Here is a 64120-nt window from a genome sequence, read left to right as displayed (position 1 = left end):
ATAACCTTGCAAGATTCCGAAAAGATACACCATAAGTAGTTATTAGCTAGAATAATGAGGAAGTTTAAACATGCAACAAAGAGACATCTCATACTTTAGGATCTTCAACAAGTGAAATGGCAACACTAAACCTCTTCATACCCTTTCTATATTTCCGAGCTTGTTGATCATGGGATAGGTTCAGGCTCTTAAGAGATTCTTTCACTACCTATAGAAATGGACCAAAAAGGAAGAATCACATTTCTTGTTCCCATGAGCATTATCATTTAACCATACATATGTATACAATGTAGCAGGCTAGCTTATACTCGGCTTGTTCAGCACTAGATTATTGCAATAGAACAATTCTTTTATGATTTTATCATGGAAAACTAGTATAAATTTTAAAATTTCCAAATCTCTTGCACTTTCTTGATATGAAATATTGTGTAGATTAGTCATTTTATCTTCTGGATAAGAAATTTTGAATGCTCAAGTCATTGGTTTTAAGCTTCAAAGAATAAACTAGGACTAACAAAAAAATATAAAAGATGAAGCATTACTAATACTAGTGTTAAGGCAGCACCTTTAAGGTTATTTAGTCTTCCTATTGTGTTTTCTAGAGCAGGTCATAGAATTGTTTAGAAACAATAATAAGGACTAAAAATTGCAGACTTGCATAACCATTTGGGCCCCATAAATAATATTAATTGCTTGATTACTTATATTGTGGGCATACACCCATGTTGGTATGCCCACATGGGTTTCAAATGTGGTAATAACCTTATATTGCGAAGCATTTTATTTTCTTCTTTTGGTTTCAAATGTGAATTTTTATTTTTGGCTTGAACTTCAATTTTAAATTTTCAAAAATATGGTTATAAACTTTTGAACAATTTGAAGTCTTGGATTTTAGTTTATATGCAAGGCTTGATCATGAGTTTGATTTTCATTTAGAGGTTGGTGAATTCAAGTTCTTTAGTCTTGAAAAGTTCATTAGAGTGAGTCGCCTACCAATCTATTTACCATTTTTTATTATTTGAATTCCCAATTACTTCCACTTAGAAGGAAATTATTTAATACTTTTTTAGGCATAAACTATACGGAGAGTTATGTAAATGCATAAGCAGATTTATTCAGCCATTAAATCTTTCAACTAACATAAATAAACCATATGATGAGAACTTTGTTGTGATTTTTTGTGTTTATATTCCTCTATGGTTGTAGGTGGAAAGTTGGGAGTAGTAGAAATTACTATCATTCAGAACATGTTGCTTTTGGAGATTAAAGCTCTTAATGGTCATTTGGAGTCTATTCCATGGAGATATATGGATACTTTCAAGTATGTTTTGACTTTTATGACACATTTTGTTTATTTTACCTATATATACAAATTGAGAATTGTCAAAGTGTTAAGGGGGAAATTTTCGTTATTTTAAATCAACCTTCAAGCTGGTTAGAACCTTTTATATGTAACATTTTTTTCTTGCAAGTTTTAATAAAATTAATTGATTATTTGTTTGGGTAAAATGTATGGATACTCAATACCATATTAAAACACAAGGGATTTTAATTATGTGGACGTTGATTATTTGTCATTATTGTGATTCAACTATCAAGACATAAATGAAATCAATAGTGATTACATATAATATTGGTTGTTATTAGTTTTAAACTTACTAACGATGACACTTAGTCGTTATAAGATAATTAATAGTAACGAAATATGTTGTTAATAGTTTGAATTCATTGGCAACTAAGCTGTTGTTAATAATTTTGAATTAATAGTTGATGAAGGATGATTTGATACGACCTATGAAACAGCGACACGTGGATACTGATTCAGTGTAAGCGATAACTCAGCATTACGGTCCATTACAATTAAGTAATGGGCCCATAAAGCAGCTCGCTACATCGTAGCGCGCTAAAGGAGGAGCTCGCCACAATGCGAGCTTCGGGTTCCCCAAGCTACCTCTAAAGGGATATTCCGAGGCAACTTTAACTTGCGAGATAAGAAAACCAGCTCGCCCGAGCTCCCAAACAGACAAGTCATCCCGAGGACCAATTCTACTAAGGGTACTCTTGAAGTATTCCAAGTTCGCTGCAAAGTAGCTCACGAATGGGCCGCACGAACATTCCTCAGGAAGCTTCTATTTAACAGGCCGTACCAGTCAGACTGCGCCACGTCCCTAACTGACGGTGCAGTCCTTGTCCTTTTGACAGTCTGCACCCACGTCTCTCAGTAGGCGGAGGCGTGCTTGTCACTTTGGGGACATGTCACTCGCCCGGGCAAGGAGTACGTCACAACGGCCACCTGCGCAGCCCTGGCAGGTAACGGCTGTGGCAGGGGCTCAGTGGCGGTTATGCCCGATCTCAGAAGAGCGCCCCTATAAAGCCCTTAGGGCAGAGGAGAAATCTTCTTCTTGAGACCTCTAATCTCTCGAGTATAGTGATAAAGCGCGACCTACACTCTTAGCCTTCGTTCTCTCTTTGCTTCCTGTACACAATACTAACTTAAGCATCGGAGTATTCCCACCGGGTAAAATCCCCAGGAATTCTTCCTTTCATCTTCTCAGGTGCCGCTCGTTGCCAACAAGGAGCCAGTCAGCAATCAGCTAGGAGTGCCCAGATCGTGCTACATCATTTGGTGTCGTCTGTGGGAAACGCTTCAAAAAGCCTTTCTCTCTAAACTTTTTCAGCTCCTTCTTCTTCCTTGAAACAATCCAACACTCATGACTTCCTCTAGCAACGTCGGACGAAGCACGGAAATGGATAACTCTAGGGAACAACCCCAGCTTCCTACTGTCTATATCGGACAGTTCACCGTCCCCCTCTCAGCGGACGGAATCCCCAGCTTGAACGTGCCTCTCACAATGGCACCTGCCATCGCCCCACTCCCTGCTACAGTCGGAACAACGTTCACCGAACCTTCGGTCGTGCCCCCGGCGGCCAGCCCGAACCAGTTGGAGGACCTAGTGCAATGCATGAGGGCCATGCAGGCTCAAATGCAACAGTTCCAACAACTTCGACTCTATCAACAACACGTACTACACCAGGTCTCCTAGTATTAGTATCAGTAGCAGTTCCCCCAGCTGCCCCAACCTCAGCTTCAACAGCCTCAGCTCCCGCCTCAGCGCCTAGCCTCGCAGCAAGCCAAGTCTCGCCGCTAGAGCGAGCACCTCTCCGGCCGAGGAGAGGCCCCCCAAAATCTCCCAAAAAATCAGGCCTCCCCCCATGGTAGACGGGAGAGACCGGCTACCCCAATCTCGCTGCGGGCGGATAGGTCGGGAGGACCCCGGCTCGGAAGGTCCACGTCACCTCGATAGTCGAAGTTTGGAACCCCGATCCTTGAAAACCGGTTCGAGATCCTAGCAACAGACTCCAAGCAGAACGCCTCTGTCCATAGCCACCCAGCAGACAGGGCTACTCCCTGCGCAAACCATTCTGGACAGCGCGGAGGTGAGCAGCACGAACGCCGAGACCATCAAGAAGCAGAGACGCTGCCGCCGAGCTCGTCGATCTGTCACCCGCGATTTGCCCGAGCTCATGGGCAAATAAGAGGTAGGCTCGGCCGAAGCCAAAGCTCCCCTCCTCTCGGTTTCGTCCCCCCTATCTTCCGAACTCCTGGCAGTCCTGATGCCCAAGGATTTCAAGCTCCCCCCTCTTGACAAGTATGATGAGTCGTTCGACCTGAACGATCATGTAGACGCCTTTCAGCCACAGATGCACCTGGCGCGAGCCAGCGAGTCGTGCATGTGGCCTTCTCCACTACTTTTAGGGGAGCAACCCGCACATGGTACCAAAACTTGGCGCCCGGGTCAATAAGAAGTTGGGCGCAGTTCGCACAAGCTTTCACTTCCCACTTTGTCACCAGCAAACGGTGCCCGTGAACTGAAGAAAGCATCTTCAACATAGCACAAAGAGAGGGAGAGTCCATCCGGAACTATATCAAGTGGTTCGACGACGCTTGTATGCAGATACCGCGCCTGGACCCCGCCATACACCTTGCAGTAGCCAAGAAGGGCGTGAAGCACAAAGAGATCAAGTGGCACATGGTCATCAACCAACCCGCGACCATAACCGAGTTTCTGAAACTTGCGGATAAGTTCATAGCCACCGAAGAGGAGATCAACCAGAAGGGTGAGGGCACACCCGAAAAAAGAAAGAGAGAAGGAGAGCCTTCCAGTCAAGGGGACACCCGAAGGAAAAAAGAAACAGTTCGGGGGCAAAGCCGGGTCAATTGTTTCGAGCTCCTGCACCAGACCGAGCTGATTACACCCCACTGAACGCGAAGCGGGCCGAAATCCTGATGGCGATCAAGGACGCCCCGTACGTGAAGTGGCCACCCCGTCTGAGTGGGAATCCCAATGAAAGAAATAAGTCTGTATTGTAGCTTTCACAAAGACCACAGTCATTGTAAAAACCTCCGCGACGAGATAGAGGAGCTCATCTGTCGCGGATATTTGAGAAATTTTGTACAAAATAATAATAATAACAATAGTAATAGAACAAGTCAGCAGGGGGAGCACGACAGAGATGCTCCCAAGTCTAGCAGCAGGCCAGCCGAACAACTGCAGAGGCAGCCTCCAGAGGAGAGGTCAGTCCGGGGAACCATCCACATGATAGTGGGAGGTTTTATCATCGCGGGTTGCACTTCAGCAGCAGCTCGGACTTCGGTTCGTGAAGCCACCCAGGAGGAGCAGAACCCCCCGAAGCGGTCGAGGACAGAAGAGCCAATTTTCTTCACAGAAGATGATGCGTGAGGAGTCCACTACCCACACGACAACGCGCTCGTAATAAAGCTAAGAATCAACGACTTTGAGGTCAGGCGTGTACTCGTCGACTCAAGCAGCTCAGTCGACATTCTGTTCAAAGTTGTGTTTGACTAGCTCTATTTGCAGAGAAGCGACCTAAAGCTCGTAGACACTCCTTTGGTAGGCTTCAGCGGAGAAGAAGTCCGGCCCCTTGGAAAAATAACAGTACCTATGGAAGTCGGCACGTGGCCTTGTGTGGATAGGTTCAAGCACGACTTCTTGGTGGTCGTGACCCCCTCCCCCTACAACGCCATAATAGGTCAATCGATCACCCATGTCCTACAGGCGGTGGTCTCCACTTACCACTTGACTATGAAGTTCCCAACAGACTTTGGTGTGGGAGTAGCGCGGGGCGACCAGCTCAAGTCCCGCAAGTGCTACGTTGCCACCCTAAAGGGGAAAACCAAGGTGGCCGATGACTTCGAACTGGAACGACCCACGGAGCAAGGTGAAGAGCGAGCCGCACCCACAGAAGAAACAATCGCGGTCCCGACCTCAACAGCAGACCCAGCTCGGACGCTTCAGATCGGCGCTTTCGTCCAGGAGCCCCTACGATCCGAACTAGTAAGCTTTTTACTTCGAAATTTGGATATTTTTGCATGGTCCGGGGCAGAAATGCCTGATATAGACTTTGAACTCATAACTCACAAGCTGAACACTGATCTTATAGTTAGGCCCGTTAGACAGAAGAAATGCAACCTAGCCCCAGAACGGTGGAAAGCGGTCGACGAGGAGGTCGAGAAGCTCCTCGCAGCGGACTTCATAAGAGAAGTCCACTACCCGAGCTGGGTAGCCGACCCCGTCCTAGTAAAGAAGGCCAACGGCAAGTGGCGCATGTGCGTCAACTACACTGACCTGAACTGGGCTTGCCCGAAAGACTGCTTCCCGCTCCCCAGAATCGACCGTTTGGTGGACACAACCTCAGGGCATGAGTTGCTAAGTTTCTTGGATGCCTATTTAGGCTATAACCAAATCAAGATGGACCCGACGGATGAAGAAAAGACTGCCTTCATCACTGAATTCAGCATTTACTATTACAAGGTTATGCCCTTCGGTTTGAAAAACGCAAGGGCAACCTTTCAAAGGCTCGTAAATAAATTGTTTGCGCCGTTAATTGGCAGAAAAGTAGAATGCTATGTAGATGACATGGTCGTCGAAACTCAATTCTCACATGAATTAATACAAGACTTGCATTCTGTTTTTGAAATTTTGCGTAAGTTTAAAATGAGATTAAATCCGAACAAGTGTGTGTTCGGTGTGACCTCGGGTAAATTCCAGGGATACATCGTTAACCGGCACGGCATTGAAGCCAACCCGGATAAAGTTAAGGCCATCTTAGACATGAGACCACCCCGTAAGTTGAAGGAGGTTCAATGGTTGAATGACCGCATAGCCGCCTTGAGCCGCTTCATGTCCAAATCAGCGGACCGCTGTCTGCCGTTCTTTAAGGCAATCAAGAGCAAAAGGTTCGAGTGGACCCAAGACTGTTAGCTCGCGTTTGACGAGTTCAAGAAATACCTCGCTAGTGTGCCGAGCTTAACCCGACCCAAAGAGGGCGATGTTTTAGAATTGTACCTCTCGGCGAGCGATGAAGTGATCAGTTCGGTACTAATAAAGGAAGTAGATCGGGTCCAATGACCCATCTATTATGTTCGTAAAGTATTGCAGGGAGCAGAGACGAGATACCCGGAGATAGAAAAGCTAGTGTACGCACTGGTAATCGCAGCTCGGAAGCTCCGCCCGTACTTCCAGGCTCACACTGTTATCATTCTCACTGACAAACCTCTGAGGCAAGTCTTACTTATGCCCGAGGTATCTGGTCGGTTGACAAAGTGAGCCGTTGAGCTCAGCGAGTACGATCTCCAGTACAAGCTGCGAACTACCATCAAGGCCCAAGCCTTAGCAGATTTCATCGCCGAGTGCACATTCAGCTCTTAAGCCCCCAGGCCAGTTGAGCACGAGGCTCCCAATTCAGGTGAGCCCGAAGCTCCCAGGCCGATTGAGTCCGAGCCCTGTGAGGTAGTAACCGGTGTGGCATCTCTCCTAGTTTGGCCAAGCCTGAGCTGGAATGAGGAGCCCTGGATCCTTCACGTAGATGGCTCCTCAAACCAGCAGGGAAGCGGAGCCGGAATAGTTCTGCACGGCCCAACTGGCACGAAACTGGAGTACGCGCTACGCTTCGAGTTCACGACATCTAACAATTAAGTGGAGTACGAGGCGTTGATAGTTGGACTAGCTCTAGCCAGAGAAATAAAAGCCAAGCACATCGTTATCTACAACGACTCCCAGCTTGTGGTCAACCAGGTCACTGACGAGTACAAAAGCTCGCGAGCCAACCATGATCGTCTACTTAGCCAAAGTCAGGGAGGCCCTGCTCAACTTCCAGTCACACTTTATCAGACAAATCCCTAGCTCAGAGAACGCTGAGGCCAACGCCCTATCCAGGTTAGCCAGCACCAGTGACATCACCATGAGAACCGTGTACATAGAGGACCTATCTCGGCCTAGCATTCTCAGGGGGGCAGAGGAGGTCGCTCCCGTCGCTCAAGCAAAGCTGAGCTGGATTGACCCGCTCGCGAGCTTCTTGCTACACGAGACCCTCCCTGCAGACCGCAATGCAACTAGAAGGGTGCAGCGCCAGGCAACCAAATATGTCATGATAGACGAACAACTATACCAGAGATCTTACACACTCCCCTACTTACGTTGCTTGCGACCTACTGAAGCCAAGCTCGTACTCCGCGACACCCATGAGGGTCTATGCGGTGGGCACTTGGGGGCAGGGCCCTTGCCCAAAAGGCACTCCGACAAGGGTATTATTGGCCAACAATGAAGGCAGACGCTATTGAGCTCGTCAGAAAATGTGACAAATGCCAAAGACATGCCAATATTCACCACCAACCCGTCGCCGACTTCAAGTATCTCACCAACCCGTGGCCCTTTGCGCAGTGGGGCATCGATCTACTCGAGCCATTCTCGCTAGCAACGGGTGGAAGAAAGTTCTTAGTAGTGGCAGTGGACTATTTTATCAAGTGGGTAGAAAATGAGCCCCTCGTGACGATCACAGCCCGAAATGTCCAAAACTTCTTTTGGAAGAACATCATGTGCCGCTTCGGATTACCTCGGGTGTTGATCTCCGACAATGGCAAGTAGTTCGAGGACATCAAATTTCAAGACTGGTGCCGAGACATGGGGATCCAATAGAATTTTACTTCAGTCGTGCACCCTCAAGCAAACGGTCAGGCAGAAGTCACGAATAGAGCCATCCTCCGCGGACTAAAGGCACGGCTGGACCGAGCTAAAGGATTGTGGGCAGATGAACTACCCAGTGTCCTATGGGCCTACCGGACCACGGAGAAGACCGCCACGGGAGAAACACCCTTCAATCTCACCTACGGCACCAAAGCAATGATCCCCGTAGAGATCAAAGTACCTACGTTGCACCTAGAAGCATACAGTGATCAAACAAACGAAAATGAGCTACGTACCAACCTCGACCTACTCGACGAAGTAAGGGACATCGCGTACATTAGGACTGCAGCCTACTAGCAGAGAGTAGCTCGGTACTATAACGCCAGGGTTAAGAAGTGAAACCTCCACGTTGGCGACCTGGCCCTTCGTAAAGTTATGGTGCCTAAGCCCGGCGCTGGCAAGCTCGGGTCCAACTGGGAAGGTCCTTACCGAGTGAAACGGGTGCTCGGGGAAGGAACATACGAGCTCGAGACCCTCGAAGGTAAACAAGTACCTCGAGCATGGAATATTGTCAACCTGAGGCAATATTATCTGTAAGAATCGAGTAGGCCATGAGCCACTCCCAAAGCCTAAGGGCCAGAATACCGAGCTAACATGACCTCGGCACAAGAAGACCCCAGTTGCCACTTCGGCCTGGGAGAAATCCAGGAGCGGACTACGGGTCCCTCCCTAAGCCTAAGGGCCACAAGAAGACCCCAGTTGCCACTTCGGCCTGGGAGAAATCCAGGAGCGGACTACGGGTCCCTCCCTAAGCCTGAGGGCCACAAGAAGACCCCAGTTGCCACTTCGGCCTGGGAGAAATCCAGGAGCGGACTACGGGTCCCTCCCTAAGCCTGAGGGCCACAAGAAGACCCCAGTTGCCACTTTGGCCTGGGAGAAATCCAAGAGTGGACTACAGGTCCCTCCCTAAGCCTGAGGGCCACAAGAAGACCCCAGTTGCCACTTCGGTCTGGGAGAAATCCAGGAGCGGACTACGGGTCCCTCCCTAAGCCTGAGGGCCACAAGAGGACCCAGCCGCCTCTATGGCATGGGCAAACTCCGCGAGTAGGCCATGAGCCACTCCTTCAGCCCAAGAGCCAAAACACCGAGCTAACAAAGATCTCGGCGTGAAGATAGATAGCCACTTCAGTGGCGAAGGCAAGGTATGAAATATCAAAGGCGTAAGCAGCTCGGGTTCAAACCCTACAAAGCATAGCTCGTCTTGATACGTTGGTCGAACTGAGGAATAACCAACCAATGCTTAGTTCGGACGTACGTAGTAATCACTTTGCGGTATACCACAGAGGCCTTAAACGTGACAGGTCGGGATAACGCCTACCGAAGAGCCCTACTTCGGGTATGTAACTTTAATAGCTCAAATCTTTAGCAAAAATAAAGGGAATTCATCATACTCAGAAGAAGGAAGAAGCTTTCATTGTCAAAAAAAAAAAAGAAGAGCAGAAAAGGAAAATAATAAGTGTAGTAGTCGAGCTAAACAACTCGGGAAAGGTTCGATCATCACAGGGCACAACTGCCCAGCCGAAAACTTGTGAAAGACCGGGTTTACAGCACCCGGAAGCCACAGAAGCCTAGGGAAACGCCACCTCAAGGATACGCCTCCTCATCCTTTGGAGAGTCAGGCTCCTCTTCATCCGCTTGGTCTGATGTCTCAGAGGACAGACCTTTCATAGTAATGCCGTCGAGGTTGAGCCTGAAGAACTTCTTCCGAACCAGCCACCGGCAGAGCTTAAACCCTAAGCGGTATGAACCCGAACCATACTCCGCCTGGAGGTCATGAAATTCCTAGGAGTCTTTAAAATCCCAGACCGCTTTCTCTCGCTCAGCCTCCACCATCTGATCAAAGTTTTGGGTATGATTCAGAAGAGTAGACTCCAAGTCCCACACCTGCTGCCTGAGGAGCTCCCTCTCCCCCGCCATCCTCGATGATTCCTCCCTATAACGTGCACTCTCTTCAGTAAGCCGAGCGATTTGAGCCTCCTGGTCGTGGACGAGCAACTCCTGAGACTCGCCCCCCTTGCGGCTGTGATGGAGCTCACCCCGGATCCAGTCGAGCTCGACCTGGATCTTCTGGTTGGAAGCACGTTGGTCGAGGGCGTTGACGCGATGGATGCGCGTCTGGAGAGCCATGACATGGATGGCGGAATTTACCTATCAACGAAAAAGAAGATCAAAAGACAGCGGAAAAGGGCAAAACAAGAGAGAAAAAGGGAAAAAGGCCACTTACCACCATGCAGTGGGTAGAGGCGAACGCGGAGAGATCCCCAGGCTCCATGTTTCTCCACTGAGCGATCTCGTCATTAGTGATTGCCTTTCGACTCCTCCGGCGAGCTACCAGATAATCATTTACCCCTTCCCAGTTTCCCACTGGGAACCGAGGGTAAGGACGGGGCTGAAGGGGGTTAAAGGGGGCCTCCCCCGGCTGAGGGAGCTCGTTTCCTCCAGGGTTAATCCCACTAGTCCCCTCAGGAGGGGGCATCGGAACCTCGGGCGGAGGAGAGGGCAGGACCGGCTCGGCAGACCCGAACTCAGTGCTTCCCGAAGGAGGGGTCCGGTCGGGGTGCATCCTCTTCACCTGGCGTCTTTGGCTACCCAAGAAAAGGCGGCGCAAATCAGCACTAGACATGATGGCTGCCAGAAGACCACAAGATATTAGTCCAACAAGAAACAAAATACATGTGTACACAATAGTCACAAGGCACTACGCGACCTAAAAGGCCGACCTACCCGGGCTCAAGCCTGCCTGCACGAGCTTCTCTTCGGCCAAGTAGTCCGAGCAAAGGAAGCCTACCGACGCCCAGGACAACATCGTTTTTCGAATCTCAGGGTCCAGCTCGGCCCCGGGGTCCTGGATGGCACCCCTCCAAGCAGTGGGAAAGGGCCACCCTCGGGGTTACGAACCACAAAGTAGTCCCGCTTCCAGGCGGGAATCTTATTTGGCAGCTCGTACAAGAGCTTATAGCCGCGACGGGGAGAGAGGTAATAAAAGCACCTCTCCGGAGGAACCCTAGGAGCAGCGTTCTTTATACAAAGGATAGAGACAAAAATGTCAAGGTCCAAAGGAAGGCAGTACTCATGACACAGGGATATAGTCCCAACCATGTTTCGAACAGCGTTGGGATGAAGCTGGTCAATAGTGATGTTGAAGTGATTTAGCACCTTCCACTATCAAGGGGTGTAGGGGGAGACACAAGCCAGCCTTGAGTTGTTCCTAAAAGATTACTATGTCATTGGGACCATGATCCCAGGGGAAGTTGCCAGTAAGAAGGCTATAAACTAGGTCCCCAGGGAGGCGAAAGTAGTGGATCAGAGACCTGAGTCTCTCCGCTGTCATTAAGAAAAGCCCAAAGGTATCAGGCTCCCTCCCCCTAGAAGTAGACGCCATGTCGCCAGAGGCCTCCCAAGCCTCTGGGATCTGCTCCCAGGCTCCTCCTGAGCTCGAGGGAGCATCATCATCCTGGTTATCACCCCTGTGATAGGTATGGTGTGGATACCCAGACATGGCTGACGACGATTGGGACTCACCAGAGTAGACGGAATGGAGCAGACTGAGGAACTCGAGTAGACTAGTCGAAGTACGCGACCTCAGAATCCAAAGACAGCAAGATGGCGTGGAAGAAGATAGGGCCCGAGGGGGCCCCCTATTTATAGTCCCCATCCTTTCAAACTGACAGCCCGGATCAAAGCAGATCCAACGGTCTGCAGGCGCCCTGACCGCACGCTTTCTAAAAACCGAAGGCGATTGGCAGTACATCTTCCACGATTAAGGTAGTCGCAGCCGCACAACATTCATAATTAAAGGCTACCTCAGCACGTTTTCGAAATCCGAAAAGTCAGAGAAGTTAGAAGATCTCTTGATTCCCGCGGATGCATTTAATGGGGATAGTCAATCAAGTTTGAATTTTGGTCAAATCAGTGCATCACGCTTCATAAACTCCCTGCGCTAAGGCGATACTCTTAGCCCGAGGAGTGGGGGCAATTGATGAAGGATGATTTGACCCGACCTATGAAACGGTGACACGTGGACACTGGCTTAGCGTAAGCGACAACTCAACATTGCAGCCCAGTACAACTAAGTAATGGGCCCATAAAGCAGCTCGCTACATCGTAGCGCGCTAAAGGAGGAGCTCGCCACAACGCGAGCTCCGGGTTCCCCGAGCTACCTCTAAAGGGATATTCCGAGGCAACTTTAACTTGCGAGCTAAGAAAACCAGCTCGCCCGAGCTCCCAAACAGACAAGTCATCCCGAGGACCAATTCTACTAAGGGTACTCTTGAAGTATTCCAAGCTCGCTGCAAAGTAGCTCGCGAACGTGCCGCACGAACATTCCTCAGGAAGCTTCTATTTAACAGGCCGTACCAGTCAGACTGTGCCACGTCCCTAACTGACGGCACAGTCCCTGTCCTTTCGACAGTAGGCGGAGGCGTGCCTGTCACTTTGGGGACGTGTCACTCACCCGGGCAAGGAGTACATCACAACGGCCACCTGTGCAACCTTGGCAGGTAACGGCTGTGGTAGGGGCCCAGTGGCGGTTATGCCCGATCTCACAAGAGCGCTCCTATAAAAGCCCTTAGGGCAGAGGAGAAATCTTCTTCTTAAGACCTCTAATCTCTCGAGTATAGTGATAAAGCACGACCTACACTCTTAGCCTTCATTCTCTCTTTGCTTCCTGTACACAATACTAATTTAAGCATCAGAGTATTCCCACCGGGTAAAATCCCCGGGAATCCTTCCTTTCATCTTCTCAGGTGCCGCTCGTTGCCAATAAGGAGCCAGTCAGCAATCAGGTAGGAGTGCCCGGATCGTCCTACATCAATAGTGATGAGATTCTTCATTGTAGTTGTAATACTTGTAGCGACAAGTTGCACCCTTGTTGGTAATAATTTTTAACGATTGAAATTTTCAACTCATCGCTTGGACTTTTAGCGATAAGGCCTTTAGTGATGGGTGGCGACGACATATGATCTCGTTGTTAATAACTTTCAACAGCGAGTTTTGAACTTTTAACTACAGTTTTTCCGATCGTTAAAAAGTTGTTTTCTTATTGTGTAAGAGTGCTCATCAAAACCAAAAAACGAAACTAAACCAATGAAATTGAACCAAAAAATCTAGTTACTGATAGGTTTATATATATATATATATTCTATATATGTTATATATGTTTTGATGTATATATATTATATATTATTTAAAATATAATATATTACATATATTTCTAGTATTTAAATAATATAATTATATATTTATTGATAATAAATATATTAAATTAAAAAAATGAAAATCAAAGAACTGAACTAAACAAAAACCAAATCGGTCAATCAGTTAATTGGTTTCAGTTTAGTATGGGTTTTGGGTTTTCCAAAAACCAAAAGACTAGTTCAGTTTGGAAAAAAGGTTCATTATTCAATTAACCCCTACTATTGGATCCCCTCAATATCAATAATTTCCATCATCTTGTTCTATAAGTTCTTGACTTGTTAACATCAACTTTGTACTCTTTAAGGGTCTTGTTACATAGTGTAAGGGCTTTCCAAGTTGGTCCACCTATGAACTTTATTCTTGAACTTCTTTTCTAGCTATGTAGAAGATAACTTATCAATCTTTAAATTCCTTGCACATTCACACTTGTCCTTGAATGATTTAATATGAAATGCTTTCCAATCTTGCATCCAAAAAAGGCATGCATGCTTCTTTTTGTAAATTGGTATGAGCTTCTCCTTATTCTTCAAATAATCAAATTAAATACCATTGACAATAGCAAATGTAATTAATGTTTCCTTGAACACTGAGTGATTGGGGAGTGTCAGACCCTTTCTCAACCTAATTACATCCATTTGTAAGAATCAAACTATGCTTCTTGCTCATTATCCAATCCATGTATGTTGTGCAAATCCTTTGTCTGTTCATAGTTCCCCAACAAATCTGGTCCAATGACATTTAAGTCATTTAGTGGACCACCTATCCCATAATGTGCTTCATAGTCATCATGATGTGCTTCATTGTGTTGAACTGATATGGATGTTTGCCCTCCACATCTGCCAGGGCCTCCTGTCTTACATTTACTATGTGCAACAACTATATCATCTTTTAATGATGTGAATTATTCATCATAATCATCATCACCACTTATTATGTAGTCCACATCATCATTATCATCATGACTCTTAACTTCTTCATCCATATAGTCATTAACTTGATCATCAACATCTACCATCAACTGTGATGAAGCCTCTTGGGTGCTAGGGCTTGCAATCTCCCCAACACATCTTGATCATTCTACAATAATATTAAGTCATCCTCAAAATCAAGTTTTGCTTTTTATAAAACACACTCCATTGATTTTCATACCCCAACTCTTTTGTCATTGTTTTTATTTCAATGTATGATAAAAGGTCCCCATCAACATCATTACTTACAAAATTAACATTACTAGCATAGTAAATTAGTGGCGGTAAATCAATGATGAAACCCTTGCGGTTGATAAAAACATTAAACATCTACAACAATAAATATCCATTCAATAACAGGAATAACTAAAAATGGTGCAAGGCACACAATTATATGCAAAAGTAACCAAACAACATTCTCACACGTCTTCTCTATTTATTTCTTTCATAACATTAGTTTCTTGACCCTTTATTTGGGAGCAAAGTATATTGGTATCCTGACTCCTTATTAGGGGGTAGACATGCTCATGGGCTATGTCCGGTTGGGTTTAAACTAGTCTTTGTCTCTATAATAGCAAAATACATTCAAGCTCGAGCCTGACCCTCATATAAAGCTTAAAGCCTAGACCCAAGCCCAAAGCCCCAACAAAATTCTAGCTAAATAGTATGTCATATGTTTCAATTAATATAAATTTGAACATTGTGCATTCTCATGCATGTTATATCATATTTACAAAAAGTGTTTTGAACCAACAAAATTCTTGGCTATGGTATTCTTTTAAACCAACAAAATTCTAGGTAATTAATTCAAGTGAATGTATTTTTGTGTGTTAGACTACAAAGTAGTCTTCCTATGGGAAGCAAATATATAAAAATATAGGAGGGTCCTCCCTTTAGTCTTCCATATAAATTAACAAACTGTGTGAGGATTTCACTTTACAGAGACAATGCAATACTTTTTGCTCCTCACCATTATGACAAGTAAAGACATATCTACCTTTCACATGGTGGGGGACATTATAGGGGACCACTATGGACAATGACAATACATTTTTGGCCAACCAACCCAATAATGTCAAGACATGACAATCGATAATAGGTAAAAAAGTTCCACCATTAAACCAGAATGCTAATAAAAAATCCTAATTAATTACAACAATAAACCTTAATTGAATGGAAATAAGCATGAAAAATAAACACTAATCGAATGAAAACACAAATTCATCAAAATCAACAAATCTTAACATAAAAGCACCATCATCAAAATCAACAATAAAACCCTAGAACACTCAATTTAATGACATCATATCTATATAACAAATAGAGAGGAACAACAACGAAAAGGAGAATAAAAAAGGAGTGTATTGACAAAAAGGAAAGGGAAACAATAGAGAAAAATACATGTTTTTACCTTAATTTTCTTCCCCAACGATGACAACAAGTACTCTTCTTCTTCAGCAATTTTTTTCTTCATAAAAAAGGGGAGCATAGGCAATTTTTGGAATCCATGACAATAGTAGGGAATCAAGAGTAAAGATCATGGGTAGTTATGGGGTTATAATGAAGTGATGACGGCAATGAATATTGAGAGCAGTGAAGAAAAAAATCCCAACTTGTTTTGATAAAATTAAGCAAGAAAGAGGGTTAATAGACCTTGGTTTTGCAAGGCCAAAGCATATATGGTCCAATAATCTAATAGGTTTGGCTAAAGTGTGGGTTAATGCATGATGGTGGTCCTTATTTGGGGATATATATGTTATATGAGTCGCATTTTATAATTAATCAAAAGAAATTTTAAAATTAATTTATACAAATAAAACATTATAAAATCAAGGTTTTAAAAACCAACCAAGAGGCTGAATCATTTTTTCCTTTGCTTTGTAGGTCACCAGATCGACCATCCAAGTCGAACGGGTCAGACCGTGCCACATCATCATTATATATGCGTGTGTAAAAGTTAATTCAGTTTTTAATTTTTTATTTGTAAAATATTAAAATTACAATTTGAGGCCAAAAAGGGTTTTTTTCAAAAAAATAGTGGGGCAGGGCACCTTGGGACACGTATATCTTGAAAAGTTACCCAAATAAAAAAAAAATCACCTCAATTGGACATTGGAGCACAAAGTTACAGTCCGTTTGATTGCTAAGAAGGGATGAGATGAGAAGGGAAAATTTATTTTCTCATTTTGGCATTCTGGTGTTTGATTGTTGAGAAGGGAAAATTACTGTTCATCATCTTCCTTCAAACTCAAACCAGAGGATACAAGGGCAAAGCAAGATCTGGAGTTGTTCTCATTGCCTCCAATCTTCACCCCAACGAGAAAACGTATAAAAATAAAAATAAAAATAAAAGTAAAAAGAATAATTGGGACCTGGTTTAACAAATCTGAGGGAAGAGAAACATATCTCATGGGAAAAACTGATCCGAGGAAAGATAACTCTAACCTTGAAGCAGGTTTGAACCCAGAAAAAGGCATAAACACCTTGGCGTGTTTTAACGGGAAACAATGGCTTTTAGCTAAAAACGACCATGTTCGTTCAAGGTTCTACAAACAAGTGTAGATCTGTAAAACATCTACCTCTATACCACCAGAAACAATCGATTTTAGCTGACGAACGACCATGTTTTCCCGACGGCATGAGGAGATTGATGATGCCAAAAACGTGAAGAATATAGTCGCCTTTATTCTATGGTCATGGATCTGGTCTTATCACGGCTACGGAGCTTCAGTCAAAAGTCTCAACATTTTTTTCTCACAATTTTCTCTTATCACTGGGGTCACACCATTTTTACGCGACCCTGCAGCCTTGGTTTTGAGAACCAACATCCCACGGTTTCCCATCCCATCTCAGCGAACAAACACGTGAAAATGGGAATCTAATGGGAATATTTCCATTTTCCCATTCCAATCGCAGCAACCAAATGTACCATTATGGTCCATGTATGTTATGTGCAACCTATAGCCCGATCAGTAGGTTGAATGATTTTTTACTAGGTCAACAAAATTTGACTAATTCCCAAGTTTTAGTAGAATTAGACCTAGAATCATGGCCGGGTGAATGTTCAAACTAGGGTTATAAACGAATAGGTGAATTCAACAAAATTCAAGTATGATCTAATTGTTGAAAACTTGCATCCAAATCCTATATGAAATCTGATCAGATTTAAAAAGTTAATTACTTTTCAACTTGTATATATAATAAATTAATGTACATATAACATAATGAATTTATTATTTTATATCATATAATATAATATATTTTACATAAAATTATATAATTTTTATATATTAAAATCAATAAATATTATAATATAATCAAATTTGGATTTTAATCAGGTTGGATAAAGCATGAATCCAATCTAATTATTAATCGGATGCAAATTGCAAAAACCGAATCCGATCTGATTACATAAATACAACACCCGAATTTGAAATAATCAGATAAGATGTCGATTGGGCCATGGAGTTCCGAATACCATTGATGGGCCTAATTGAAATGGTTCAACTACTTGGGTCAATGATAGGTTGAAAACATTGTATAAAATAATTAAACATAATAAAAATAATTATTAAAAAATTATTAAAGGTAATAAAAATAACTTAAGTAAATATAATAAAAATCAATTGAACATAATAAAGGATAATTTAATAATTAATTAAGCATAATAAAAATAATAATTAATTACTAAAAATCAAAGAGTATAACGAAAAGAGTCGTAGAGATCTTAGAAAAATGGAGATAGAGAGAGGATGACAACAACTGACGAATGGCTGATTGGTGGAAGCTTGGAATAGTGGGTTGAGAAGCATGGAATATATAACATTACAGGAAAAATGAAAATTAGCGGCAGTTTAGAAGGTGGCTAAAGGCTGGCTGCCGCTACAAATAATATTCTCTAGCGGCAGTTGTTTAAAACTGCCACTCTAGAATACATCAACTACCACTAAAAGTTGTAGCGCGAAAAACGGCTCTCTTTCTCCTCCTCTTTTCCCCTTTTTTCTCATTCTCCTCCTGCTTTCTTTCAGTCTTTCTCTCTCTCGCGCGATCTCTCTCTCACAGTCGACGTCGACCTCTCACCACCGGACGAGGACACTGACATGAATTTATCTCTCTCTCCCCCTTTTCTCATTCTCTACTCGCTCTCTTTTAGTCTCTCTCACGCGATCTCTCTTTCTCACGGTCAACGTCGACTTCTCACCACCAGACGACATCCAAGGACACCGGCATCAATAGGTAATTTCTCTCTCTCTCTCTCTCTCTCTCTCTCTCTCCTTTCCTCATTCTCTGCTCGCTCTCTTTCAGTCTCCACTCTAGAATACATTTCCTTGTTTCTCGGTTTGCATTTGGTGGCTTTGCATCTTCCAATTAGAATAGCATCAGAAGGATCACTTACACTGGAACATGAGTGTGGTATGACATCACAATAGGCACACATAGTAGCTTTGCTATAATGAGAGCACCAAATACCTAGAATAGAGTTGGATATTATGTCAGGCATGCATGAAAGGGGACTGAGCGTTTGCTTTTTTTTGGCACTTCAATAATTGAATAGATAAATTATTACATGAGAGAAAATTACCATAATTCTAGGTGAAGAAGCATGTATAATGTCAGGCTTGAACCTGGCAACCTCTAAGATTATTCTAGGGCTGAGTGCCAGTGAAGGAGGCACTTTTTGATACCAGGGGCAGGGAAAACTGCCAAAAGAAAAACAAGCATTAGGAAGAAAAGAAGAACTAAACCATACAGATGAAATATAATAAGGCTACTAAATTAAAAATAGCATGGATGACAAACACAGCAGCAGGATCAAGTAAGACATATTCTTAAGTCACAATTTTACAAGGATTCAAGAATGAAAAATAAAAAGAACAAGGAGAAGTTGAAAAATCAAAGTTGGATTTCTCAGCAAAAACAAAAAAAAAAAATCAAAGTTGACTCGAAAGATGGTCCAGCATTATTAAAATATTAGTACTATTTTCTCAAGCTAGAAAAAGAAGCCCCAAAACAAAGTAAGAAAGCAGGCCTAATTGAAATAAACTTTAATTCCTCACATATTCTTCTTTTTTGTCAATATTTGAATTTGTTGAGTTAATTCTCTAGCTTTGAAGGCTGGTCCATTACTTGTCCATTGCGGTTTCTTGGTCGTTACATGTGTGCCCAACCCAAACACCTCCGTGGAACTCCAGTTTGCTTGGATTTTATTGTCGAAACCCTCCTACTTGAATGAGTAGTTTTTGAAATGAAAAAGGCTTGGATTTTTGAAATATGAGTAGAGTGCCACCTACCAGCTTTAGAGGGGTGTGGTATGGGGAGCACTTCTTGTTGAGTAGTTGGGACCTGTGAAGTGATCCTACAGAACTAGAGGAGATCAAGAAGTGGTTGAGCTTTTCCATAATTGGGTCTTCACCATTTTATCTTATTGACAAAAAGCTGCAAAATTTTCATGCCTGAGTTATTCATGTACCTCCTTTATTCTTGTGGGTGAAATTGCTTCCAATGCACCATGGAAGTGTCACTGTCCACCTTCTCCTTACATTGTCCATCTCCTCCCACAAGAGGGCATGATTATTCTCATCATTAGTGCCATAGACAGAGGAAACCATATTCAAGTTCCACTTTAATCAAAACAGAATACTCTCCAGTCCTGTAGATGACCTTAGTTACTTTGCTACTGTCCCAAACAACCAGTCCCACTGGCATGCCTGAGAGTGGGTTTATGGGACCAATCAAAAGGTTTTTCACTCCAAACACTGGATGACCTTAGTTACTTTGCTACATCTTTGTCTCCCGTATCATTAAAATGTTTGTCTTCCATTTCTCATGCACGGTAACTGTTCACAATTTAATGTTTCTCTGAGCATAGCTTGATAACATTTATATTGGATCTCATGAGAAAAATTCTGATTAATATCCACCCTTCTTCCCCTGTGGTTGGTATTCGTGCTTCTAGCCTTGTTGTGTAGCCCCAAGTCGAACAGTGAATTTTTGTTCTTTCTGTCTTTGCCCTTGCTATGGTGCACATTCCATTTCATTGCCTTCCAAAGTTCTGTACTGAATAACCATTAGGAATTCTATTCTCAATATTGCCTTATAGACAACTCTACAAACAGTGAATTGTTTCTACCCTTTTCTGATGTGTCTAATTGAAGGAAAGTTAGTGAATCAACACCTTTTTTTTCCTGCTTTCTGGAGCAGCTAGATGCTGCAATTTTTATCATATTTGAGGTAGATTGGGGTGTGCCAACAAGCTTGATGTGGCTTTTAAAAATTTTTGTGGCATGGGGCCTGAGCAAACAAAGAAAAATTCCATGGAGAACGGATTGTCACTATGCCAAAGTAACTTGGAGACAGAAGTGTGAGGGATTTCAACAATGAATCTAGCTCTTGCTGGATTCAGGATGAAATAATTTTACATTTTTCTCTGTGCTGGGATCACTGTGGAGTTCTGGAGTGGAAACTAAAGTAAATTTGTTGCAAACTGAATTCTGTGAGGTTAAATGGCACCTTCCATTATAAATTTCAAAATCCATAAAGACTCAAAATTTATGCTTATTTTTTTAGGCTTCTAATTTGCTCCATTATGGAAATTGGAATTAGTTCCATATGTTGGAGTTCAGAACATGCAAAAGTGATGTAATTTGGAAACCTATGGACTTGGTTTGCTCAATTCCTTGTCCATTTTTTTGATAAAAAAATTCATTGTCCATTTTGATTTACACCTTAATCCAAACATAACCTAAAGGAATACTAGTGGGTTTTAATTTTTAAGTTATCCATAATACATTGCTTGGGTATCCAGGTCATTAAGTCTCCTTAGGCATATTGCTGCATGCCATCTTCTAGAAAATCAAAGTAAACTCGTGGTTAATTTGTAAAGTCTTCTATGTGATGTTTACTTTTAGATTTGCCAGCCCTTTGCTCATTGTCATTGTTTCTTGCTTTCCACCCTTTGGATGACAGGGATCTTGTTCTCTTTTATGCTTGAATAAAATTTATTCTCTGTTGCTACAAGAAATTTTCCCTTTTCTTATGGCATTGTCCAAGAGTTTCAAAAGCCAAAAATCTTTTCATTGAAATCATCTTGGTGCATCATCAGTGTGTGTAACAAGAAGTGCTATTTCAAGTGATATGTGTTTGCATGTTGTCCATGTGTTAGCATGCTAGACCCACTAGTTTTGAGGTGGGTTTATAACACTGTTGATCTCTCCTTTTTTTGCTGGTTGAGTTTTTATTAAATTTTGCTGAATGAAGTTCTTGTATATGGCCTTCTCATCCTTGGAACCATTCATGTAGTCCAAAGGACCTTGTAAAGTTTGATTCTGTCGAGCTCCTTATTAGTGGTCATTTGCCAAATCCTTTCTTTTCTATCTTTTAATTTTTAGCAGTAGAATAAATGATCAAAAACAAATTTTTAGTTGTAGAATATTATATAATTTTACTGTGTTATAAGTGTGGTGTTGGAACTTGGAAATTCGGAAGTTGTGATTAAGGGATGATGGGGATGGCCCATGGTTACTGCGACATCACATTTCTAGTGGTTAGGTCTTTAGCAGCTACAGTGGACATATCATTTGGCTCGTCTCAAATTGGCTAATTCATTATAGCCTGGCTCAAGCTGGAGCTGGTAGTGTGAGTTACATTGACATTGAGTAACTGCCATGTTTTTTCTGTCATCGTATCTTATGGTTTTACTTCTTGTTCTGAGAGTGTTTTCAATATGTCATTAACCTTGACTGTTGGAATGACCCAGCCACAATCCTGGTTTGAATCAACCTCTAGACCACCATATTACAGAAGCTGTTGGTTGAGTCAATGACCCACGGACCTGGACAGTGAACAGTTCACCAAGTTGACCTGTTCAATGGTCACTAGTTTTATATTATTTTTAATTATTTTGAATTTTTTATTTTTATAATGATGACATCAGGGGTTGACCTAGATGGATGAACTGTTGACCCATTGATCCAGAGGATAAATGGTTCAACCTTCAGGCCAGGTTTTAAAACTCTGGCTCTGAGTGATCTTGATGTGAACATGCAATCTTCTTCCTTCTAAAGTGTTTCTTTTACTTCTCTCATTGATTCATTTGAAGCTTTTCAGTTACCAATCAAAACATCCCATTTGTTACCAAAAAAATCAAAACATTCCATTGGTGGTGTATTAATGCTTACTTTGGATTAATGCACTCATGCCACAGATCCAAAATAAAGGATATTATTTGCAGTTGGGAGCAAAAGATGCCTTGTTGAATGCTCTTCTTCTGGCAGCAAAAAGATTTAGTACAGGACCTCCACAGGTGTTGTGTAACTTGCAACACACTCTAATTTTGATAATATGTAATTAATGAGCTGGAATGAGTACTAGGTTTTGGTTGTACTTCTTGTGATGGTTCAATGAGTTGATAATGCCCAAGTAGTATCTGATTTTGTGTGTGTTATTTCTTTTTTTAACCATTTTTTTCTATGCATAGCAGCTCTTAACACAAATCTGTCTTGCACTCTCGGCTCTTGTCCTTTGTGCGGTAGAACATAAGAAGTCTATTGAGCAAATTTTTTGCAGTCTCCAGAGCCTGCAAAATCAGGACAATGGGAATATTGCTGCTTTAGAGATGCTTACAGTTCTGCCTGAAGAAGTTGTCGAGGACCAAAACAGTGATTTTAACATTAGTTCATCTCGTAGATACCAGTATGGAGAAGAGGTTCAGGAGCTTCATCTAAAAGTGTCATTTTAGATTCAATTTATTTACTGCTTCTTGTGAGATAACATTCTCCCAACTTCCTAAATTGATAATAGCTTTTGCTGTCCTGCCTCCAAGTGAGAAAGTGGTGGTGAATATATTATGCCTAAGCCAATTTTCTTCCTTCTTAGGAGTGTAAAAGGACCAAATATGTACCACAATCCCCTGGGCCTATAGCATCTTCCTCTTCTTGTTCTTCATCACAAGGCACTGCTTCTTCTTGTTCATCTTCCTCAATAAACATAATCGTCCCCTGACTTCCATCATCAAACATGACAAGCTGTCTAGCCCGACAATGTGCTCGTACACATCCAAGTTTTCCACAATTATGACCAAACACAGCAGACATGGTTTTGTTAGGTTTTGGACTAGGATTTTGAGGAATTTGTTTGCTGGACAAAGGTGGGTGGGTTATTGGCTGGCAGCATTCAACTGGTTGTGCTTGGGAGAGAGTTCAATGCAATCCCCCCACTGGCTGAATCATCCAACTCTCCCTCAATTATACCAGGTTCTGATCCCTTATAGAAAGGAAGTAATTCTATAAATGATGTAGCGTCACTAACTTGGAATTTTGCATGAGCAACCATCAGGAACACCTTGATATACACTTGCAACAAGCATTCAACCTCCCAGAGACTGAACAAAGATAGCTAGATCTACCTAGTGCTGGTGATTCACAGGTTGCTTGAAACAGGAAACCCTCTGGATTGAAAAAATACCACTTGACTTTTCCTTCAAACTCATTGGGGTGGGAAAACATCACATAAAGCTTGCAATAGGGCCCTTTGGCCATAATTTGCCTCATTAGTAGAGCTTTTGTTCTACTAGAGTCAAGGTAGACGTCCACCCAAAACACAGTAAGCTTTTGTTCTCACAAGGTTGAAGGGAATGCTGATGCAATAAGTATATGAAATACTTATTTATCAAGTATATAGATTTCACTTGTTTCTGGGATGTTGTTTATTTATTTAGTGCTCCTTTCTTTCCAAATTCTAAGTTCCTGGACTGAAAATGCAACCAGAATAAAATATTTGATTTTAGGAATACTGTGGGAAGACACTGAGGGTGAACTTCTCGGACAAACCAAGGCCTAGAGAACCTTTGTATCCTGAAAGTGAATACAAGCTTTTTGTTGGGAACTTATCATGGTCAGTCACATCTGAAAGTTTGACAAAAGTGTTCCAAGAATATGGAAATGTGGTTGGAGCAAGGGTTCTATATGATGGAGAGGCAGGTAGATCTTGTGGTTATGGCTTTGTATGCTACTCATCAAAGCCAGAGATGGAAGCTGCACTTTAATATTTTAATGGAGTGGTATTCTCTCTCTCTCTCTGACACACAAACACACACATATCTGGACAGAATCTTTGCTTTGGTTCTCTTATTATTTCTTTGTAGTATTTACTTTTATCATGGGCTTGTAGGAGCTGGAAGGGCGAACAATGTGTATTAGCCTAGCACAGGGCAAGCGATCTTGAATGGAAAAGCATGCTATAGATTTAGAAATGATCAATCCCTTTTCATTTCTTGCTTTCTATAATGCATTTCCACAATTACCTTGTAGATTGTAATGTAGAAGCTTTCCTTGTAGAAAATTTATTAGTAATTTTCAGTAATGATCAAAGTGGTTTTACATAGCCAAGTCATGGATTTGCTGATAAAAATCACTAAGCTTCCTAGACGAATAAAAATATACTAGTTTCTTTCTTTTACTTGTGAATTTTTTGGGCCTGAATCCTTTAGGCTATGTTTGGTTTGAAGGAAAAGGTAGGGAAAGGAAGGGAAAAGGTAAGGAAACCTTTACAAACCTTATATAAGTTTCCCTGTCTTTCCCTTCCTTTCCCTACCTTTTCCTTCACCAAACATAGCCTTAATGATTTCAAATTTTCAATTTCATTCCCTTTGTCTGCATCTAATACACAAAAGGAATGCTGTAAATGTGAGGTCAAATTACTAACTGACAGGCAGGTTACTAATGCATGCTCATATGCTACATGTGTGTATTTCCCAAGAATATATGGAGGAAGAAGGGCAGTTCAGCTTGTACATAGATAGGTAAGCTTAATTTTCTCTGTGGTTCTTGCAGGAGCTTTTGATGGTGTCGTTGAGCTTCTTGTTCGTGCTGGGAGAAGTCTCCCTGAAGCTGCCATGATGATGATACCTGAAGCATGGCAAAACGACCAGAATATGGATCCAGATAGAAAGGCCTTGTATGAATACTTCTCAGCTCTTATGGAGCCATGGGATGGACCTGCCCTTATTTCATGTAAGAGATGTTATGAGATTTGATACTACACAAATTTCCTTCTCAGCTTGTGCTATAACCTATGTTGAAATTTTGCAGTTACTGATGGCCACTATCTGGGAGCCACATTGGATCGCAATGGACTGTGTCCTGGTCGCTATTATATTACACAGTGGGAGAGTTATCTTGGAAGGCTAAACCCTGGAATGATGCTTTTAGTAGATTTTGAAAAACATATCGTTGTAGATGATGCAGCTCTAAAGAAGCAGTATGCCCTAGCAAGGCCATATGGGGAATGGCTGAGAAGTGTTTGAAGCCTTGGGCCTTTCATCTGAGGTTATCCAGAAGTGTTTCAAAAGGACTCCAAGTAGAGTTGAAGGTGCAACATTTGAAATGCTTGCTCTGGATGCTCTCCAATTACATGAGATGGCATTTCCTACTCGAGCTATGTCTCCTGGAAGTGTAGAGGCTGTTGCGCTGCCTAATCCTGGAGATTACCACTGAAGAAAAGGTGGAGAAATTCATCTTAATGATCCTCTTTCTATAGCAAAGCTGCAGGAGGCTGCTAGATCAAAGTTGCAGTTAAGATCTGAACTTATTCAAACTTAGTTTTTTACACCTGGTTCATCTTTGCAACCATTTGATAAAGGATTCAATCAGGGAACATAAAGCAAGGCAACCACTTAGTTAACTTTGAGAGGAGGCAACCAACCGCAAGTGTTTTGAGTTTTGAGAATGGATGATGAAATTTGTATTAGAGATTAATGTATCAATTTGAAACTAAGATGTATATTAATTTGTGATTCAAATGTATTAATTTTTTGGTAGAAAAATATTTTGAATGGAAAATGGATCTTTTAAATTGCATTTATATTGATTTTTGCATTTCATTCTAATTTAGATGAATGTAGACAAAATAGGTTATTTGAAGCAAAGCATTAATAATTTAAAAAGAAATTATTGGATTATGTGCAAAAAAATTGATCTAGCGGCAGCCGCTAAAATAAAGTGCGCCAAACTTATAGCGGCAGCTGTAGCGGTAGTTTAAACTTTATACTGGCAGCCAAGAAAACTGCCGCTATAACGTCTAGTGACAATTCTTGTAGTGGCAATTAGCCGGCTGCCGGTAAAGCCTCTAACGGCAGTTTTAGAGACCTTTAGCGGCAGTTTTGACTGTTGCTAAAAGTCATTTTTCCTGTAATGAATCAAAAAATAAGAGAGCATTGGTGTTGTTCGTTCCAAAACATGAGAAATTGTTATGGCTAGAATGGCACAATATTTTGTTTTCTAAAACCATCCATTACTCGTTTTAGAATGCGACACATTCATAAAAAAATTTCATTTCTTGTGTTACATTTTAAAACGGCCTGGGGTGAACATCTGCCACAGTACCGAATGTTGCCTTAGAGTTACAAGTGTGGGCTTGTGTTTGTGGTGATTTTAATGTGAGAACTGAAATTGTTTGTGATGATGTCCAAAATGAGGTGGATGAATAGCAGATGAAGTGTCCTGATGACATGGATGAATCGTGCTGGATCCAATGACCTATACAAACAAATGGTTAGAGGCCTCAAGGTGGTTCTCCAGGGAGGAACACTTCAATGGTCCAGTCGGTAAACATGTGAGGTGGTCAGCGAGGCTGTACAAGTGAAAATGAGTTGATTCTAGCCGAATTAGAGGGTGTTAGTTATGAATCACTAGACAAGAGGTTTGGGGGTGTTGGTGCTGACTTTCGCAAATGAGGGCCATAGATCCAATGAGGGCAAGATGTGCGGTGTTCGCCAATGTTGGGCCATAGGTCGAATGAGGGCATGCCACATCAACATGGTCAAGGATACATATCGGTCGTCAAATCGGACAGATGTACTCTTCAGATTGGTCCAATATTAAGGCAAGGATACATAGTGGGCTCATACCCTTTGTAGGTTCTATCAGATGATAACTGTTGGTCTTTTTCCAGAAAAAAAAAAAAAAAAAAACTTCTAGGGTAGGGGATTAAAACATTCTAACCTCCATGGACTTCAATTGTCATTAGTAGCAAGAGCTGTAGAAAGTCCAATGAGGTTCAAAAGAGAAAGAAATAAATAGATATTTGTTAGAGATAGTGAGATATTAATTAAAGATGGAAGTGGAGTGTTATAATCCTCTTTGATCAAAATATTTCCCGATGACCATTTCTAATAGAATTTCTATTGATTTCTTCAAGGAGAAGACCCAATCAGCACATATAGGCCTAAGAATATGTTCTTTATTTGCATGCCTTTGACTCTCCTATAAAGATCAATTAGACTAAGTGAGTTGTTTGCCAAGTGGAATTTAAGGCCTTGCTTGGCATCAATTCCAGAAAATTTTTAAAATTCATTCTTTTTGAAAAAGAAAGAATTACGAGAATTTTCCAAATTCTAAAAAGGGTAAATCTATGATGCGAGAAAGATATGATATGGAAAGAGTTTTGACCAATCAAAACCCACCCTTGAATTTTGATAAATAACACGTTATTTGCTACCACTTATGATTCCACTTTATTGGTCAGTTGTTTTTTAGATATCATATCTTTTCCATATCATAGTCGCACTGAGTGAGGCATTTGGGATTGGGAATACCCACTTTTTCTTTTTCCTTTCCTCCTCTTCTTCTACTTCTTCTTCTTCTTCTTCTTCTTCTTCTTCTTCTTCTTCTTCTTCCCTATTTTTTTCTGCAACTCAATGAGGAATACACAAAAATAGCAAGACCAATCTAAAAGAAACCAAATATCACATAATTTACAATGGTTGTATGCTTTGCTATCCATTAATAGATCTAAGAATACAAATCAAGCTTCATAATGCTATCCAAAGAAACGGGGTCGAATCTAATGATGCACTAATAGAAAAGAAGATTCCATTTGGAAGGAGTACAAATACAAATGTGTAGAATGCAAAACCTTATATTTTGTATTATTTTATATGTATTTGTACTCTTTCCAAACTGAACCAAAAGAAAAATCAAAATAACAGTTGACCACTCTTCGGTAATAACCATAGGAGTGGTTATTTCTAGTCAAGATGATTGAGCATGACAGAATTTGGTGTTAAAAGAAGAACAGGAGAGCAAAGAGAGCCATTGAGGGTAAAAGAAAGACTATAGAAATGATAGATTAGGTCTTGTGTTCGATTAAAATATCTATTTGGGTGTAAAATTACATAAGTGCCCACATCTGCTTGTGTAACATGGCTACATGTGTTTACTAATTATGAAGTAACTTAGCAAAAATGGTGCAGTATGGAAATGAAACACGTTGAAAAAAGTTTTAAAGAAAAGAGTAGAAATCGAACTACTAGGAAGAAGAATTCTTCACTAAATAATTAAGATAAAATTCAATATAAAAAACTGCCTTAGCTTTCCCCTAGCTACTCTTTATATAAGCATACACCCTTATGGCTCGTACAAGAAAGTTTCCTAATCTATGAAAATACTCCATAATAAAATCCTACTAAAACTCTTTAAAAAAAAGTCATAAATGAACAAAAATTCAGAAAACATAATATAATACTAATTTGGTAATTCTGGACTAGAATAGAAGTCTTGCGTTGGCATTATCTTAGTAAATTCGAATTAAGATGGAAATTCCATTTTGGCGCTATCTTGGTAAATTCAAACTAAAATGGAAATTCCGTGCTGACGCTATCTTGGTAAATTCGAACTAAGATGGAAATTTCGTATTGGCGCAATCTTGGTAAATTCGAATTAAAATAGAAGTTTTGTGTTGGTGCTAACTTGATAATTGATTACTTGATTGGTTTAGTGATGACATCCAAGATTTTTATGTATTTTGGAGTGGCCCCAACTTGCATAGAATTTATTGGTTTCTTTCTGTGTTGCATCATCCTCTCTCTATATATACTAAGTTGGGTCTTTGAAAACCAACTTTGTAAATATTTACTTAATTGGTCTGAATCTCGTACTGCACCAAAGAATCAATTTTAAATGAGAGTTGATTCTCATATAAGTGAAAAATGTTCACTTCTAAGAATTTTGCCTTAAGATAAAAAATTTTCTTCAGGAATCAGATTAGAATTTAGAATTGAGTGGTCCCAAATGGCATTTTCATATGGAAACTCACCATAATAGAGATATCAAACAAAGCCTAAGTTTGATATAGATTCTTGATTTGATGAAGAGATATTAGGAGGTTTTAGAACTTTGGGGATTTAGGCAGGCTTAGGCGGTTTAAATGGAGACAGAGCACGGAGGCCAACTGATCAATTTATAGCTCTTTTACCTATCTTAAACAAAAGATGGAAGGGTTATTATTTCATATGATTTGACCATGGTCAAATTGATATTGCCATCAAAAGAGATAGTGCATAGCGTCTTAGTAATGTGCAAAACACTCCAATGTACGTCTTTCCCTTTCTATCCTTTTTTTTTTGTGGTTTCTGTGGTGGAGTTGTAATAAGGTGTTCGAGTAAAATAACTACTTTGACCCACTTCACTTTGTATAAACACTTGGAGCACCGACCTATGTTAGTGATTACCAATAGCCTAAATGATAGAAACTCAGGTGTGGAGGGAAGACGACATTCACACCTTCCTTTTACTTGGAGTCAGCCCCCGCCCAATGCTCTAAAGATCAATTGGATGGTGCTACTGCTAGTGTGTAATTTCATAGTTTTTTGTTTGTATTGTATTGGTATGAGGTATGTATCAGCCGATACAACCCAAACTTTAATCTTCCTCCCTTTGTACTTTTTGAATTCAATTTTAAATTTCTCACCTTTCTCTCATTTATAGATGTCATTAAATCTTAATATCACTTAATTAAATGCTAATTTAAGACACTTCTAATTAAGTCATTTGAGATGCCATTAAATGCTAATTTAATTACTTTTAATTAAGGAAATATAATTAATACACCACCAAATAGCTTGTTAAAAATCATAAGTTGAAAGTAGAAGGTTTTGGACCTTAATCATTCATTTACAACACTCCATTAGTCCACCACTATGCCATACCTTAATTACTTGTCTTAATAATATGTATTTTTATTTTTAAGTAATCTTTCTTCCCATTGGTTGTCAAAATGATAACATTTGACTATTAAAATTTATATACTAATAAATATTAATGCAAATTATATTTATTACTAAAAACTAAGGTATATATATTATAAATATTATCTAAATCTACATATAATAAATATTAGTATATATATATACACAAACATTTTAGTTCTTCCATTTTCTTCAACAATTATCAATTGAGTTTTGATACTTCATATGAACTATTAAAATATGGTTTTTATGTTTAAATAAATTAGTTATAATCATATAAAACTCATTTTTGTTGTTGTTAATATATTTTTTAAGGATTTTCTTTTGGATTTTTAGTGTATCCATGTGCATCTTGAGTCTTTGTCCATATCCATGCGTACCCAATGTGTATCCCAATATGTCTCTTAAAATTACCTTTCTGGTACATGCCACTTTTTTTATACATTGAACCTTGATTTTAGTATCTTTTGTTTGGCATCGATGCTACAAATACCGAAAACGGTGTTGCTGATGAGTGGGTTGGAAGCACCGTTTTCTAAGAAAATGGTGTCTTTTTTTTGTTTGGAAATATTGCTGTAGGTAGGACGTTTCCTGGAGTAACAACAACGTTTTCTGTTTGGTACCAATGCTCCAGGAAATGTTTTCAACACTGGTACCTATTATCCAATGCCACATCATGTCCCTGTCACTGCCACCTCATGTCCTTGTTGGCAGCAACGAGTTGCTGCTCCAAGAAACGCCAAATTTGGCATTGCTCCAAACCACGCCTTCTTGATTTTCAATGCATGGCATGGAGCACCGTTTTTATGGAAAAACAGTTCCAAAAAAACAGGCGTTTCCTAGAGGACCATTTTTTCTGACATGACACTGATGTGTCACCGTTTTCTAGAGCAACGACAATGATGCCAAACAAACACATAATAGTTCATTGTGTGACTAAGAAGCTTTGAATCTCTCACAAGTCACGACCTTGTACCTAGTTTGTTTGTTCAGACTTTCTTGAGCACATTGTATCATTTGATATTTCTTCATCGAGGTGAGTCTAGATTTTTTACTAACTAAATTCTCTAACCCTTTTTCTACTAACCAATAAATTGACACCGGTGTCCCTCATTAGTATGAATTCTTTCTAGTGTGCAACCACTAGCATGCCTCACCCCGAAACTCTTATTGCCGCCAACTTCTTAATATCTATCCATCGCTAAAGTTTTCTTCTTATCTCCCATTCTCTCCAACTTACAAGAGGGAGAAATGATTTTACAAAGACTTCATATTGGATGATTTAGGAGGGGGATTTACAAGTCCATCTTTCTTGTTTCTCTTTGAAAAATGAATCAATACCTACATATTTGAGCTCTTTGCTGAAATCCATATACTGTTGTCAAATTCCCTTTCCCTATATCTACCATTTAGGGGATGTTCTACAACATGAATGTTTTTGTTTCCATTTGTCTTTTGGAATCACCACATTAACAAAAAAATATATATAAAAACAAAAACATGTTATTGAACTTTGTTTTTATTTTTCAAATGGAAAAACGAATTGCTTTTTTTTTGGAACCATCAAAATAATGGTTTAAAAAAACAAATTCTCTAGTAAAGAAATTATACGACTTATGTAACATGATATTAAAGAACAAGAAATTCAAAAACATGTTTTGGCTTTAATTTTGAAAACATAAAACACAGATACAACCAAGAACATGTTTTCTATCTTTTTGTTGTAAGTATGTCTTTTAGGACCTTACAACCTTATGCACAAGAAAAGTGAAAGAAAATAATAAACTCACCTAAAACCGATGATCTTGATGACACCATACCGCTAGAGAACTCAAACGCAGAGAACAAGTGTTTCAACCCCGTTTCTACTCTAGACACTTGATGAAAAAGCCTCTCCCTGGCGAGGAGGTTGCTTGCTACGATGGTGGGGCTTAGCCTACTGCGCAGTGGGGTGTCGAGGAGGAACTTGTTGCTGGTTCTGGGGCAGTGGTGGAAACTGCTGTTGATACTAGTGTTGATAGACTTGGTGCAACATTTGCTGCTGATACAGCTGAAACTGTTGAAACTGTTGCATTTGGGCCTACATAGCTAGCATGCAGTGCACCAGGTCTTCAAGCAGGTTTTGGCCGGTCACCGGAGGAACAATAGAAGGTTCGACGAAGGTTGCTCCTACCGTGGAGGGAAGTGGAGCGTTCACAGGTGCCATTATCTGAGGCATGTTCAGAGCAGGAACTTCGTCCGCAGAGAGGGGGACGGTGAACTGTCCAATACATACTGCTGGGACCTGAAGTTGCTCCCCGGCGGCACTCATTTCTGCGCTGCGTCCGGCGTTGCTGGAGGAAGCCATGGAAATTGAAGTTGCTAAGTTTGGTGGAAGAAGGCTTTTTCAAAGCGGTTCCCACAGACGACGCCAATTGATGGTGCACGATCTGGTCACTCCTATCTGGCAACGACTGCACTCCTAGCTGGCAACGGACGAGATACCTATGAAGAAGAAGAAGGACCCCCGGGGAGCTCTCCCGACGGGAATACTCCGATGCTTAAGTTAGTAACTGGGAGAGAAAGCTGAGAGCTGAAAGAGAGAGAGTTGTAGAGAAAAATAAAAGGGCTAGAGTGCAGATCACACAAGTTGCAATACCCTTGCTCTTTGGGGGTCGGAGCTCTTATATAGCGGTGTCCTGTCAAATCAGACATAACCGCCTCTGATTCTCTGCCGCAGCCGTTACTTGCCAGGGCTGCGCAGATAACTGTTGCAGAGTATGGCCCTGCCAGGCGGGGGACACCTCTCAGGGTTGGCAGGCACGACGCCGCCTAGCGAGAGACGTGGGTGCAATCTCCAGATTTGGCAGGTACGGTTGTCAGACAGGAGATCTTCCTGTGATACGCCGAGCTGCCTTGTACCGAGCTACCCTATGCCGAGCTGCAGGTGCCGTATTGAGGTGCTTCTACCCAAGGTGGCCTACTTAGGTTTGGGCAGGAGTAAATTTATTCTAACTTAGGAGGCTCCCGAGCTCAACCCGAAGTGCCTTTGAGCTCGGGAGATTCCTATCTTGGGAGAATCTTAGCTCGGGGCGCTTCCTTGGAAGAATCTTAGCTCGGGGTAATCGGAGTGTCATCTGGTACCGGGTTGCCACGCTGGATCTTGGCGGATTGGTCGCGCTAAGTTGTCACTTATGCTGAGTCACGTCCACATGTCCTCTTATGATGAGGTCGTGTCAAATCACCCTCCATCATCTTGAACATTCCAGTGGTGGTAGAAGGTTGATGGTGTTATTGGAATTCTATCTGTGGTCTGATCAAAGGAACTATGCCAGTTCTGTATAAACTATATTGATCGAGGTTTTTAAAATCGAAGCAGACAATGAATTAGTCAGGGGTCCGGTTCCCAAGTCAAATGGTCTGAACGTTCGAATCAAATGAACGGCCTGTTCTAACAAAAAAAAATAAAAATAAAAACAGCCATAGCTATTGGATGGTTGAAATGGTTCGAACAATTCAATTATCCAAGTGAACGATTTACTGACCAAATTAACGGTTTTTAACGAAATAACGATTCTGAAATAAAACAAAACCGACTACCAGACCAATTCATGGTTTTTCCAATCAGACCATCCTGGTCCGATTTTGAAAACCATGATATTGATGCTTCATTATAAAGGGATTCACATGTTAAACATGCACAGGAGAGTCACACCAATGTGGGACAGCTGGTGTCTATATATGTAATTTGGTTAGTAGAAAGGGTAGTAGTAGGAGGATTCGGACTGATTGGAAAGCCTTGGCGAGGTTGGTGCCTATTTCATGGTTCAAAAATTGTCTTCATCGAACCAATTAAGTGAGGACTAGCCATGCAATAAAAGATGACGGAGAAAAATAACCCACCAATACCATCATTATAATTGTCCATAATTTATCAAATCAAGGTCAGAAATTTAACCAGTTACTCCACGTGCGATGTCAGGATTTAAGAATCAGCAGCTTGTTTTGAGGGAGGAATCATGTGAATACGAAAAGGGTATTAGATAACACTACACCATGTCAGTGAATCCAAATTAAATTAGAGTATTTGCAAAGAAAAACAAACGGAGAATACGAAATGAAATAATGAAGCCACTTTTACTCCTAGGCAGAATTTTGGAATCATGTTTGGATACGTACAAATGGCATCCTGATTCCTGAAGTCAAGTTGGTTCGTGCATGTCTCTTTCTCTCCCTTTTAGACTAGCACTATACGCCTAATTTGTCACATATATGGACAGAAGAAAGGATAAAACAAGAGATACTCCAAGGCTATTTAAATATTTTCTAAAGTTGTGCAGAGGAGAAATTGAAGGAGGATTCTTCTTTTATTTCGTCTTTTATCGAAAACACAAGGGGATACATATAAATATACCATAAACAAAACAAAACACCAAGTAACAAACAAGTGTTTGAATCTGCTATCTCCACCCTCCTTAGTAGCAGAAAAGAAAAAAAAAAAAAAATCTCCTTTGAGTTGCGTGGTTCAGCTGTTAACACTTATTATCTCTTTCAGATATAGATATCATGCATATTGGAAATTAGTACTTTTTCTCTTCTTTTTTTTCCTGTTAGAAACAACCGGGATAAACAATATCGATCAGAAAAAGAAAAATATTTTGGTTGGGGTGGCTGAGGGATCCCTTGTGCAACATAATAAATTTTGGGAATCTTCAAAGTAAATATCCTAATTATCATGATTTGTGAAGCTATTAAAAAAAGATTTAGGAAAGCTTCAAATAAAACTTTTAGATTTTTGGTCCTTTTGGGTTTTCATGATCATTTTAGGGCATAAAGTTATAGGCTGGAAACAAGAATTTTCTTTTTAGATTTTTTATGTGGGGTGGGGGGCGGGGGGGGGGGAGGGATAAATTAAACAAGATAACAGAGATAGGAAGTACATGAGATAGGATTTGGAAAGAAATAGGGCAAAAAGGTTTGGATCTATTACACAAATTTTAAAGAAAAAATTATTTTTTTTCTAATTTTAGGAGTTGGAGGAGATTTACTGAGTGGACCCTAACATTTTAGTATGGATTTCAAGTTTGGGGGCCAAGGACACACTTATTTGCATTTCTGACCCTGCCTCTAGCAATATAAATAATAGTGATGATGCGTGATTTAGTCGCTCCCTACTAGAAGGTAGCTCGAACATCGGATTAGCTACGTGGTTGGGTCGAACTGCAAGGAGACAATATCAAAGTGTTTCGAGGTGCTTTACCCGGTGTGGGCACTCTAATGCTTAAGTTAGCGATGGAGATTGTAAAGAACTAATTGTTTAAGAATAATAGTAAGTGAGGGAGATCTAAATCGCGCGTATCTTATGAGGTTGGAGGCGAAGCCTTTATATAGGGGAGCTGTCGTGGGCCTCACAATGCGTGTCCGAGATCATCGACCCACTTAACCCGAAGTCAGTTCCGCACTCGAAGATGGACTCCGAGTAAGCTAATAAGGCTTATCCAAGTCCATCCAATTAGGGCGGGATGAAGATAAGATTCGTTGGCATACGACGTGATCCCGATGAGATTGGAGACAACTAGCTCGCTTCTAGAAGTAGGCTACGTGGCACCTTGGTCAGGTCAGTGAGTGTGGCAAGCTGCTTGGGCCCCTATATTGGCTAAGTGACCTGAGATGCCCGAGGTGACTAGGCGGCTATTTGGCATTGTTGTCGTTTCTTGGAGCAATTTCGCCAAATGTGCTACATCGGAAAAAATAGTGCTCTAGGAAACAGGCATTTGTTTGGAACCGTTTTTTATAAAATTGGTGCTCCAAGCCACGCCTCGGAAATCAGGAAGCCATGGCTTGGAGCAACACCAAATTTGACATTTCCTAGAGTTGCAACTCATTGCTACCAACAGGGCAGTGATGTGACACTGGATAATGGGTACCGATGCTGAAAACGTTTCTTGGAGCATTGGTACCAAACAGAAAAAGTTGTTGTTGCTCCAAGAAACATCCTATCTACCAGTAACGATTCTAAACAAAAATAAATGTACCGTTTTCCAAGAAAACGATACTTCCAACCACACATCAGTAACACTGTTTTCTCTGCATCTACAGCATCGATGCCAAACATATACTAGGACTACTGAAGTGTCCAAAGATGCTGAGGTATCCCAAGTCATTATATCACTCCACGTGTCATCACGCCATAGAACGAGCTAAATTATCCCTCCAAATAGTTTTAATAAGTTTTGGGGGGTGAAGGACCCACTAATATATTGGCTCCGATTGTTAAATAAAAAAAAAAGAAGACCAAACTTTTATCATCCAAGTTAAAAAAAGCCCAAAATCCTCTTATATTTCATATCTCTATTCATGTTTATTAATTTTCACTCTCTCTAATTTATACTTATTAACTTTTAACTTTTGACCCTTCTAATAAAAAATCTTTAATTAAGACTGTATTCAATATGCCAAAAATGACCCCACACCACGTGAGCATATAACATAAAAGTAGTCTCCATCTCACTCGAACCACATTTACGACCTATTGTTGAATATTTCTGTGGCCAAAACACCACCAAGGGAGAATGAAGAATCTAAGTATTATTTTATGGGGACCCGACCTACCGGTGCGGTGTTAAAGTTGTTTATGTACGAATCTTCGTAAACCTTTTTAAAAGATTTTTTTTTTTTTTTTTTCTTTAAAGTTCCGTTTGGTTTATAGGAAGATTTGGATAGGATAAGAAAAGATAGAATGGGATGGAAAAGTGTAAAAATTAAATTTTTTAGTGTTTGATTTTATACATGAGAAAATAATAAGAAAAACATGTTAGTAACTACTTCGCCGGAAGAAGAAGAAGGTGAAGGAGGAAGACGGGAAGAACAGGAAGAAGAAGAAGGTGAGGGAGAAAAGAGAAGAGGAAGATGGAGGGAGAGACAGAGGGTAGCAAATCGTCGCTGCCTGGTTCTCTTGCCACCGCCGCCTCTTCAAATCACCGCCGCCTAGTTCGTCGTTCCTTCATCCAAGGAATCCAGTGACGAGGGAAAATAGTCGAACGAGTAATCATCAAACCCAGAAAAAAATTCCAAAATCTGACACGCTATCTTCGGATCCCACTAGGAACATGTCGAAGAAGGACTAATCGATGGAAACATCGCTATCCGCGGGGACTGGTCCATCAGAGACAGATGAAGGCGAGGGGTATTCCAGCGTGGTCTCCGTCGATAAATGATTGGAACGCTCCTTATTCTATGGGTCTGCATTCACAAACTGAGTCGCAACAGCTCGATGGTCGCAGGGTAACAGATCGCCGCTGCTTGGTTCTCTTGCCACTACTGCCTCCTCTGTTCAAACGGGGAAGACAATGAACAGTGGTTCCTTGCCAGTATTTGATGTAGAAAACAGTGAAGAATAGGTCGGGCCACACTGTTCGTTGTCGTTCATCTTCGTTGTTGGAAAGCAATGAACAATGGTTTCTCAATTTTTTCACCGAGATTGCACTACGATTCCACATTTTTGGGATCTCATCAGTCCCATCCCACAAATCAAAGAGAGCCTAATTTTTCACATACCGAAAAGAAGAGCCTAAGGAAGCGTGGAGTTCAATCAGCCCCGCACAAGAGGCGCCCCACAATTCCACAAGGTCTTACAGCACATCTCAGCCGTGTATTACAAACATCTGTCGGTGATAGTATAATAAATGATGAGATATCATGGAATGTGTTGTGGGTTAACAGATGTGAACTACGAAGCTTGGCCCTTCCCCATATGTCCATAACAATGGTTGAAATACAATAATGCCCCAGTCGCCCCCTTCATCGGTTGTAAGACTTCATTTTTAAATAACCAAACAACAGTTACATGCTACCTGAACTCGGAGAAATAGTCTATAAACTGATAAAATTCATAATATACAAAAAAAAAAAAATTGAGTCTTTGTTTTGAACATCTCAACAAATTTCAAAGTCTTAAAATCTAGGGGGTTTTTACTCGTTCAGTCCACCTCTGAAATACTAGTTTTACTGTACAGTTCAGGGTAGGTACCAGCTTGGAATTAATGCTAATTACAGGTATGGGTGTTATAGGTGGAGCTGTTTATAAATTTGAATTGTTGTAGGTTTGTGGTTGAAATCAGAGTTTTGAGGTGGGGTGCAGTGCAAAAATCCCTAAAATAATTCTAATTGCAAAAAAAGTCCTAAAATCTATAGCCATCTTTTACGATAAATGTAGCATAACAAAAAAAAAAAAAAAAACCTCCAGAGTCTAACTAGGATGCATTTATTGATATTTATTTTAAGTTAAATCCCTATCTCAACCAATCATGTTTTTAACATTTTATTTTTCATTATTTCATGCTTTACAAAAAGCATATTTTTATGTTTAATAAAATGTACTTTGGCTGTGTTTAGTTGCAATGCAAATAATTTATACTGATGCAAAACTATGATAGTGCAAATGATTTTAGTGTAAATTCTGACTTATTTTTGTTTGAAATTTTAACTTATTTTGTTTGATTGCACTACAAATAAAGAAAAATAAAGACATAAGGCAAAATAAAGTAAATTAAACAAAAATATGCATTTTTTTTTTTACATTTGCACTCCAATGCATTTGTACTGCAACCAAAGTTGGTACAATTAGGTCAAGTAAAATGGTGAGGTTTGGCTCACTCAACTTGACCTAGGTATTTGCCTATGTTATGACAGTTTTTGCAAGAGAACTTAGAATCTACCATTCCATTGTGTGCTTGGACTGGTTTAGTCCAATTGCCATAGTCAATTTAGTTGGGAGAAATGGAAGATAGTAAATAATTGAATAGATTATGGGTATGAAATAATATATATATATTCTCTATCTATACAATTATAAATGCAATATATGCCTTGGTTTTGGTATAGTCATCATTTACTAAAGCAGTCTTGTAGTTTCATATATTTACTCAAACTTATCATAGTTTGCAGTTTACTAAAACGACCCCTATAATTTACAACCTATTTAATTAATCAGCATTCGATTAGATGGAGGTAGAAAAATGATGATTTTAACATTAACATCTATTCAAATAAATTTAATTAAAAGAAAATAAAAATAAAAATGTTATTATTGCCCTAATAAAATATTAACAAACATTTTATTCCGCTAATTTTGTTTTATATTTGAAGAAGTATTAGAGGGGTACTTTTAAAATAAAAAACCATAAACCCATACCCCTGAAGAAAGTTGATTGCAAATTATAGAGATTTTTTTATCTTTACTTGTGCACGTTCATGGCACGTGCCCACACTGTAATAAGTAATAAATATGATACATCTCCAGACTCTAAGCATTAATGACGAAAAGAACCTTATTCACAAAATGTATTTCACAGAACTACCAACTGTACGGTTCCCATTTTATCTGTGCGTGAGACACACGTATACGGCAAAGATCATGGACGTCTATTTATAAAGGCAACAAAAGCGAGAGCGAATCAGCCCAGGCTGTCTCCCACAACGTCCCACATCACATCCCTTCGTGTATTGGGAACATCTCCCGATAACTCAAGCATATACCACATCAAATAACTCCGTTTAAAAGAAAAATAGAAAAGAAAAAAGAGAAAGAGTCCTCGAATAACTCAAGCATATACCACTCGCCGCATGGCTACTCGAGTTTAACCCAACGCCAGTCTAAATCTAACTCTGGTTACTGATCACCGTCCTTGAAAATGTCTCGTGCTTATCTGTATGGTGACACGTGTAAGATACTAACGGCTAAGATCGAACAAAGAAGATAATTAACCGGCCGAAACAGCTATATAAGAGGCTCCACTCTGCGAACCCTAGCGTCACCTGTTTCCGGTTTTCCTTCATTTCTCGTTGACTGTTACGGTGAGAAAGTAGAGAGCGCGATCTACGATGGCAGCAAACCCTAAGGTTTTCTTCGACATGTCGATCGGCGGAGCTCCGGCCGGCCGTATCGTCATGGAACTCTACAGCGACGTCACACCCCGTACGGCCGAGAACTTCCGAGCTCTCTGCACTGGCGAGAAGGGAGTCGGTCGTTCGGGCAAGCCCCTACACTACAAGGGTTCTTCCTTCCACCGAATCATTCCCGGGTTTATGTGTCAGGGAGGAGATTTCACCGCCGGGAACGGAACCGGCGGAGAGTCGATCTACGGCTCCAAGTTCGCTGACGAGAACTTCATCAGGAAGCACACTGGACCTGGTGTGCTTTCCATGGCTAACGCCGGTCCTGGCACCAACGGATCTCAGTTCTTCATTTGTACTGCGAAAACCGAGTGGCTTGACGGGAAGCACGTCGTGTTCGGTAGGGTCGTCGAGGGGATGGACGTCGTGAAGGCGCTTGAGAAGGTCGGATCTTCTTCTGGGAGGACCTCCAAGCCTGTTGTGGTCGCTGATTGTGGTCAGCTCTCTTGAAAAGGTCCTGAATCGGCGAGTTTCGAATATAGCCTTAATGGATTAGGGTTTCTTTTCTGATGTTTTCTTCCCTCTGTAGTGGTGATGTTCGGATTTCATGGATCAGGGCTCTCTCTGTAGAAACAAGCTATCTTTTTAAATAAGTCTTTCTATCCTGCTTTTGGTAGTTTGTAGGATTTATGAATTTATGGTTTGCTCTACAGTTCTGCAATGTTTCTTTCTAATGATTCAAATAGATGGATCCATGCCTCTGTTTTTAACTTGTCTGGACTCTGGCGTGTATATGGTTTGTTCAAATTCGTGCGTCCTATTAATATGGTTAATAGATCATGGTTCCATCATCAAGATTTCTAAAATGGAGGATAGCATTTGTTTTAATTTTTGTTTTATTTATTTTTTATAATGTAATTTGTCTTTATTCTTCATTTTTTGATCGATTTCATCTGCTTTGAAAAATGCCTCAAGTCACATAGTTCTATTTTATAATCCAATTTTTATGGAACGATATATTTTTGGTAATTCTACGTGAATGGTATTCTCCCTGAACCTGACACAATTCGTCTTTGTGCAATTTTGAATTCATAAAAAATCTGTTTATGCAAATGCATGATTTTTGGCATAATATTTACTAGTATTTAATGTTATGTAAGATTTTTGATATATTCCTCGTAGCTAAGTTTTAGTTTTCGACTGAGTAAGAAGCCAGCTGGCTTGCTGTGAAAATCGTGCTAGTTTTAACTACTCGGGATCGAATCTCTGCCTTGTCTGGTTTGAGGGGCTTTTAATAAAGGATCAATATTCAGCTTTAGTTTATTTTTGTGTTTTTCGATATTGAGTCTTGTTCATGAATTATGATTTATCAAATCCGTTTCTTTCATTGAAATCTTTTGGTGAAGTATTTTTTAGTGGAATTACATATTGTTAATTGTTCATTGTCCATCGATTGTAGATGAACTCAAACATTTGTATTAGATTTATGAAATCCGTTTCTTTCATTTTCCTAGTAGAAATCTTTTGGTGAAGTATTTTGTTGAATTATATATTGTAAATTGTTCATTGTCCATCGGTTGTAGATGAACTCAAAACATTTCTATTCATGAATCGGATTATATTAACGTGAAGAAAGATGTAGAATGGACCGAAACGGTTAGTTGCTGTTAGACACAATAGAACGGAACGGCAGAGAGCGTACGGTGGCTCAGAAGTCAGATCTGACACTTACGAGATGAAGGACCCTGGGTGAGTCTTCTTTTTGCGATATAACAGAAACAGTCCTAAATGGCAAAACCCAGAATCCAAACCCCAAGCAGCCTAGCCTGAGGAGTGGCGACTACTCCGACTGTTCCCACGTGATGTCTTTAACAATAAAAAAACGGATCTATTGGGCAGTGTGATGTTGTCTCTATTCAGAGCCTCGATTTAGGTGAATCAAAATTTCGATTTTCGACAATTCATCTTCATTGCAATTTGGATACAAGCCACAATTGCTACGACAGTCATACTGCTACATCGACCAAACAGCCACATCCCACCACCCTGTATTCGTGCGGATATCCCCATCAATTTTACTTAATCCCCTTTTCGCCGCTCATTTTAATACTCTGCAATCATAAGTGAAAACTGTAAAATGTGATAAATCAAAAGATCATTGGAGAAACAAATTAAGAAAAATATAAAAAACATACATGATGAATAAGTACAAATTAAGAATAAAGAAAACATACATGATGAAGGAATGGGTATATCATTGTAATCAAAACTAACCAGTTTTATCATCCAAAAAATAAATGTTCAAGGTTGACATATAACACATTACTTATATTACACATAATTTTGTGTAATATAGAGAAAGCCATTAGAAGGCGGTGTACATGGGGATTTAGTGAAATCATTAATTTTGTGATAACTTTTGTAATTTTTCAAGGAATTTATGGAACAATATTCTCATATGAGCAGCAGAGCAAATGAATCGATTTGCTTTGCAAAACCAGATCCATAGAAAACCTGGCATGTGTTTTGGGAATTCTCAATGGCTCCCCTGTTACAATTGAACATGATTTCCAGTTGTATTTTATTGTAAATGAATAAAGTATATATTTGATTTATGTTATTGTGGTGTATTTCTGTGTAATATCCTTAAATTGAACACTTAATGAGACTTGTGTTAGTTTAGAATGTTTACAGCCGTTGGATAAGTCTTGGGAGATTTATCCTATTAAGGCTGATATTGATGTGTTGTCAAGTATTGGGGTGGACTGTCTCAGTTGTTAGGGTGAGACCTGAGGTATATGCAGTGTAAGTTTGCTTGAAACCTCGAATCGGGCCAAATTTTCAATATTGTCCTGGACATTGGAGATTAGTAAGCAAAACTGTAAAGTTATACCGAATCCCTAGACTCAATTATGATACTGCACTAGGTGTCGGATTGGGTTGTCTTTGATATGCCAATCAGTGAGATCTTTAACAGGGGTCAAAACCTGGGTATGTTGGGACAGTCTGAGAATTCATCTGAGTGGGTGATCATAGTGACAGGATCAGCCCATTTGTTGGACAAAGGTAATGATCGGGAATGCACTCTCTTTGATGGAAACCAACACTACCGGCAACCGATTTTAATCGTTGAAATTTGTTTTGCAAAATATATTTTATATACGGATATATATATATATTATGGTTTTAAATTGTTTGCAAAAAGGTTTTAATTCACGGGATCCATGTGAGTAGAGAGTGTAATACTGTTCTTTGCAGCCGAGGGAGGGGTCCTCTCTTATCGGGCAGTGTTTGATTATTATGGGTTGAGAGGTTAAGTGTAAGGTCATTAAGGGTTATACCCGATGGACTAATCTTGTATTTGCCCACAGACCCTAGGTGTTACAAGGTGGTTTGGCCTAGAGACCACTTAGTGTAAGTGTTGGGCATATAGAATCCATGCGATGGGTTCAAGGGGTTCATTGGACTTTTCAGTGAATTCGGCTAGGCATTGTAGCAAAGGCTGGGCCGAACCCTTGTGGCTGATGTGTAAATCAATGCTTGGGTCCCACGCTATACAAGGTTCAAGACTTGAACCGAATTAAACCAGATCCGAACCTGCGCAAATGGGCAGAAGGCGTTCTACTCAATTTGCGCAGATTAGGGTTTTTCTAGAAAATTGTTTCCCAGATAATTGATCTAAAATTATTTTTTATAAATCTGGAATTTTATTTAGAATTGTTCTTTATAATTTTCTTGATTTGTGGGCTGTTCGTACAAGTGGAGATCGAATTTTTGATTGACGCAGTGAACTTGCGATTTGCAGTTTATTGATTTATTTATTACATTTGGTTTGTAAAATAATTTTTTTTATTTTTATTTTTTAGACTGAATGTATAGGATTTGATCTGATGTAATATTAATAGAAATTTTAGGGTTTCTATTTTATTATTTTTGGATCGAAGATGGCAGCACAGGAAGGAGATTTCGCAGATGAGAAAATCGCTATATGCGATTTGCAGTTTATGAAACTGCATACTGTGATCTATTTGCAGGATGGAATGTGCGAACAACCCTTTGACTGATTCTTGATTTTCTTTAATCAATATTTAATTTCATATCAGTTTCTTGGATTAAATCTTTAATTAAAGATCAAACCCTAAACTCATTCGAACCAGATTGGTCCAAAATGGTTGGACCGAATCTAGGGTTCGATCAAGGCTGATGTCTGCCCTAATTTTCCACTGATGGACCTAAGGATTGATGATTAATTAAGAGTTTAATTCGGCCCAACCTGTAAGGCCCAATTTTAAATTGTTAAAACTGCTGAAAGCCCACATTTGTAGGAAAGCTATATGGGCTGAACTGCCTAACCCTATTCGGCACATATACCTAGATAATGTTAATTGTTAATGTTATGGATTAAAATGGGCTTTGATTATGGGCTTTGCAGATATTTAATTGATTGGATCAATTTATCCCTGCATCTGATGTATGGATGTGTGATGTGCAATGTTCATGGGCCATAAGTACTTGGCCCATCCAGATACGATAGTGGCTTTTGTGCACACCATAGCTGAATGCACATCATTGCCATGATGTCCCTAAAAGATCATTGGATAATCTTCCTCAATGGTGGGCCCCACATCTCCTGAAGATGATACGTGCGGAACCCTAGCTGATTAAGGCTCACCTAAATTTGACTTTATGAAATTCAGTGGGAGCCACTTTGGTTTGACCTAAATTAATCTAGGGCATAACTTTTTGTTCCCTCCAGCAATATGAGTGCATGTGATAGGGAGATTCATATGATGCACTCTCTAAACGCCTTCCATCATTAGCATGAAGATGGGTCATTCAGTAATGAGGAAACACACCAGAAAATGGGATATCCATTTGCTGTTGGATTTGTCTGAGTGTTTCATAAGATGATAGGGGCGTCATAGACCGATGTGAGAGGGGCTTCACCAAAAAATGGGAACTCTCTCACGGTACCTTGGCGTTCACGAATATGATGGGTGAGCACTCATTGGAGAGAAATGTTTAACCTAAAATGACTCTGAACCTTGTCTGACAGAGGCTAAAGGGAAAGCTCATATGATGAGTGGATATGATCATTCATAGAAAGTGGTGAGGTTTTGCAGCTGAAACCGTTAGCTCCATGCACCCTATTTGATTTCCCACATTTCCAGAGACAAGTCATTGTCTCTGTCACTGAGATAGGAGGGAAATCTCAGAGATGAATAATGGGAATGTAACATATATTAAAAGCCATATCTATGTAGATAACATGAATCAAATTATGTTGTGGACTGATGTTTGCTATTTTATCAGAAAATGACAAACAGACAATTTGCAAAGCTTCTTGACGACAACAAGCTTAAGGGCCCAAACTATGTTGACTGGTACCGTAACCTTATCCAGGTCTTAACCTCTGAAAAATTGGATAAGGTGGCCAAAAATCCTGCCCCGGATCGTCCGGGAGATAGGGCTTCTGAGGCCCAAAGAAGGTAATACCAAGAATGGGAGGAGAAAAACTCCATGGCCCGCTGCTATATCATTGCCTCGTTGGATAATCCAATACAGAGGCAGTTCGATCAGATCGAACTTGCCAAAGACATATTGGACAGTCTCAAGACAATGTACGAAGAGTAGAACCGTTCTACTCGGCAGAAAGTCTTGAAACAGTTCATGACTGCGCAGATGTCCAAGGGTCAACAAATTCACGACCATTGTCTTTAGATGATGGGCTTCATTAACGAACTGGAGGCTCTTGGATCCGGGCTGGATCTGGTAACCCAGATAGACGCCATTCTCAACTCTTTGCCTCCATCCTTCAATCCATTCATCATGAATTACAACATGAACAAGGTGAATGTCAGCTTGCAGGAACTCAACAATATGTTGCATAGGGCCGAAGAATTGATTAAGAAGGATGAGTCCATAGCCATGTTTGTTGAAACAGGCAAATCGGGCAAGAAGAGGAGGACAAAGAGAAAGCTCCAGAAGAAGACCACCAAACCCAAGAAGCAGAGAAAAGACAAGGCATTAGATGCCTGTCACTATTGCAAGCAAACCGGCCACTGGAAGAGGAATTGTCCTCAATACCTGGAATCCAAGAAAGGTAATCTCGAATCTTGTGTCATAGAAACCAATTTGTTTGTACCTTCAGCGTCCTGTTGTATTGGCTCCGGGGCTTCAACTCATGCGTGTAACTCACTGCAGGGTTTCAAGGTAAGTAGAAGGCTGAGTGAAGGAGAAGTAACACTTTACTTGGGGACTTTTGCAAGTGTTGCAGCTGCGGCCATAGGAACCGTAGAGTTAATTTTTAGAGAATGAATAATTGTACTTAAAGATTATCTTTATGTATAGAATTTAAGAAGAAATTTGATTTCTGTCTCAAAACTGTGTGCGGATGGTTATTCTGTCTTCTTTAGTGATACGATTACTATTAAAAGAAATAACAAATTCATCGCATACGGGGAAATGGAGAACGGTCTCTATGTTCTACATCCTTCTTTAGAAACTAATATAGCCGAAACTACGTCGGCTGATATCCCTAAGAAAAGAATCCGTGATACAGTTAATCCCATGTGCCTGTAGCATTACCGACTTGACCATATCGGTGTTGACCATATCACAAGGCTAGTAAAGGATGGTCCTTTGTATTTTTTAACTGTAGAAGATCTCCCCCCTTGTGAACCTTGCCTTCAAGGTAAGATGACGAAACGACCATTTAACGGTAAGCCTGAAAGATGTAAAGCACGCTTGACCTAATACATACTGATGTATGTGGTCCCCTGAGTGTTACGACTCGTAACTAGCACATGTATTTCATTACATTCACTGATGATTATTCTCGATAGGGTTACATGTATCTAATGAGACACAAGTCCGAATCCTTTGAAAAGTTCAAAGAGTTCAGACAAGAGGTCGAGAAATAGTTAGAGAGAGAGAAATTAAGGCCCTTTGATCAAATCGATGAGGCGAATATCTCTTTGATGAATTTAGGGACTACTTGAAGGTCTACGGGATAGTATCATAATTAGCTCCTCCTGCTACACCACAGCTTAACGGTGTTTCAGAGAGGAGGAATAGGACCTTATTGGATATGGTCCGGTCACATCTCGTACACTCAGAGTTACCCACATCCTTTTGGGGTTACGCATTAGAGATTGTGATATAAGTGTTGAATCGGGTTCCAACCAAATCGGTTCCAAATACTCCATACGAACTTTGGACCGGAAAGAAACCAAGTGTCAGACACTTGAAGATTTGGGGTTGTCCTATGCACGTTAAAAGAACAAGTGCAGACAAATTGGAATCCAAGACCAGCTGTTGCCTATTCATAGGCTACCCAAAAGGCTATGTGGGTTACCTATTCTATGACCCAAATAAGCAGAAGGTGTTCTGCAGCCGAAATGCACAGTTCTTGGAGAATGATTATATCCTGAACTCCCATCGTTAGGAAATAGTTCTTGATGAGGAGAGCTCAGGACCAGTGGGAGGGGTCCCATAAGTTCCAGGTATTGACCAACCTAGAAGATCTACCCGGGTATCTAGGCCACTGGTCCGTTTTGGCTATGATCAGGATAGTTACCTGGTGGAAACCATGACTAGTGAGGAGGATCTCGTGACTTATGTGAAAGCTATGTTGGACATAGATTCCCTGAAGTGGGTAGATACCATGAGAGCTGAGATGGACTCAATGGAGACCAATGGAGTCTGGACTCTAGTAGATCTGCCCCCGGGGTAAAAGTAATTGGTTGCAATTGGATCTATAAGAGGAAAAAAGGCCCCGATGGTAAGGCTGAGACCTACAAAGCTCGTCTGGTGGCGAAAGGGTATACTCAGAAAGAGGGCATCGATTATGAGGAAACCTTTTCGCCCGTAGCCATGTTTAAATCCATTAGGATCCTGCTAGCTGTAGCAACATACCATGACTACGAGATTTGGCAAATTGATGTCAAAACTGCGTTCCTGAATGAAGATCTTACTGAAGATATCTATATGCAGCAACCGCAAGGTTTCATAACTGCGGGTCAGGAACACATGGTATGTAAATTAAATAGATCCATATATAGACTTAAGCAAGCTTCTAGGAGTTGGAACATCTGGTTTGACTCTACTGTCAAAAAGTTTGACTTTGAGCAGAATCCGGATGAGCCCTGTGTTTACAGGAAATCCAGTGGGGACAAGGTTACGTTTTGGTTATGTATGTAGATGACAATCTACTCATTGGGAATGATGTAGGAATGTTGACTACAATGAAACTATGGCTTTCACAGTAATTCTCCATGAAAGATCTTGGAGAAGCCTCCTATATACTGGGTCTTCGACTCTATAGAGATAGATCGAAGCGGATAATAGGATTATCCCAATCTGCTTACATTGACAAAATTGTCAAGAGATACAACATGGAGAACTCCAAGAAGGGAAATGTTTCTTCCAGGCACGGAGTCACTCTCTCCAAGAAGATGTCTCCCAAGACTTCTGAGGAGATTGAGGGCATGAAGGACGTTCCTTATGCCTTAGCCGTAAGGAGCATCATGTATGCCATGTTGTGCACTCGTCTTGACATTGCTCAAGCAGTGAATGTGGTAAGCAGATTACAGGTCAACCCAAGGTAGGAGTACTAGACTGCTGTGAAAAATATACTTAAGTACCTTCGAAGGACAAAAGAGTTTTGTCGGGTATTCGATGGTAGCTCACTACAGATCCAGGGGTATACTGATGCCGATTTCCAGTCGGATCCAGATGATAGAAAGTTTACATCTGGGTATGTTTTCACGATAGGATCGTGTTTTGTTTGCTAGAAAAGCAGCAAACAGGGGTCCACGACAAACTCTACAACCGAAGCCAAATACATTGCCGCAAGTGAAGTTGCCAAGGAAGCCGTGTGGCTGAAAAAGTCCGTTTACAAATTGGGAGTTGTTCCATCTAGCACATCACCCATCCCGTTGTTGTGTGACAACAATGGAGTGATTGCTCAGGCTAAGGAGCCACGAGCCCACTCGAAGTCGAAGCACATCGAGAGGAAGTACCACGTACTGCGGAAAATTGTTGGTAGAGGGGACGTCCTGATTCAGAGGGTAGCATCAACGGGGAATGTAATAGACCCATTGACTAAGCCACTGACACAGAAAGTGTTTGAGAAACATGTGGAAAGTATGGGACTCCGGCTTATATCAGATTGGACCTAAGTGCAAGTGGGAGCTATTAGACAGTTGTATGGCCTTAGCTCTAATCAGACTGATGTACTTATGACATTTATTGTAAATGAATAAAGTACATATTTGATTCATGTTATTCTGGTATGTTTCTGTGTAATACCCTTAAACTAGACACTTAATGAGACTCGTGTTAGTTTAGAATGTTGATAACCGTTGGATAAGTCTAGGGAGATTTATCTTGCTAAGGCTGACACTGATGTGCCGTTAAGTGTTGGGGTGGCCTATCTGCCAGGGTGAGACCCGAGGTACATGTAGTCTAGATTTGCTTGAAACCCTGAACCGGACCAGGTTTCCAATATTGCCCTGGACCTTGGAGATTAGTGGGCAAAACTGGAAAGTTACACCTGACCCCTAGACTCGATTATGATACTGCACTAGGTGTCGGATTGGGCTGTCTTTGATATGCCAATCAGTGAGATCCTTAGCGGGGGTCAAAACCTGGGTATGTTGGGACAATCCGAGAATTCATTTGAGTGGGTGATCATAGTGAGATGATCAACCCCTTTGTCGGACAAAGGTAATGATCGGGGATGCACTCTCTCTGATGGAAACCAAGACTGCCGACAATTGGTTTCAATCGTTGAAATTTGTTTTGCAAAATATATTTTATATACAGATATAAATATATATATTATGGTTTTAAATTGTTTGCAAAAATATTTTAATTCCCGTGATCCATGTGAGTAGAGAGTGCAGCACTGTTCCTTGTAGCCGAGGGAGAGGTCCTCTCTTGTCGGGCAGTGTTTGATCATTATGGGCAGAGAGGTTAAGTGTAAGGCCATTAAGGGTTATACCTGATGGGTTAATCTTGCATCTGCCCACAATCTCTGGGTGTTACAAGGTAGTTTGGCCGAGGGACCACTTAGTGTAAGTGTTGGGCCCATAGAGTCCATGTGATGGGTTCAAGGGGTTCCCTGGGTTTTCCAGTGAACTCGGCTAGGCATTGTAGCAAAGGCTGGACCGAACCTTTGTGGCTGATGTGTATATCAATGCTTGAGTCCCACGCCATACAAGGAAGCCCAACTGGGCAGCAGTTTGGAAGGCTAAGTGAGCACATATACTTATTGGGCCTAAAGCCCATTTTGAACTGGGCTGATTTGATCAATTAAAGAAGGGGATGGATCTGAGATTGGATTAGCAGATAGGATAAAGTCTTATCCCTATCCACTCAGAGAGTTCAGATCTAAATAAAGATTTGAATATGTAAACCTCCTGATAAGATCGGGAAGGGTTGATCTAATCTGCAGATAAGATAATGACTCATCCTTATCACTTAAAGGGGATTTAGATCCAAATAAGATTTGGATCAGCAACTCCTAATAGAATTATGAGCTGATTCCTTTAAGGTTATAAAAGGAGGAGGGGGCGGAAGCCTTTAAGAAGATCACATTCTCACCGATAGAGAAAAGATTAGAGAAGAGAGAAAACAACTTCTAGTAAGACTGCGCTGATTTCTCCCTACCGCCTCCTTCCTGCCGCCGCCGCCATTGCTAGTGCATCTCCACGATAGTAGGAGTAATCAAGAACGATTCTTGATATCAGTCCTTTGTGAAAGGGCTGATTGGAAGTCGTGCTCACGTGTCGTCCAACTGATTCTTGCGAAGGATCTGGTTCTTTGGAAGAGCACTGCTGATTCTGCTCCATTCTACACTACGACATCTTCAATGGGAGCAGTCTTTGGTTCCTTCCTTGGGCGTGAACACTTCCATTGGGAGATATTGTTTCTCTGTATCAGGTATATCTCTCTTCTGCTTCTGGTTTCAGATATGGTTCGGTTTATGGTTCAAGATTGATCCTTGAAAATGCAAATTTTTTAAAACAGGGAATGTGATTCCCAGATGAGGGGAGAGGAAAGTTTTGAAATTTTGCCCAACCTACCTGTAGGGTTCGGCCATCCATATGATGGATCTCTCATTCCTTCAGGTTGTAGCCGAAGCATGCATCCATGAAACTCAACAGCTCGAACCCCGAGGTCGTGTCTACTAGGCAGTCAATTCTAGGAAGTGAGAATCTATCCTTTGTGTAGGCTCAGTTGAGGCTGGTATAGTCGATGCACATGCACCACTTGTCGTTGGTTTTACTTCACGAGCACTTGGTTGGCAATCCAGCTCAGGCATTGGACCTCTCTAACAAAGTCTGCTTCGAGGAGCTTCCCATCCTCCTCATCTACTATCCTTGACCGCTCCTGGACAAGGTTCCTTTTCCTCTACTAGACTAGTCTGACTAAAGGGTCAATATTTAGCCTATGAGTTATGACAGAGGGATCTATGTTGGGCATTTCTATTGCTGTCCAAGCGAAAAACCTCTATATTTTTAATTATAAAACTTTCCAAGTAAGAGCCCAATGCTTCCATGAAACAAGCTTTGATCTGCACCAGTGGCGGCTCCAAATCGATGTCGACGGCCTGCTTTCCTTTTCCCTTAAGTGTGGCAACGTGACACTTGCGAGACTCGACCTGATCACCTCACACCACTCCTACTCCATAACTTGTAGGAAACTTCATCGATATGTAATGGGTCAACACTACTTCTGGGAGGGTGTGCAAGATAGGTTGACCTAGAATGGCGTTGTAAGGCGAGGTGGTCACGACCAATAGGAAATCATGATCGAAATGCACTAAGTTCGGTGCAGAGCCCGCTGTTACTCGCACCCTTACCCGGCCTAGGGACCGGACTAATTGTTCGCTAAAGCCAACCAAGAGGACGTTGGCTAGCTACAAGTCCTTCCTCTCGAGCTCCATCTGCTCAAACTCCTATAGGAAAATGATGTTAGTTGAGCTCCCAAAGTCAACTTGAATCTCCTTTACTTCAAAGTCGTTTATGACTAACTTGACTACGAGGGCATCATTGTGCAGATATTGGATCCCGCGAGCGTCATCTTCGGTGAAGTTAATCATTTCCTCCACACAACAGCACTTCGACGGGTTCTCGTCCTCATGCTTGAGCTCCCGAACTAAATTTTTCCCTGTTGAGGTATTGCATCTTGCTACTATGGACCCTCTCGTGATCATGTTAATAACACCAAGGATGGGCCGCTCTACTAGTGGTGGGTCTCGGGGAGGCTGGTCTCTGTTATGGTCCTTGATCGACTGTGACACTTCTCTAGGCTGATCGACAGGTCGTCTCCGGTCCTCCCGCTTGATGATCTGCTTCAAATAACCTTGACAAATCAGCTCCTCAATCTCATCATTGAGGTTGTGATAGTTCTCTTTGTCGTGGTTGATGTCCCAAAGGATGTGGCTATATTTATTGGGGTTCCTATTGGCAGGGTCTCCTCTTATTTGAGGTGCCCATTTGATGCACTTGGTCGTCTTGATGTCCCAGCACAAATCATGATGTTGGACACCATTGACCACTGCGATTATGGATGGATGGGTTGAGGTTAGGAATCTGAAACTGCTTCAGATTGAATCGTTTGATGTAGTCTCGGAGCTTCTCGTTAGATCGCTGAACGACATTCAACGAATAGGTCACTGACTTCGAACACCGCTTGCTCATCGCAAAGTGCATAGTAAACAGGTCGATCAACTGGTTCCAACTCTTTATAGAACCCGCCACTAGCCTTGAATACCACATCTGAGTTGTGCCCCAGAAGGTGGTATGGAAGGCCATGCAAAGGATCACATCATTTTCCCCATGTAGCTGTAATAGAGCCTGGAAGTTGTCGAGGTGGTCAACTAGGTCAGTTGTCCCATCATAGGATTCTAGGCTAGGGGCCTTGAAGTTTTACGGTTGTAGGGCCACGAGGATCTCCACACCTAGTGGCGATCTCCGAGACGGGCTATGCCGCCGAGGTGGTGATTTGGCTCACCTCGTTCTTTTCTTCTTGTTTATTTTCTGCCTCATCATTGTCATTTAGAGCAAGGCGACTCCTTCCTGTGGCGTGGCGCGCGCATCTACAACGCTTGCTCAAGGACCCCTCGATCGAGCTGGTTGCCTAGGTCTCAATCAGTGTTGTGGCCGAGCTTAGTTCCTCTACCGGGACCTAGTTCTGTTCATTGAAGCGATGAAGTGGGTCAGGTGTTGGGTTCTGATTCTGGTTGTTGGGATGTTGGTTTTGATTTTGGTCAGCGTTGTTGCTGCTACTATTGCATCCCTGCCTGGGCGGCAAAGCGTCCTTCCCATGTCCTCATCTGCAGGTTTATCCCGCAGACGCACTGAATCAATTCATTTAAGTGGCATGCATTGATCCCAATAGGAACCGTTGAGGGCTCGATTGGAGGGAGAGGCACATTCATGTTGGGCAGAGGCAAATTGGGATCGTGCATGACAGGAATGCTTAGTAAGGTCAGGGGCACGGTAAATTGCCCAATAGTCATAGAGGGGACCTCGGGGTGCACTACAGGTTGGTCCTGCCCCCTTGTGACCGAGTTGTTGTTAATAGAGTTGTTGTTGGATGATGCCATTTAAGATATACTTGAAAGGAAGGTGTGAGAGTACGACTTTTTGCACAACGTTTCCCACATATGATGCCAATTGATGATGTGTGATCCGGTGCTGCTTGCTGGAAGACAACTCAGATGCTGAACTGAGTAGGCCGCCTACTCGAGCTACAATAAAAGTGTCCGAGATTCTTTCTCGGTGTGGGCACTTCGATGCCTAAGTCAGTGATGAGTGTATTGAGAACTAGAAAGCGAGAGAGCTAGAGATCTGTGAATGCTAAATCGTGCCTACCTTTTCAGAGGAAGGGGATGCCTTTATATAGGCAAGCTGTCGTAAGGCTCATGAAGCGCGTCCGAGATCTCTTGCCCGTCTGGTTTGAAGGTGGACTCTGCGTAAGTGGGTAATACTTATCCAGTTGCGCCCGAAGCGGGCAGGGTGATAACCAACTCTTCCAGCGTGGCATCGTGACCTCGAGGAAGTTGGTGACGATAGCCTGCTTAAGGAGGAGGTCACCTAATGCGTTAGGCAGGTCACTAGCTGAACTCAGGTCAGGTTGGTGGAAGTGAGTCACCTCTCATGCCAACCTGATGTCTTGACGGGCCTGTTCGCAATTCGGTTTGTTGAGGTGTTACCGAGGTCATTAGGAGGGTGAGAGATGTTTGAAGCACTTTCGTGGCTTACTTGTATGGTGTTGAGATGTTGTCTGATTGTTTTGAGGTGCCACGTGTCTTCATGTCACTAGAGGGCCAAATCATCCCTCACCAGTAAGGTTTGGGTGTCGAGAGAAGTGTGATGATAGAGATATAAGGTTTTGAAAGTAGCGAGCAACGAGACTTGTCGATTTGAAATCTCTATGTACGATGGGTAAACTAGACATTTTTAGATCTGAAATTTGTTGTGTGGTCAATCAGGTGGTTGATGAAAGTTTTGGTGAGGTTTGGGTGTCTTGGGGGAGGTGTCATGATGGAGATCTGTGATTTCGAGAATAGCGGGTAACAAGAATGGTCGATTTGGAATCTTTTAGATGAGGGCAAAATAGGAATTTCAAGGTCTGAAGCTTGGTGGATGGGTATCTTAGGGTCATTTGAGTTTAATGGGAGTGTCTGATGGCTTTAGAAATGTGGGAATCGAGAGAATATTGGTTATGGGTATTTTGGCTAATAAGAAAGCTCAAAAATGAAATCTTAGTTTGATGGATGGGTAAATGGGGGAATTTTAGGTTGGGCTTTGGCAGAATGACATGGATTTGACTTACAAGGCTGTTGGGACGGTTTGATCATATCAAGGGTGTGTTGATCATAGGTTTTTGGTTCAGGAAGTGTCATGGTGTCGGATGCATCGAAATAGAATCTTTGATGGATGAATGTCGGAATGAAGGGATTTAGGACTGAAATTTGGTGTGGTTGGATGTTCAAAGGTTTTTCAGCTTGTGATGGAGTCTGATTGGTAGACAAGTATGTTGATGTGGATCAATTGTGACCATCGAAAGGAAATCTTGTAGATTTAATGATGGATTTGAGGGTATTTGGGCTGAAATTTGGTTACCTATGGTTTTGGTATATTTTGAAAAGATTGGTGAGGTTTAACTAGGCATGTGGAATGTGAGATGTGAGTTAAAGAGGGGATCAAGCAAAAATCAAGTGCTAACATGAGGCAAATGGATCAAATTCAAATTGAATCAGGTAATATCTAAATTCAATTTGTTATTCGATGGATATTGACAATTAATATTCAAATTCGAATTCGATTAAATGTTCAAATAGTCAATTAAATTCAAATTCGACCTATTAATTATTTTAGATAATTAATTAACATATAAAGTTATTATTTTATTTATATAAAGTATATAAATATATAAGTTAATATTTTATATATTACATACAAGCATTAAATAATTAATTGAATTCAGATATTTATTGAATGGAATAAAGTCCTATCCGAATTCTATTTGATTACTTAGATGATATGAATAGGACACCTGAATTTAACTCAAAATCCGATTTTTTAGTGCCATTGACTCCCATACTCAAGTTATAGTAACGCATAAAAGTTTATTAACGTACCGCTTTTAGAAAACTGAATATAAAACAATACTGTGAACTTCAAGCTCCCGATAATACTTTCGTATGAAACCAATATTATGAAAACTAGTAACATGTAGTAATACTTTCTATGGAATCAATATTACGAGAACCAGTTATACTTTAGTTGCTGGTATCATGAGAATGCATGTTGGTCATCAAGTATAGATAAAACCTTGGTTATCATTCTAGATTGGTAAGGCCACTTAACGATTGATTTGTTCAATAGATCTCTCATCAACAAAATAAAATAAAAGATCATATTAGATCAGGTGGAAGTCACAATTTTTCAATAGGCTAAGTGAGAGCCCTCAATTACTGACTTTGTGGGATCCTTTGTTTAAGAAAAAAAGAAACTCGTTGAAAAAATCCAATCAACAAAATAAAATAAATGATTATATTAGGTCTGGTGGAAATGACGATTTTTCAAGAAACACAGAGAGGAATATGGGTTTTATTGGGTATTTTCGTCAAAAAAAAGTGTAAGAATGTGACGTGTATCACGTTGGCGGGGTAGGGGTTCAATGGTCTTTTGATTTTACCACAGGATTTTGGTGGCTAGGTTTTAACGGCATAGGGCGTTGGGGGCTTTTGTTTTTCTGAAGTTCCCCTAAGGCTCAGTTAGGATGGAAAACAAAATTATGTACTGTGCAAATATATATAAAATAATTCAAAATATAAGGTTTTGTACTTTATAAATTTGTATTTGTATTCCTTTCAAGCTGAGCTTAGATAATAAATACAAGTACGAGAAGAGAAGATCAAGACATACTGAGAGGTGAGATCGGTATGACGCGCGCTCTGTGAGAAGTAAATCTGAACTCTGTAAAAGGGTTGATTGTGTTGAAACGCTGTGGAACTCTCTATGTTTTGGGTTGAGGCTTATTTAAGTTACTAATCTTATAAAATGCATAAGAAACATCAATAAAATGGCCTCAAAGCGTCCTCGTTTGGTGGATTGCTTCGTATGATTCTGGCTTTTCCGCTGTTGTCTTTTATAAGTATCTTTTTTTATAGAACTGCAAATTTGAATTTTTTGACTATTTTTGAGGACAATGCATGAAATGGAGTTGTCGAGGCCTAGTGCTGCATTGTTTGAGATCGGTTTCTATCAGGGCAAAACTGTGTTCACACTGTTCTAACAGCCATTTTCACCCTTGCATTGGGAATATCTCCTCATAAAATAAAGCATACAGGCATGGAGATATTCTCAATGCAAGGCAGTAAAGGATGCTCAAACCGGCTTTGCCCTGAATGAAGCTGAATTCACATTGTTTTGTGTAAAATTCAAATTGTGAAGGTTTTAACTTATGGAATTCTTATTAGCATTCCCATCCAAGCGCACAGTTTGTATGTGCTGTGGGGAGCCGAATTCAAACAGTCAAACTTATTCGGTTAGTGGGAGGTTTGAGTGTAAGTTGGTAGTTACATTTCTTATCCACAAGAATCCTATCCACACCTACCCACCCGACATTACAGATGAATATTGAGAAATCTTCCAATATTTACAGTTATCATTCATGAGAGAGATGTTCCCAATGTACAACTGTAAAAAAAAAAAGGATTGAGCATTTGTCTAAATTTGAAGGGATCCTACCTGAAGGCCGAAGCAATGTAAAATGCTAATTCAGGTGAACCCGAGTTGCACTCCTACTGGGAGATTTTAAACACTTTAACCCTTTTAGTTGCTTGAGTGAAGGGTAATAGTGCTTGGGTGCGCAGAGATTGCGAAAGCCAATGGGAATGCAACAAATAGTGATAGAAAAGTTGGATAATTCAAGAGTATGAGTTTTGGGCCATATGTAGGGGTGTCAATTGGACTGAATTTGGTTCAATCCAATACAGTCCAATGTGAGTCCATTATAAATGGACCAAGTCCAATCCAATCCAATGAATATTTTGGACCAGTCCAATCCAATGTCTAAACCATCCAATATGTTCAAATTTGTATTAATTTAGATAAATTCTAACCAAATCTGGTCCATTGACACAGACACCTATATTCTTATCTTTTCAATGGACCAGATATTGGCTCAACTCGACCCAATACAATATAAATTCATTATGGATGAACTAGGTCCAATCCAATAAATACTTTGGACCATTAAGTTTGGATTGGTCCAATTCAATATGTCCTGTTGGTCCGTCCAATCCATCTAAAATGATTTTGGTTTGGATGGGTTCCAATCCAAAACCGATCCATTGACACCCCAAGCCATATGATAATACGTAGCCAAAGCTACACTTGACAACTAGTGCACCGGAAACAATTAACTTGGTTAAGTGTTTGACTATGATGTTGGAAAAACTTTGTAAGTAACCAACTAGAATCATAAAAGTGGTAACCAATCAAATGGAATTTATCAAGAAGAGGGTGGTCAAAGACCTCTTTGTAGGGTGCAAGTTAGGGGGGCTGGGCCAGGTCTAAACACAACCTAGGCCCAACTCTAAGAACTGGGACTATAGCCCAAGCCTAAGCCGAACCCAAGGTCAAGTCTGAACTGTTAAACTTAAGCCGAGTCCACATTGAAATTTGATGCATTCAGGTTGTGATCTTACCTCTGCTGGACTTAGGCTGATCAATCAAGCCACACTAAAATTTGATATACATGTGTGCATATTCATGTATGCATATATGTACGGTTTATCAAAAAAGTATATATATATATATATATATATATATATATATATATATATATGTATGTATGTATGTATGTATGTATGTATGTATATAGTTGGGCTAGGCTTGGTCTGGGACAAGGTTGGTGTAAGCTCGGGCCAAATTTATGCTACCTAAGGATTAGGCTTGAGCACAGCCTGAAAAATGAAAAGCCTAAACTTTTAGTCCAGGTGGAGGAGCAAAAATCTATGCATAATCTATATGTATAATTGGGAGCCCTGAAGGACCAAAAATCTAAGCTCAATAATGATGTAGTTGGATTGCTCAAGGCTCGAGATGAACTCATCGAAATTGCAACCATACCCTTTGATCTTGAAGTTTGTTGTCTTTTACATCTCGTCAATCCTTTAAACATATCCCTTGTACTTGCACTAATAAAACTATGGACACTAAAGGGGTTACTAGATCATGTGCCACGGTGACAAGTACCTGGTAATTTTTTTGTCATGTTTTTTCCATTAATCTAAAATATCAAACTTACATAATTCCTCAAAGGTGAGGAAATCCAATAAATTTTCTTATAAATAAAAACGAAGTTTAATAAATAAACTTGTTGATGAGGTGGAAACTAATTGTTTCCTTTTATTTATTAATGAAGTTCAATAAAAATGAAGTTCAATATGTACTTTACTAATTGTTGCCTTTTATTTATTAAGTAGCAGAATTTGTACAAGTTCTCCTACTTCTTAAAGCTTTTTGATTCATATATAGTACACATTTCAAATAATAAGTTTTTAACTTCACCTTTTTTTGTTCTATTTTCGTAATAAGATTTAAGTAAAGCATTTACATAATCTTTTACTATAGTCTAATATTGTAGCTAAGCAATATGAAAGAGAAACCCAAAACCTAAGCCTAGACTAGTATGTTGGCCATGTCATCTAGAGGTTTCTTGACACAACACAGGGGGTTGGGCCAGTCTGATACGCCTTGATTGTTGCAATGAACTCTAGGCTGTCCTAACCCACTTTACAACTATAGTTGTAGGCAAGGATTTAAATATCACATGTCTGATATGGGGTGTATCGTATTGGTATCAGCCAGAATCTCGTATCCCCTGAATCACGCGTATTGGATGCCTCATATTGTGTTGTATCGATCGATACGACCGGTACAGATCAACGTGTTTCCTGCACGTACACGCATTTTTTGTAAAAAAAGCGCCTAGCATGATTTGAACACAAATCACCCAGCATTAAAGCCTTAATCGCACACTAAATCCATTAGGCCACTTTTCATCTTATGAATTTTGATGAAATAAAATAGCTTTTTTCTATTCTAGTGTCCACATGTAATGCAAAAAAAGTACATTTGTGTTTAACAATTCCAACAAAATAAAAAAATAATATTCAAAACTAATAGAATAAATAATTTCTTAAGTCCATATTTATATCAAAAATTTGTTTAATCTCAAGAATTTATACGAAAAAAGGATATTAATAATAGAATAGTTACTTTAGTACTTAATATTTATAAATTTGAGCATGACATGTATCTTAAAATTTTATAATTTATTAATTAATATTTTAATTTGAACTAAATAAAAGTATATATATTATTTATAAAATAAAAATATTATTTACAAAAACTTCAAGAATATAATATAAATTGAATTTGTCAAATCCATTAATCCACATTTAGATCAAAAAATGATTTTTTATCTAAAAATTTATGGAAATAAAAATAATAATAATGGAATAATTATTTTAGTAGTTAAAAATTATGAATTTGCATATGATGTGTATTTTATAAAATTTAATATATTTGATATATTTTAAGTTAATATTATATATTTTATAAATTTTTAATTTATATTTTAATTGCATTTTATAATAACGTGTTTATTGTTTACAAAAATAAAAACATTGTTAACTAAACATTTGAGAATTAATTTTTAGTTGATTTTTGGTTAATATTAAAAATTAAAAATAGTAAAATAGAAAATAATCGATATAATAATTCACATATAATCGTTGCATATGTTTTGTGTCTTGAAATTCAATAGAAAATAACATAATAATAGCTTTGTACATGTTTTAATTTTTAAAAAATATATATAATGTGTTCCAAGATTCTTGATTGATATTATATCAATAAAATTTTATGATTTCTATGCATCCCATTATATTAATTGTAGTATATTTTTTCACATATACCTTTAGAATATACATTTTCTATGTATCTATACATTAATTATGGCTATTTTGATCTTAAAAATAATGTTATTAATATGTTTATGGAATTTATATGTATTTTTCAGCGTATTCATATTTTTTTTTGTCCGTATCCATGCGTTTTCAAAGCGTATCCGTATCTGAGTGGTCCGATACAATACCCGATACCGATACTTTAATCCTTGGTTGTAGGTTTTGATCTTAAGGCTCAATTTGGAAGGAGCACAAATGCAAATATGTATAGTACAAATACAAATAAAATAATACAAAATACAAGGTTTTTCACTCTACATATTTGTATTTGTATTCCTTCCAAACTGAGCCTAAAAAATTAATGATTGATAATGGTACCCACCACAATATGATGTGCTTTAATATCGTATAACAAATTTGATAGGCAATTTACCATTCAAACGGTCGAAGTTGGCTTTGATCATTTTACCTATAATTGAGATAGTAACAGACAGGGGGGATAATACCATTAACATAAAATATAGGGTTCATAGAAACTATCAAAAATTATAGGGAGAAATCAACAATTTACCATTTGTTTTCCACATGGTTTTGAAAATTGGATCAGACCGGACTGTTGGACCAGTTGACCCATGAAGCATTCAGACAACCGGTCCACTTCACCCTAAAGCCATTCTTGGGCCAAAAACTATCGACCCGTTGACCCATAGAATGGGTTTTAGCCATTTTTTATTTTCATAACTTTTTAAATTAAAATGAACCAAAACGGTTCCATGTCCATCCATTTTTAAAACCTTGGTTTTCCTATGATGGACACTTGAGGATAATGGACCAGGACCACTCAACACAAATCATCCACGTATTGGGCCTGAAGGGGTAGAAATAATCATCCCTACTTGTCATGCTATGTAATGGCAGTGTTAGTGAGAGAGTGGGTGCTCGGTGGAGGAGACTTTATTACTACGTAGTTCTTCTACTTGTCTGCTTGGTGCTGCATCAACCAAGTTGGTATTCCTTTTTCTTGTCGGGCTTGTAAAGAAAACCTGGTAAGTTTGGTAAGGAAAGGATATGGAAATGATTGAAGGTGAGAGACTCAATGAGCAAAAAAAGATGTTAGTTAAGAATGATGTTATGAGGATGGGCCTTTACGCGAAGGTTTTGTCTGAAGGAAGGGGAAATCCATCATATGGATGGATGGACCATGCTGGATGGTAGGGTGAAATTTCAAAAGTTTATTTTACCCATTCGGGAATTGTATTCCTTGTTTTAGAAAATTCGTATTTTTCAAGGATCGTTCTTGAGCCAAAATTGGACCAGATCTGAAACCAAAAAAAGGGAGAAGAATACCTGATACAAATTCTACACGTGTAGTTCCCAAAGTGGGTGTTCACGCCCAAAAAGGGTACCAAAACCAGTTTCCACTGAAGATGGCGCAACTTAGGTTGAAGTCGGTTCAGCAACACTGTCCTTCAGCAAGAACGGTAATTCAACAGCTAGGATCAAGCAAGAGAAGTGAGCACAAAATTATTATGATTTTTTTTTTTTGCAAAATCAAAAGTGAGAACTAATCTCTATCAGTCCAAGAATTGGAGAACAAACTGGGTTTATATGGAGGCAAGAGCAGAAGGAGAGAGAGAGCTGAGAGCAGTGTAATCTGGAGCAATTCACCCTCCTCTATTTATAAGCCTTAAAGATCAGCTCTCCTAATCGAATTAGGAGTAACTTCTTAATCCAATTCTTTATTTGGATTTGGACTCTTTAAGTGGATAAGACTTATCCTCTTATCCTAAAGGCTGATCCAAACCCTTATCCAAACCCATATTCGCCCAAGTCACATGACTACTTAAGCTGTCATGTGACTTCTTAATTAATCCAATTAATTATGAGCGTTAGGCCCATTAAGCAAGTGGCTCACGTCCCTAATTAGTTGCTGGCCAATTTGGCTCTCTTTGTATGGCGTGGGATCCCAACAATGACCTCACATAAGTCCATATGGGTTCAGCCCAATTTTTGTGAAAAAGCTTGGCCGAATTCACTATCAAGCACAATGAACCTCTAAGTCCATCAGTATGGGCTCTTAATGGGCCCAACATTTACATTAAATGGTCATTGAGTCCAGCCATCCTATGAAGGCCCAAGGACAATGGACTTAAGTGAGATGTAACCCATCAGGTAAAATAACCCTAAATGGTCTCTTACACTTAACCTCTCAGCCCTTAATGATCTACCACTACTGTCCGACAGGGAAGGACCTCTCCCCTGGCTACAAGGTGTAGTGTTACACTCTCTGCTCGAATGGGTCCCACGAATTAAAACCTTTTGCAAACCTTTTTCTTAAAACATAATATATATTATCATATGAATATATTTTGCAAAACAATCTCAAACAAGTTTGAAATTGATTGCCATCAATTTTGGTTTCCATCAGAGAGAGTGCAGTCCCGATCATTCACTTTGTCCGATAAAGGGGCTGATCCTGTCACTATGATCACCCACTCGAGGAATTCTCATACTACCTAACATACCCAGGTTTTGACCCTGAAGGATTTCACTTATTGGCATATCAAAGACATCCCAATCTGACACCCAATGCAATACCATAATCGAGTATAGGGGTTAGGTGTAACTTTCTAGTTTTTCCCACCAGTTTCTAAGATTCAAGGCATAACTGGAAAATGGTCTGGGTTCAGTGTTTCAAACAAACACACACTACATGTGCTTCGGGTCTAACCCTGTCAGCTGAGACAAGATACCCCGACCTCCTTGGCAGCACATTAGTGTTAGCCTTGGCAGGATAAACTTCCCCAAGTTTATCCAATGGCTGAAAACATTCTTAACTAACATGGGTCTCATAAGTGTCTAGTTTAAGAGTAATTACATAGAAACACACCAAATATAATATGAATCAATTATGTACTATTCATTTATAATAAATGGATATGTACATCAATCTGATTGGAGCTAAGGGCATAAATTGTCTAACACTTTATGCGAAGGTTTTGTCTGATAAACCTTTGAATGCTATGGGAGTGATGGACCAACAAAGTAGTATGTGGTGGTGTTAAAGGGGAGATGCAAATAGTGCAAGCAAGTGACAACCTCTTGTGGATCTCTTTTTGTAGAGAGAAAGACATGAAGCACATTCTCAGGATGAACCCTGGACGGTGAAAGAGTACCCTCTACTCCTGAGAGAATATAATAATGATGTCCTACTGTCAAATCGATGTTCATTTGGAAACAATAGACATGTGGGTTAGAGTGCTAGATGTCCCAATAGCGAACAAAACAAAAGAAACAAGGGAGTTATTGGCACAAGCAACTGGAGAAATAGTGGACTTTAACCTAGAAGATGAGAGAAAAAAAGAAGAGAGCTGAGTGGAATAAGGGAGTAAGGGTGAGCATGAGAGTTAATGTTTAAAACCTCTAGCAACTAGAGCAAAATGAGTGCTTGAGAATGGAAGGGAAAGTCGCTTTTCCTTCCAATATGAAAATCTTCTGATCTTCTATTGTAAGT

General features: G+C 40.3%; 2 protein-coding genes across 3 annotated transcripts; both read left to right on the top strand.

The window, feature by feature from the left end:
• The first annotated feature begins 18043 nt into the window (after positions 1–18043).
• Positions 18044–26062, top strand: LOC104605559 (glutamate synthase 1 [NADH], chloroplastic-like). Of its 2 annotated transcripts, XR_016077102.1 has the most exons (4): positions 18044–18445; positions 22413–22511; positions 25039–25218; positions 25297–26062. XR_016077102.1 is itself a non-coding variant. In XM_010270378.3 (3 exons), exons 1-3 carry the CDS (start codon positions 18310–18312, stop codon positions 25509–25511), a joined length of 531 nt encoding a protein of 176 aa, XP_010268680.1. In that variant the 5' UTR covers positions 18049–18309; the 3' UTR covers positions 25512–26062. The 2 variants fall into 2 exon arrangements, 1 of the variants encoding a protein (XP_010268680.1); XM_010270378.3 differs by lacking the exon at positions 22413–22511 and having other exon boundaries at positions 18049–18445.
• A 13951-nt stretch (positions 26063–40013) lies between these two features.
• LOC104605558 (peptidyl-prolyl cis-trans isomerase 2) lies at positions 40014–40873 on the top strand. The gene has a single exon (XM_010270377.3). It carries the CDS (start codon positions 40092–40094, stop codon positions 40611–40613), a length of 522 nt encoding a protein of 173 aa, XP_010268679.1. The 5' UTR covers positions 40014–40091; the 3' UTR covers positions 40614–40873.
• Positions 40874–64120: the final 23247 nt, after the last annotated feature.

This window comes from Nelumbo nucifera, chromosome 1, assembly GCF_055504915.1.
Source record: "Nelumbo nucifera cultivar China Antique chromosome 1, China Antique-T2T, whole genome shotgun sequence".
Lineage (NCBI taxonomy): Eukaryota > Viridiplantae > Streptophyta > Magnoliopsida > Proteales > Nelumbonaceae > Nelumbo > Nelumbo nucifera.
This window is presented reverse-complemented; position numbering and strand designations above follow the sequence as displayed.

Excerpts from the sequence above, each read along its gene's own strand:
- LOC104605558 (XM_010270377.3), top strand. The coding sequence starts at position 40,092 with ATGGCAGCAAACCCTAAGGTTTTCTTCGACATGTCGATCGGCGGAGCT.
- LOC104605559 (XM_010270378.3), top strand. The coding sequence starts at position 18,310 with ATGAATTTATCTCTCTCTCCCCCTTTTCTCATTCTCTACTCGCTCTCT. Across the intron at positions 18,446-25,038 it reads AAGGACACCGGCATCAATAG|GAGCTTTTGATGGTGTCGTT; the intron begins GTAATTTCTCTC and ends TGGTTCTTGCAG. Across the intron at positions 25,219-25,296 it reads TGGACCTGCCCTTATTTCAT|TTACTGATGGCCACTATCTG; the intron begins GTAAGAGATGTT and ends GAAATTTTGCAG.